Genomic DNA, 72089 nt, shown 5'->3' on the forward strand with positions numbered 1-72089 from the left:
CAGTTACCCTACCCCCCTACACACCTCTCCAGCAACTCTCAGTTTGTTTCCTATAGTTAAGAGTCTTTTATCGTTTCTCTCCCTCTCTGGTTTCTTCCCATTCAGTTTTCCCTCCCTTCCCCTATGATCCTCTGCACTGTTCCTTTCTTTCTTTTTTTAAAAGATTTTATTTATTTTCTATTTTTTATTGGAGTTTGATTTGCCAACATATACGATAACACCCAGTGCTCATCCCGTCAAGTGCCCCTCAGTGCCTGTCACCCAGTCACCCCAACCCCCTGCCCACCTCCCTTCCACTACCCCTTTTTCGTTCCCCAGAGTTAGGAGTCTCTCATGTTCTGTCACCCTCACTGATATTTCCCACTCATTTTCTCTCCTTTCCCCTAAATTCCTTTCACTATTTTTTATATTCCCCACATGAATGAGACCATATAATGTTTGTCCTCCGATTGACTTACTTCACTCAGCATAATACTCTCCAGTTCCATCCACATCGAAGCAAATGGTGGGTATTCGTCCTTTCTAATGGCTGAGTAATATTCCACTGTATACATAGACCACAGCTTCTTTATCCATTCATCTTTCGATGGACACCGAGGCTCCTTCCACAGTTTGGCTATTGTGGACATTGCTGCTAGAAACATTGGAGTGCAGGTGTCTCAGTTTTTCACTGCAGCTGTATCTTTGGGGTAAATCCCCAGCAGTGCAATTGCTGAGTGAGGGTAGTTCTATTTTTAACTCTTTTTTTAAAAGATTTTATTTGCTTATTCATGAGAGACACACACACAGAGAGGCAGAGACACAGGCAGAGGGAGAAACAGGCTCCATCCAGGGAGCCCGATGTGGGGCTCGATCCTGGGACTCCAGGATCACACCCTGAGCCAAAGGCAGACACTCAACCTCTGAACTGCCCAGATGTCCCTGCACTGTTTCTTATATTCTACATATGAGTGAAATCATATGATAATCGTCTTTCTCTGATTGACTTGTTTTGCTCAAGTCAATCCATCCATATTGATGTAAATGGTAAGATTTCATCCTTTCTGATGGCTGAGAAGCATTTAAAGAGAAGGATTCACTGGGTGAAAACTGGCTGTTAAGGGTGGGAGTTTCACAGAAAAGCCAATGACTTAGGGACTATCCAAACAAAATATTAGACTAGTTCAACATCCCTCTCCTATTCTTCAGGTCATCTGCCAAGAACACAGCTCTTATCTCATCATCAATTGGCAAAGAAGAATGTTCATAGGGACCCTCCCATAGGATATACACAATAGTAATGATAATAATCGGCAACTTTTACATTGCCTCAGGATGCCATCAAGTGGGATACTTTATTCCTTACAATATGCTTGTAACTCTTGTCTTTCTTTAATGTTTACTGTGACCAGGTGGTGGCTTAGCAGTGCCTCTAGTTCATCTCAAAGCAAACCCTCTATAGCCAAGAGGGCTGGAATCAGGATTTGAGACCCTTTCTGTGAGGCAGGAGTCTGCACTGTTATCTACTAGCGTATGCTGCCTCCACTGGAAATAACCACTCCTCTTAGAATTTGGGGGATTCTGTGCCTCACCTACTGACACAGAGCTCATGAGCATCAGAGCTGAAGTTAGTCTGTCTTTCATAACTATTTCTTCACACTAAGATTTACTGAGTCTTCTTTCCCTGAAAACATGTTAGTTAGTGTGGGAATTAGGGCTAGCAATGTATCACTGTCTTCTCAGTAGAGATTTCTCCTCATGGATTTCTTCCCAGGGGACAAAGTTGCCCAGTTAGTATTTGGACAACACTAACAAGAACAGCTTATCTGACTGTAACAGTTTATAAAGTTTACAAATAAATACTATGTCAGAGTGGGGTAAGAAAAGACTGTATAATGACCATAATTTGCTGTTTAGAAAAAAAAGCCACAAGGGTGCCTGGGGGCTCAGTCAGTTAAGAATCCGACTTTTGATTTTGGCTCAGGTCATGATTTCAGGGTTGTTAGATCAAGCACCACATCAGGCTTCATGCTCAGTGGTGAGTCTGTTTGAAGATTCTCTTCCTCAACCCTCCCCCTATATATATTCTCTCCCTAAAATAAATAAATAAATAAACCTTAAAAATACCCCACAACTTTTAGTTTGTAAATTGGTTTCCATAAAAATGTCCTAAGTTGGAAAGATCTTTATTGCTTATTGGGTTGACATAATTATTAAGTTTTTAAAAAGGTACCTAATTGATGGTTTTCCTTTGCCCTCTTGTGTCCCAGGAGATTGACTGGTATCAACTACATTAGTAGGTTTCCTAAATCTCTAGTTCCTTGCTGGGTTTGGCTAAGGAAGACACTTGAAGAAGATCTGACAGTGAGAATACAGGGCTCTTGACTCTCTCTCTGATATGGCATAGTTTGGTAGTGGTTGTATTCCTCCATTAAAGGCCATAGATGGGGATGAGCACCCTTTTTCTGACTCCTCTCCAGGTTTCAGGGATGACTCCTACAGACAAAGAAATGTTAAGTCCTATTAATTCTAGGCCTGAGTGCATCAACATCCCTTGGTGTTTTCCCTACTACTACCTACACCATTATAAATTCACCTTCATCAATCTCTCCCCAGTGACCTGTCTCTGTCTGCCATCTGTTTCCTGCCAGGACCCTGACTGATACTTGACCTAGGTATAAATGTTGATCTGCTTTTCCTTTTCACTGTTCTCCTTCACAGTCTTTGAAAGTCAAGATGTAACATCATAAAGATGGCAAATTATCAAGTCCAGGGCTTCATCTGGCTTCCATTCATGTTTAGTGTTGTCTACTAAACACTTGAATTTAGTATGATGGCTTGTATCCTAATTTTAGGAAAATTTGTACTATTTGCTAACGTTGAGAAAATGGAAAGTTCTTACATAAAAATCTGTATTTCCAGATCAGCCTGAAAAACAAGACAAAACAAAACACTGCGAGCTATAGGAAAATTCTGGTCCTGAATTTCTGGCAATGATTGACTAGATTGCCAATGACTGACTAGAGCTAAGAGGGGCTGGAGTTCTCTAACCTCTAACTCTTTGTAGTTTCCATCTCTCTCTGGTGTTTTGAGCATCCATTGCTATATGTGTGTATTTTATTATGGTTGGCCTTTTTTTTCTTATACGTTTAGAGAAAAGAGAAATGTCACATTCCTCTACTCCAATAACCAGTCTCCCACTACCTCAGAATACCTTCTAAATCCAGTGTGACCTGGACTCTGCTTACCTTCTTGACCTGTCTCCTATCTCTCTCCCCTTTGGCGCTCCATCTTATATGAGTTTATTTTCTCTTTCCTGAGCCCACCAAGATTGTTCCTATCAAACTCACCTTTTGCCCTAGTATAGTTTCCATACACATCCCCTCCCTATGCTTCATAGAGGTCCATCAAATGCTCTCTCTTCAAAAAGGTCTTCTCTCTAGAACATAAAAGTCTCCATTTTGAGAGGATCTACCATGTATGCTCACAACTCTAGTATCTTATTCTTTCTTCTGGATCCTCTACCAGTAAATCCATAAATTGTAGTTGCAAGTGAACTAATACCACATGACCTCTCCCTGGTCCAGATTGCAAATGTTGCTTCAGCTCTGGGATTAAGACGTAGAAGACTTATTGTGCAGTATTAAAACCAGATGGTGTTATTTTAATTAGAGTAATGGGGGTTTTTAATCAGGAAAAGTGCACTAACAAAGCCAGGATATATCATCATGACCATTTAAAAAATCGGCAAAGAATTGCAAAGTCATTATTTTAGAATATCCCTGAAGTTTTTCTGTAGAAACATGTTTCCATTAACATGTATTTGCAAGTCTTTTCCAAAATTCCTTCCCTAAGCTTTTATTTTTTTAACTCTTTCTATGAAGAGACAAAACCACAAATATCTTAAGGGGCACATAAGCATGCTTCATTTGGGGGTGTGGGTGTGTATTGTGTGTATTTCTGCATGCCTAAGGTGCGTTCTCCTCAAAAATAAATAAAATAAAAGACAAATCCTCCCTTTGGAACCATTCACCATAAGAGATCCCTATGAGAAAAGTGAAATTTAATTTGGGAGGGATGAATGGAACAATCTGGTCCCATAAGTAGTGCAATATACTTAGCTCCATTCCAATCATTTTAATAACTCACGCCCACTCTTTATCCCTTTCACTTGCCTGTGTTTTAGCACTTCTATGTATACCTCCAGAGACCCCAGCATTCTTTCCATGTTTCTGACACTTGTGCTTATACGTATTGGGGCTGATCCTCTCTCCTCCATTAGATTTTAAATTTATGGTGCACCAAGAACTTTATAACTCCCCACTTTACTTAGTAGCCCCACAGCTGAAGCCTCACCTCTTTCATGAACTCTCCCTTAGACCCTTCTGACCCATGCTGATCCTGTCCTTCTCCAAAATCATATTGCAGTTTTCACTGCATCACATCCCACAGCACTTTCTGTAATAACATGTGCTGAGCACTTGTTAGATGACACACACTTTTCTCTGTGCTTTATATGCATTACTAAATTTAATTCTGATAATAACCTTGTGCATCAGGTACTATTCTTTACACCAATCCAATGGACCAGATTAAGACATTTGAACAAGCCATACAGCTAGTAAATGCTATCCTCATCAAGTTTTCTGAATCTAGAACATTCTTTTTAACCATTCTGCTTCATCATGTTACACAATATCCCTCATATATAATGCTTATTCATTTATGAATTATGTCCTATAAATTAGTTGAGTCTCAGCCAAATATCATACAACTCCTGCAGTGCCCAGATCTCACTTGGGAGGTACTCAATAAATACATCTGAGTGAATTCAGAAGCAGTATTGGTAACTAAGCTGTCTCCTGAAAGTCTCTATGTCAACTCACCTATCTGCATGTAGCCAACTCTTTAAAATCTATAATATTTTAACATTTCTGTTTTGAGATCATCAGGATATTTGAAGGAAATGGATTCATGCTATGTAATTAAAGTTAACATTTTTAGGATCTAAGGAAAAAGAAGTAAACCTGCAAAACTACCCATGCACCAACCTGACCAGAAAAAAAATATTCTTTTCTGCTGTAGACTGAGTCTGAGTACTAGAAATACTTCATCTTAATTTATGCTGTGGAAGGAAACAGAGATGACAAGAGACAGAAGAGAAAAAGGAACCATTATTTATTAAGCTTCTTTTTATCTTATTACCTAAATTTAAAACTGTATTTTAAAACAATTTAAAGGAGTCAATCATGGGAAACCAATGTAATTGGTTTCCTTTCTCTGTCCTTGTGCAGGACTCCTTAGAATCCCATAGTATTGACAGACTGACTTCAGGGTGTTAAAAAATGTTAAGAAATTCTTTGTAAAATGCTGTGTGTGTCTGTTATTCTGTGGTTGAAAGGGCTCATTATGTTTATCAGTTCCTCAAAGGAACTTTGACCAGTAAGATCTACTGCTCTCCTGATGACTATAATATATTCTACATAACCTGAAAGTTGTTCATTTGTCCATAATCAAGAAGAAAAAATAATATCGAACTTCTATGAAAGCAAATTTTCAGTTTTAATATAAGGAACGTGAAAACGAAGAATACTGTTCATATTTGACAGCAGCAGTTCTCAGGACACTATGAAAAACGATTGAAGACCATCCAAGTGCTTTTGTTGACGTGGGCTGTATCTATTAATACTTACCACATTAGGAAGAAAAACGAAATTGTTTTAAGCATACACAAGCACACATTCCATTAACTTTCAGAGAGATGGCGCCAACAGAGTCACAGTCACACAGCCTCTGGAAAACTCCACTGTGATCATGAGAGAATGAAATTAAAAAAGCAAATGATATTTTTGCCTTATTATGAAATAATTTCATTTAGCAGCTCCCCAAAGAGTCTAAAGGATCCTCATGTATACTCAGGCAACATTTTGAGAAGGACTAATTTAGAGAAACTAAAATCTTATAACTGATACCATTTTCCCATTTCATTTTGGCTTTTTGGAAAGATAAGATCCAAATATGAAACTCATCTCTGGGAAATGGGGGAACTTTTATGAAACCGTTAATGCTAATCCTCACTCTAACTTCATCCCTTATTTCCTCTTTGCTTTATTTACTTTTATCATACATTTATTTCACCTTACTACACCGTGTACACAATCGTTTTTTAAAACAATTTATTTTGAAATCACTAAGTTCAGTGTGATGACACTATTAGAAAACTTGTAACTTTACCAAGTTAAAAAAATTGTGTAATGGAATGATTTTAAAGCTAGAAGGGGTTTTGATGTTTTAGCCAAATCTCATCTTTATATAGGGGAGGAAAATAAAGTAATGTTTTTGCTTCAGTTTCCCTAACTTAAGTAGGGATTTTTTTTTTAAGTTCTTTATTCCTTGAATATAGAAATTACCTTGATAGAAATACAAGGTCGCATATTTTTATTGTTAACAGTGATGAATATTTGATAATTCTCTTACACAAATGGACTATGATGCCATTTATCTCATGAGTGTTTGACATATAAGGGCAAATGTTAAATATGGCAGAAAAATTGGAGTCCTGAGTGGGAGCCATTACAACAGAAGCAACTAGTGTCTGTGTCTGTGTAGTTCGTCATTGACAACAAAATACCGTGTCTTTCGCATGCAACTGGTGGCTCTCTCTTCCTGCCAGTAGGCCATTGTTAAAGATAAATGTTTGAAAACAGGAGATTTCTCCCATGAAACCATAAATCTGTGTTTGTGGTATTGTCTAATCTCTGTTGTGGGAATGGATCTGACATCGCCATCTGAAAATTATGACTTCTTTCAACTCAAAACCAGGATGCAGATGACGATGAAGAAAAATTTCCTCTATATTCAGGCAAATGTCACAATTGTGTATAATTCTGTTACCCATGTTGAGAGGCAAATGGGCTTAGGGTTTACTATTCTTTAATTAGATTTATCTTCCAGAAGATGTCATGGTTTATGTGCTCACTAAAGCAACCAAACTGAGCCCTTACTTCCTCTCTAGCTAATCCTGGGCTGGAGAATGCAAATGTCATCACTGTAATATTACCAGTCATGGAAACAACCCAGAAAAGAAGATTTTCATCCGGGGGTTCAAATCAAGTCCATATTTCCAGGTCCCCAATCACTTCCCCATGTTCTTTCATCAAACATTTCCAGTGTGCATCACACCTTGCTGGAAATATCCTTTAAATTCCACTTGTCAGAGTGATATGATGCAAAAGTTGTGCTTTATCGTAGGAAAACAACCTGCCACCTACTTATCTGTGCACGCTTCCTTCCTTCTTTGACAACATCCTCCAGGAAAATAGTATTACTTTAGTTATCCTCTCTTCTCCCTCCTCCTCGTCCTCCTCATCCTCCTCCTCCTCCTCCTCTTCTTTTCTCCTTCTCCTTCTCCTTCTCCTTCTCCTTCTCCTTCTTCTTCCTTCTAATATCTGAGCATATGTTGGAAGCAATGACATCATGTATTAACCTTCCTCTCTCAAAGAGCACACATCTTTCAGGCCAGATGCTTGGAGCAAACATTAAACATGCATCCTACCACTTCCCCAAACATGGGTAACCATCTACATATCATCACAGAGAAGCTCACATGGAGATTACTCCATATAATGTCTGATGGTGTAGGTAGGAATAGAAGCCAGAGCCTCAGCTCTCTGTGGTGTTCCACCTAGAAAGCATCAGGCCTATTTCTTCAGAAAAGCAATAAAGCACACCCTGGGAACAGGCCAAAGATTTGGCTAAGAGGAGGATGGGTCAGGACTTCCCCAGCCTCGAGTGAGCACACTTCCTGATACCGTCACAATGGTTCTTAGGCGAGTGAGTGTGACCTTTGCTGAACAACTATTTCTATTGACACAGAGACGATTCTGCTCTGTGTTTGATAGTAATGTGGAGGCAATTTTCTTATTTCAAAAAAGAGAGGTCAAAGCTGGAGGAGAAGTGCTACTCTCTCTGGAAAATCTCAAACATGTTCTTGATCTGTAAAACAAACCTAAATGAACAAACAAAAAACCCATTGTGAACCTCTATAAACATCAGGAAAAATATATATATATTCACTTTTCTTTCCATGAATTACATTTTTGTTGCTGTGGATTGAATTAGATATTTCGGGCAGCCACTTTAGGTGGTACTGCTAAAAACAAAGTATTCTGAATTTATTCAGACCTTAAAATCTGAAAGCATCAGTACACCCCTCTTCCATTATGTCTTCTCTATGCCTTTCAATTCACCAGCAGGTTTTAGCTCAGCATCGTTAGGGAGAAAAGATTCAGTTAAAAGGAAAACATAATTTGTTTTCTATCTGTATTTCCAACACAAAGTAAGTTCTCAGTAAGTATTTATTGACTATAATAATGAAAATTGTTGTCAAAACACTTGACTATGAAGGATGGCCATTTCCTATGCTGGATTTATGGTGGGGGGGATACATTTTTAGGAAGAAGAGAGTAGTTTATGGGATACTACAGAATAATTTGATAATATTTTACAGCAAAAATATTTTGAGATATATTATTACTCATGCAGTCATAGGTAACTTAATACTGAATTTAATGTTGAACTTGATTTTACTTTCTCATCCTGCACAATTATTCTCCATTGGCCTTACTCTAATTATCCAAGGCAATGAAGCCACAGTGTCTATTTAAGTTTTACTTTTTCAGAAAGGCAAGACCCAAAGGAGGAATCAGAAATTTTTTCTTATATCCATGCAGTATGAGAGTCAGATTTTAAAGTTACTTTTTGTTTTTTTCAGTAAAATTTTTCTATAAATTAACTCCTCTTAAATAAGTTTAAAAATTTTCAACTTAAATAATTATGATCATATAGAGATAAACACACATTTGTCAAGTCAGTGGTCTAGAATCCTGTAGTATACAGTGATATACAAATGTGCATTAAGAAGTGATAAATACAAGTTAATTACTAGAACAATGGGAAGGGGTCAGAAGGAAAGGAAAAAAAAATCAAAATAATTTTTAAGTTAGTAACCTTTCACCTGACTCACACTGGTTGGAATCCAATATTGACCAGAGGGACAGGAATTCATTCTGATGATGTGATGGTAAAAAGTTGTTAGTTCAATGAGTCTGGTGGTCTTGGCACTATTCCCAGAGAACTAGAGTTCCCAGTATGTAACCGAAGGACAACTTTGGTCCAACTGGCAGGCAGTCTTTGTTGTGTCAAAAAAGACTCAGGGTAGAAATGGCCTATTGGGACACATCTTTTCCTTCCTACTGACAAGCTTCATCTCTGAATGAGTGGAAGGAACTCTGGTGGTCACCTCTAGAGAAGTAGTGGCCAGGACCCTATTCTCAGTCTGACCTGGGATTTCAGTGGACTTGGGTTTTGAAGGAGTACTTCCCAAAACCTAATGCTGTCTCTTTGGGAAACATAAAGAAACATAAAATTTATCACTTGGAAAGATAGAATGATTTCATGTGCAGCCTTCATATCAGAGTCCTCAAGGAGAAGTGATGAATAAGCTGAGAAATTTTATTCAGCAGAACTATTCCCTTGGGTATGGGAAAGAGTGAGCCACGGTCATCTTTATTAGAAATTGTGCACCTGAAGGTTCCCAGACAGAGTGAGAGAACATGCACAACCCCACTGTAAAACACTTTTTAAAAATCTTTAGGATGCATTAGTGCGTTAATACACAGGGGTTTAACTCTGATTGCCTGATATGGAAATCCCAGCTGCTCATCTTTAAAAGTGAACACTTTCCATTATAAAGTGTTTTGGGGTTTTTTGTGCTGGTTTTCCTCTTTCTTTTAATTTGTGGTATTCATTTATAGAGTCCTTATGTGGTCCCCATGGTTTCTAAAATTACTAAAGAAAAAAAAAAGTAACTCTTCCCAAAGTCATTGTAAGTAGCTGGGGTGATTGATTCTTGTCCATGGACTAAGCTCCAAAAATATATGCAAAGAAATGCAAGATCAGTTATGGTGAAGTGATTCTAGTCTCTATAATTGTACCATTCCATTGGTGTTCCAATCCAAATGGATTATCTACAAGCAAATGATGCAAAGTTCAGAAGTTCCTTGGAGGGGTTCAGTCTCAGTGTGAGAAGAATGCAGGCAATCAGGAAAAAAAATTTACAAAAGCAATTCTATAATAGAGAGGAAAAGGAGCCCATAGACAATATTCAGACACAAAAACATTATGCAAGAAGGTATGACAATCCAGTCAGCTTCTCCAACTTGTATTTTATTTGGCCTGTTGGTAAAATCTGATACTGTTTTTTATGCCCTCTGTCTTGAAATTTTCTCTTTTCTTGATTTCCACATTAATCTCCTATACAAGCTTCTACTCTGTTATCTTTCCAATTGGAAAATTTGATTTCCTGGGGGAAACTTAGATCCTCTTTCCTTCACATTTTATAGACTCTCCCAGGAAATCCTGTCCTATCCTTAGGCTTTAGATTTCACCCACTTGACAGTAACTCCTAATTGATCAGAGCTCATTCAGAGGCTAGTGACAGAAATTCAAAATAAGCCAAATGATTTTTTTCAAAGGTTATTTATTGGCTGAAACAACCAAAAAGCCTAGGCATAGTTATTATAAAGATGTTCAATGTATATATTTATTTAACAAGCTTTTATTGAAGATCTATAAGCCAAGTATTATTTAAGGATCAGGGATAGAAAAGTGAATTAAATAGACAACAATCTCTGACATCATGTAGTTAACAACATAATAATTTGAAAAGCAGTCAAAATATGTTAGATGCTGGTAAGTAATAGGGAAAGAAATAAGACATAGAAGGAGATAGGGAGGGCTGGGATAGAGTAGGGTTACTATTTTCAGTAGTTAGGACAAAATTTCACTGAGAAAGTAATATTTGACTCAAGATCTTCTGAAGGATCTGAAGTGTCAGCCATGTGGCTAGCTGGACAAAGAGTTTCTAGGTAGAGGGAATGGCAAGTGCAAATACCTTAAGGTAGAGGGTCCGAGAACTGAAAAGAATCCAGATAGCAGCAGAAAAAGGGAGTACAAAGATAGTCATAGATGAAAGTATAGAGCTAGCCAGTGGGCAGACTGTGCAGAGCCTTTTGGGCCTTTGTAAGGACCTTATCTCTTTACTCCAAATGAAATCTGACTTGTTGCTGTGTTTTGAGGAGAAGAGCATTGTGATCTGACCTACATTTTGACAAAATTATTCTGTTGTCTGGTATAAAGGAAGCTACGTTGGAATCAGGAAGACCAGTTGATAAATGTATCACCCCAAAACTCAGTGTTAAAAACCATAAGTATTAATTATCACCCATGCATCTTTATGCAGTCTGGATGTCTTTTTGGGGGGGAGCTCTAGTGTGCCTACCCACATATCTGTAGTTGGCTGCTGAGTGGTTGGTTGATCTTGGCCATCCCACATTTTGGAAGATTGGCTGACTGTAGGTTGGCCTCTGGATGTCTGACTTCCCATCTTTGTGTTGTTTTAACCTCCACCAGGCTGACCTGGGCTTGTTCATGTGGTGGTGGCAGGGTTCCAAGAGATGGAGCAGGAATATGCCAAGCCTTTGTAAGCTGGTCACAGAACTGTCAGTCACCTCTGCTACATTCTGTTGGCCAAACCAAGTGAAAGGCCAGTCAAAATTCAAGGAGTGAGAACAGAATTCTATCAGCTTATGGCAAAAGCAGTAAAATCATATTGCAGAGGGCATACTGGGAGGCCAATGATCCATAACAGAGTATTATAAAAAAAAATAGGCAGTTGAATTCTCTATATTTTGAAGGTAGAGCCAAGAGAATTTGGCTGAAAAATTAAAGGTAGCATATGAGAGAAAGAGGAGTTGAGATTAACACAACTGTTCCTGTCTCAAACAATCAGAATGATGGAATTGCTGTTAACATGGAAAGAGAAGGTAGCAGGAGGAGAAATAACTTGTCCTTTCTATCAAGATTCTATTTTTAAGCTCTGATTTCCTTAGGCGCTCCTCATATCTAGGAAAAAAGTCATCAACAGCAGTTTCAGATATATATCTCTTTTCTGGATTAGCAGTTAAGTCAAAAATGAAAGATTCTTTGGACAATTGCTTTATTAGGAGCTCTGTACTGACTTCGTGGATCATTATGTCCTTTGGCCTTTCCAGAACCAATCACTATGACTATAATTACTCAGATATGGGTCATGTGTTCCCTCTCAGAGCCTGTGAAAGCTATTAGTCTTTTTTAATAACATTAGATTGAGAGTAGAGTAGTGGTTATTTCTCAGAGAAATGAGGATTCCATTGCTGGGGAGAATGGATGCCAAAACAACATGTGTCCATCACAAATCCAAAGCCTGTATCTATTACCGAGATCTCTTCTTATGCCCTTTATATTTAAGATAACATCATTTGGATATTCCACAGGCACCTCCAGCCTGACTTATAGAAAACTGTACTCATTATCTTTCTACTTCCCTTGCAAACTCCAGATGATCCCTAATGTTTCTTACCACGGTGAATGGCACCATCATCCCTCTATTTGCCCAAGCAAGAAAGCTGGGAGTCATTATTCATCACTACTTTCCCCCTACATTCAGTGAATCATGAAATCCCATAAATTCTCTATTAGCTATCTGTTAGAATATCTGTCAGTTTGGGGCCGTCATCCACAGGATTATTCCCTGGCTGATTATGTTGTCTTTATTCTCATTCCTAGCTAATCAATCCTTTATTCTAATTCATTTTTTTTGTGTCTGCAGACAGCAGTATTTCCACAACAAAAATAGTTATATGACTTCCTTGACTAATGTCCTATAATCAGTCCCTATTACTCTTAGAATAATACAGTTTGAAAGTTCCTTGTTTACATCTTATTTCCTGTTACTTTTTGCCACCCAGACTGTGTTCTCAGCATACTAAACATTTTCACTTCCTTAAGGAAACTGCCAATTCCTTCTTATCTTGGGCTATTGAACATTCTGTTTCTTTTCCCTGGAATACATATATTTCAAGATAGATCTCATTTCTTGTAGGAAATAATTTTGACCTTTCCTTCCACTGGTCCAGGATGATACTTGACCTCTATACCCTCCTTATCATAACTATTTTTACACTGCATTTTATTGACTATTTATTTGCTAGTCATCATTCATTAGGTTTTAAATTTCACGAGTAATGATCATGTCTGTCTTGGCCACTATTTTCTCCCTTAGTAACTGGTTCATACTAGTCAGTTAAGGTTTCATTTGGATCCATGAATAGGAAACTCTGATTAAACCTTGTTGTAAAGAAAATCTTAATCATCACAGAATAAGAATAAACTTCATGAAACTTTGTTATGGTTGTGGTAGTGGCTGTTTTAGTATTATGGAATTACCTATCAGAAAAGATTGTATAGGAACCACCACAAAGACTAATCTGAAACACTGGAGAAACAGAAGAGAGAAGGGGAAAAATGTTATGACAGTGAACCCACTTTTCAGAAAAGTTAAGATGGGAAAGTTCCCATTTCATTGGTTAGTATTTAGTGGAGGTAGCAGAAAATCAATGAGTGTTATAGAAAATTCATTATAACAATCATATCTTAGCCAGTTATGGGAGGAGTTAGGGAATGAAGGTCTGGAACATAGGCCAGGTACTCTAGAAGCCAAGAATATCCAGCTGCTAATGCTATTCCAGGCAGAGGGGAATTTATGGTGAAGCCGTGGGAAGCTCTTCTTTCTTATAGCAACCACTTCTGTGGAATCCCAACCAAATGTCTGCTGGTGGTCCTGAGGTTACTGTTGGCCAGCAGGACCTCATGTGGGGAAGATCTGAACATAGAGCAGAGGACATAGAGGATAAACCAGACCTGATGGGCATCTCTAAATCTGCCCCTAAAGACATCTGAGTGCAAAGATATCTGCTTCATCTCTGATTTATTTCTAGATTTTATTCAAATGTTTAACCTGGATCTATGAGAGAAGGACATTCTAGGAAATATATTTCCCACCTTAACAAATGTGACCAGCATCAACTACTGAATGCTGGATGCTTTATTTAGATGCTAGAGTCACTTGTGAATTTACTTTCCACCCAATCTGAATCTGGCAAAAAGCAGAGATTTAGACATTTAGTTGCCCTGTAGAGCAGGGTGACCCTGACTTAGACTTCACACTGAGCAGCTGGAGTGAAAAAGAATGGGTGGAAATGCCAAAAAGCCTAAGTATGAATGGCAAATAATCTTGAAAATCAAATAAATTCATGGCATATGGGAAAAAGAATGAGATCTAGTCTTAATTATAATGGTTTTAAAAATAGAAAACTTGCTGCCAAGAAATCAAGTACAAATATGTTTAGACTGGGTTTCAATTATAGTTAGAAAATGTAATGAGTTAGAAACCTTGTATTTGTCTTATGGACTTGAGAAGCAAATTCAACATCTAATAGAAGGTGTCATATGAGCTAGTTAATTTAATTTTATTTTTTTTTGAGCTAGTTAATTTTAATATTGGGTGTCTGTTGCTCATGTTGAGGATGTGCGCTATAACATTGAATTATGTGTTGACACCTTCCTTCTTGAGCCTTATGTCTCACTTCTAGTGAGATCTCCTTTTCTTCCTCAACAAACTCCCTCCCCTAGCCAGAGTTTCTTGCCAGAGGATACTGGGAAAATATTTGACCTCAAAATACTCTCCCTGTAAAGATCGTGCCTTCCCCAGTGTTGCAGGCCGTCAAATTATTAAACAGAATATCTAACATGCCAGCCTTAAGTATTTGCACTCAGATGCTGTCACCAGTGTCCTGGCCTTTCAAAACACAAGCTATATCAAACAAGATGGCAAAGAGGCTCACCAAACCAACAACGAAAAGATCTCATAGAATATAACTTCTACTGCCCCTCTTTAAAGCTATACAAAGCCAATTTCTGGTAATTTTAGCACAGCTATTACATCCTGGCAGCCAGTCAATAAAACTTTACATATATATTGAGATACAGTCTCAGAACCCTCTAACAGGTAAATGATAAACTTTAATGTTATCTGCATATTGAGATTAAATATAAATTCTCCAAAATCACTAAGATAGTACTTCATATAAACTACCTTAAAGAGATATCTCTCAAGTAGCTTCAAAGTCCATCTTTGTCATGTGTTTTCAAAGCCATTGCAGGAAGTTTTTAATGTTTCATCCAGGTCATTCCCACAACTGTTTCTGGGCATCTTACCCCAGGAGAATCTCCTTCTTTGTCCTTACTCTATTCTCTCAAATCAACATGCTTTAATACTGTCATTTAATTCCCTATCAGGGCCTGTCTGGCCATTTCTGGCTTTGTCTTTGTTAAGATTTTCTTCATGGGCATATACAAGCATAGGAGTGAGACCAGAAGATTTTGTGGAGAAAGAACCTTCCTTAATACAGATCCTTACTCATCTTCTGACTCATCCACAAGGCTAAAGGCTTAGAACTGTCTATTCTAATTACAATTAGTTTTTAATAGAACTGAAACAACTGTGTTGAGAAATGTCATTGGCACGTGACATTTCAGTTCAGTGGGGGGGAGGGGTGCTTGGCTTTAATACGATACAGACACTAAAAAAGCTCACTATGTACAGTTCCTAAAAGTCATTTACAGAACAAACGATATATTATTTGCTATCAATATGATTATTTTAAGAGAGAATTTGGCAACTTTAGCTGAGTAGCTGACACTAACTGAAAGAAAATTTAAGATGGAAGTAGCTGCAGAATAATGAAGACATCATTCCCTGGAATTCTTCTTTTCCCAGGAAGCCAATTGCCATCTTTGGATAAGTCTCAATGTCAGAAACTGATTGAACAAGAGGATAAAGAGCATAGGATATTAATGTATATGAGGTGGGAAGCATAAATTCAGATTTCAAAGCTGGAATTAATGCAGATATTATTATTTTTGGAAAGAGGGGTCTGAAACCTTTCTACTAAATTAAAGAAACAAAGTGGCACCCCAATTAATCATCAAACAAAGTGAGACCCACGATAGATGATAGATAGATAGATAGATAGATACATAGATAGATAGATAGATAGATAGATAGATAGATAGATAGATAGATGATAGATAGATAGATGATAGATAGATGGATGATAGATAGATATATGGACAACTGAAACAGAAACTGGATTAACTCCTTGAACATATTCCATTGAAATACTTTAACACTTTCTCAACTGAAATAAAGGGAAAAAATATCACTATGTAAGCCAGTGCCCAATTCTATTTAGAGGCTACATTAAGTAACGCTGATACTATTTTATGAGTTAATCGTAGCACATGAGTTTAACTTTGGAGCTCCAGAAAATTAGATCCTCCTTTTAATAGGACGCTAAATGATCGTCCAGCAGAGGGCAATGGTGCTTGTGCACCGTTCAGCTCTGAACAGAGAAAGGGGAAGAGTGGGGAAGGAAGGAAAAGTGTGGCTCTGTAAACACGCACAGCACGATACAGTCAGACTTCATTATAAAATCTTCATGTTTGTTACTAATGAGATATAAGGCATTTCAACTCTTCAAGGTTTATTGAGATGTTGGTAGAACGAGTCCAGAAGCGGGGGAAATCAGCTTTTGAAATGCTTTATCTCAAATTACAGAATCGACCGCTGACTTAACAGTGGTGGGAATTATGCAGCTCTCTCTCGTAACCTTTTGAACTCTGTTTTTACTTTTTTCACTTAACACTTCAAAAAACCATCTTGCCATATTGTTGTATGCAATATTAAAAATAGTGCTAACTGATACTTATTGGATGTTTCTAATTTTGTTAGATACTGTCTTAAGGTCTTTACGTATCCTGTATGCTCTGGACTGAACTTTGACGTTCCTGCAAAATTCATATGATGAAGTGTGATGGTATTAGGAGGGGAGGCTTTTAGGATGTTATCAGAATCAAATGAAGTTGTGAGGGTGGAGCCCCCTTAATGAGATCCGAGCCCTTAATAGAGTCAGGACAGAGCTTGTCTCCTCCCTCTGCTCTCTGCCATGAGAGGCTACAAGGAGAACTAGCAGTCCAAAACCCCAGGGGAGGCCCTCACCAGAACCTGCCCATGCTAGCAACCGGATCTCAGACATCCAGCTTCCAGATAGTGAGAAATAAATTTCTATTATTTATAACCACCACCCAGTCTACGGTATTTTGTTAGAGCAGCCCAGACGGACTAAAATACTATATTAACGCATTATCTTCTCAGTAACTCTATTGTATATGTATTCTTATTTCTTTTTTAAAGGTGGAAAAACTGAGGTTAAGTAGCTTTTGTACTTCTAGCTTATCGCTTCTCACTCATGGATTGTATTTTAGAGCATTTCCTCCACCACATTCTACTTCTATATTTTTGTGTTGCAGAGGTCTAGATTGCCTCCAACTCCCCACTGTGGCAAGCTCTACTGCAGTGAACCCACTAAATTTTCCTCCTGTTCGGAACTATAAAACATATAGTCTTGCATGATTTCTTGGTCTATGATACAGCAATACTTAATTTCACAAAAGAACTGCCAACTATGTTCTAGAATGGCTATACCTGCTTACCGAGGGAATTCTTGGCTTCCGGTATTGGCATCAATATTTTAATATGTACCTTTTAAGTATTTATTGATTTGCATTTTGATCATTATTAATAAGTTGTGTCATTTCTCTAAAGAAACTTGTTGGCCTTTTGAATTTCCCATGTGTCATTCCAAAATAATAAATTCTATGTGGTAAAGTCCAGTTTTCACCTTAGGATTTCTCTTTTGAGATCTTATTCAAGAAGACTTCCCTAACCTTGGATCACAGATACAACTTAATATTTTCTTCTCTTAACCTATAGTTTCACCTTTCCCATTTAGGTTATAGACCACACAGCATTCACTTTTGTATACGGTGTATAGTTGGGAATTGAGCTGTGTTTTGTTTCCTCATGGTCAGCGGTTTTCCCAAAACCACCTATTCCATTTTTCTGTGGTAACAACTCATCATCTAAGTTCTCACATCCATATACATCTCCTTCTAAACTCTTGCTAGTGTTCTATTGCCAGTAGCTGGGGCAGTTTTCTGTTTTTATGCTAGTTTCATAATATTTTTATTCCTATGGCCTTATTATATTGTAATTTTGTAAAGTGCATTAGGGTATAAGTTACCAGCAGTGAAATTCAGCCTCTTAGGTAGAGTTCTATGGCTTTTGACAAACCTGTAAGTCAACGTAACTGCCACCATAGCTGCGATAGAGAAAATAATTCCATCACTCCTCCTCCCCAAATACCCTGGTACTCCTTTGTAGTCAACAAATACTCCCAATGCAGACTCTGGTAACTGCTGATCTGTGTTTTGTCCCTCTAGAATGCCTTTTCCAAAATGTCACCTAAATGGATCATACACCATGTAGCCTTGTGAGAATAGCTTCTTGCACTTGGCATAATTCATTTCAGATGATCCAAGTCATGTGTATCAGTAACTTGTTTATTTTCACTGCTGAGTAGCAAGCCATCCTTTGGATAACCCACAATTTGTTTATGCATTCACCAGTTAAAGAAGGTTTGGGCCATTTTCCATTTTTTGTGATTGTGAGTAAAGCTACAATAAATACTTACATACATGTTTTTTCAAGAACAATATTGCTGGGTTATATGTTTAAGTGTATAATAAACTGCAGAACTATTTTCCGGAGTGGTGTAACGTATATTCTCAACAGCAAGCGGTGTATGAAACTTTCAGGTGTTCTGTGCTGTCTCCAGCAACCGACATTGTCATTTCTCTCTTCTTTCATCCCCTTTCTTTTTGTTCTTGTCTTTGGTTCTTCTCTTTGATCTTGTGTTTCTATAGGTGAATACTAGTAATGATTATATTTTATTTTTCCATTATGACTAATGTTAGGCATTTTCTCATGTGTTTTCTTGCTATCCTTTTATCTTCTTTTGTGAAGTCTGTTGAAACTCTTTGCCTCCCCTCTTTTATTGGATTGTCTGTTTACTTACTATTATGTTTGAGAGCTATTTATACAGTCTGGACACATATGGGTTTTCAGGTACATGTTTTACAAGTATTTTTGGTCAGTTTATGGCTTGACATTTATTTTCCTAATGTTCTTAGAAAAGCAGAAATTTTTTATTTTGAATAAGTCTAAAATATCAAATTTGACTTTTATAGATAGTACTCTTGCAGAGGTTTGTAAGAAACATTTGTCTATCTCAAAGTCACAAAGATTTTTTTATGTTTTATTCTAAAAGTTTTATAGTTTTGAGTTTTACGATGAGACGCTCAGTCTATTTTAAATTAATTCTGTATATGTTGGGAGGTATGGGCCAAGGCTTATCTTTCTGCATACTTTATCTGAATGTTCCAGTGCCCTTCATTGAAAGGACTGTCCTTGTTCATTAAATTTTCTCTGTACCTTTCTTGAGAATAATTGACCATATGTGTGAGTCTGTTTCTGGATTCTCTATTGTGTTCCTCTGTTCTAGATTACTCTACTTCTGCTGATACCACACAGCCTTGATTAATGTAGCCTTAGAGTAAATCTTGAAATCAAATATTGTGTATCCATTTCCCTCCTATTTTCAAAATAGTTTTGAATTTTCTAGTTGCTTATGCCTTTCTACTTTAAGATAAGTTTCTATTTCTGGATAAATTTCCATCTCTAAAATTTCTGGAATTTTTATTGGGATTACAATGAGTGTACAGATCAAACTGGGGAGAATTACTGTTTGGCAACATTGTGTCTTTTGCTCTGTGAATGGAATGGGTCTGGGCAGATTTAGTTCCTTTCCCATAGCACAGCCATGATTGTTCCTCAAGCTTGCACTACTGGTAGGACCTTTCTTACTTTCCTAACTGGCTTTTAATTTTTCTTGGGAATGCCCACTTGAAGTCTGTGCAGAAGAGTCTACAAGTTCATGGAAATTCTGTGGTACCTGCAGTTTCCAACTTGCCCTTCATACTAACTCAAGGATTTTATATCTTCACAGTTGCCCACATTTGGCAAGTATCAGTACTTATCAGTATATATTTAGCATATATCAGTACTTAATTCTTTTTTATGGAAGAACAATATTCCATTGGGTGGATATACCACATTTTGTTTATCTACTCATCTGTTGATGAACATTTCCCCTCAACTTTTGGTTATTATGCATAGCGCTGCTATGAATATTCATGTACAAGTGTTTGTTTGAGTACCTGTTTTCAATTCTTGACTTTCTATCTTGGAGAAGTAGAATTACTGGGTCATTGCTAATTCTATATTTAACTCTTTGAAGAAATGCCAGGTTGTTTTCTACAACAGCTGTACCATTTTATACTTCAACTAGCAAGGTATGATGGTTCCAACTTTTCCATATCCTCTCCAAAACCTGTTATTTTTTATTTTCCTTCTTATAACCATCCTAGTGAATGTGAATTGGTATCTCTTTGTGGCTTCGATTTACATTTCCTTAATGAACTGTATCTTTTCATTTTCTTTCTTTAAGATTTTTAGTGTTTTTCTCTAAGAAATTTTGTCTCTTATTTACTTTAAAATTTTCTTATTTTTAATAAAATGATATACTTTTAAATTTCTAAGTGGAATCTCATTTTAAAATTTATTTTCTAGCTGTTTATTGCTAATAATGTCATTGATTTCCTAAGGTTAGCTTTAATCCAGGTGAACTTTCTAATTATTATTAACAAATTGTTTATTGAGTTATCATATAAATTTTTTTCTCTTCCCTGATGATCCTTATATCCCTTCTGTCTGTTTCTTAAATGCTTGGTGTTTTGGTCCATTTGGGCTGCTGTAACAAAATACCACAAGCAGAATAGCTTATCAATAGCAGAAATTTACTGCTTGTGGTTCTGAATGGAGGAAGTCCAAAATCAGGGCAGTAGCATAGTCAGATAAGGGTTCTTTTCTGGGTTGCAGAATTCTCATTGTGTCTTCACGTGACATAAGGTGGCAAGGGGGCTCTTTGAGATCTCTTTCCTAAGGGCATTAAATGTCATTCGTGGAGGGTTCTGCCCTTGTGACTTAATTACCTTCCAAAAGTCTTACCTACTAATACCATCACATTGTACATTCAGATTTCAAAATTTTAATTTGTTTTGGGGGGAGAGAATGTGAACATTCAGACCATAGCAATTGGTGAGAATCTTTAATATTATGCTAAAAAGTAATGGTGGTGATGAACATCAATATCATATTCCTGGTCTTATGCATCTCAATTCATCTATATTTCCTCCTTTAAGAAGGATGCTTTCTGTAGGTTTAAGTATACAGATTTTTATTGTTACAAAGGTTCAATCTATTCCTTGTCTTCTAAGATTTTTAAATCATATATAATTTATGAAATGCTTTATATGAATTTTTTAAAAAGATTTTTTATTTATTCATGAGGCACACACACACACAGAGAGAGAGAGAGAGAGAGAGAGGCAGAGACACAGGCAGAGGAAGAAAAGGCTCCATGCAGGGAGCCCAACATGGGACTTGATCCCAGGTCTCCAGGATCACACCCTGGGCTGAAGGTGTCGCTAAACTGCTGAGCCACCCGGGCTGCCTTATATGCATTTGTAATACTCAATTATGTGGTAAAAATGAAGGCAGTTTTAAACAATAATGATAGAGCATGATGTTGAACCACCCTTAGTTTCCTAGTATACTTTGGATTCAATTACATAAAGCTTACCTAAGGTATATATTCTAGATTAAAATAGAAGTGGTCTATTATACACTTTTCTTTAACTATTCTTAGCTGGTTTTAGAGTATTCTTCAGGTTTTACAAGGCTATCTGGTTTTGTGCTAGCCTTATAAAACTTATTAATGAACTTTCTCTCTTTAAATTTAAATATTTTATTTATTTATTTGACAGAGAGAGCACAAGCAGGGGGACTGGCCGGGAAAGCTGAGCAGGAGCTCACTCACTTTGGGGCTCAATCCCAGGATCCAGATATCATGACCTGAGCCAAAAGCAGACACTTAACCAACTAAGCCATGCAGGAGCCCCTGAACTTCCCCTCTGGAAACAAAACACATGAGGTATATATCTCTGTTTATTGAAAGTTCAACAAAACCCAGCTATAAAGCAATACAGTTCTGGGGTTTTGGTGGGATTTCAGAGGTAGGAAAGGAGGAAAATGGTGTGTCTTTCGCTTATCATTTCCAGTTCTTTCATTAATTCAAGTTTTCTATCCAGGGCATGGCTTTATCATTTCTAGCATTAAAAAATAACAACCTTATACACACCATTGGTAATGTGGCTGTCAGTTTGTAGATGAAGAGATTGAGGCCATGGCTACTGGGTGCATCCATGACAGTTCTCTGGTATATTTCTGGAAAAAAAAAATTAAACAAGCATCACTTCTAGATTGTGGTGATAGCATTTAAATCCCTGGGATCTGAGCCCAGTAAACAGACAGAAGCCTCTGTAAACATGGTTTTCAGGGTCAGTTCATTTGATTTTCACAACCGGTCGTGAGGCATATAAGGTGGAGTTTAATGTTCCTTATTTTTAGAGGAGAGAGAGAAACAACAAAAACAACAATGACCAGAGAGAGAAAGTGACTTGCCCAAGCCCACAGAACTGCTTGTTGATAGAACAAAAAAATCTGTCCTGAGTCTTCCTACATGTTATTCATTTCAGCAAATATTTACTTGGCCTGTTTGGAGCACTTGCTCAGATGAGAGGGAGTATTAGCATATATTCCTTTTTTATCTTAATAAATCTTACCACAGTTTTGACTTTTTCATCAATCTTTCACTTTGGTATTATTCTTCTCTTCTACTTATTTAAATGAGTTTTGCTTTTAATTTTATCATATTCTTATTTCATTGGCCTTGTTCTGTTGTTCTTTTTCAAAATTAAATTAGCATTAGCTTTATTTTAATATTTCTTACTTTATGATTAATTATAGTATAGTCTTTATGTAGTATAGTCTTTCAAAATTCTACTTTAGCTGTGTATAATAAATTTCAACTGCAATCTTTTCATTTTTGTTCAGTTCTTACCATTTTATAACTTCCCTAAAGATTTCTTCTTCAAATCAAAGACTTTTTTCATAGTATATTACCTAGTCTTTTCTAGACATTAGGGATTTTTAAAAGTTCCTTTGAATTATTAATTTCTAATATTATTGTTTTATGATCAAAGAACACATGCAGTATAATACTCATTCTTTTTAATGTATCTGGGTTTCTACATGATGTTGCCAAAATTCAATTTTTGATGGCTTCATGTTTAGTCCTGCAACAAATATTTAATAAACACTCTGTGTCTGGCACTCTTTTAAGCAGTTGAGAAAAATTAGTAAATAAAACAGACAAAATCTCTTTTTTCATGGAGTTTACATTCTAATCAAAAAGAAAAAAGTAATTAACAACAGCTAAGGGAACCTGGGTGGCTCAGTGGTTGAGTGCCTGCCTTTGGCTCAGGTTGTGATCCTGGGGTCCTGAGATAGAGCCCCACATCAGGCTCCCTGCAGGGACCCTGGTTCTCCCTCTGCCTATGTCTCTGCCTCTCTCGATATCTCTCATAAGTAAATTTTAAAAATCTTTTTAAAAACCCCGATAGCTAATAAATGAAAGTTAGAAAGAAATGGTATGGGAAAGAAAAAAACACAGAGTTGGATAAAGTAGATTAGGAATGCCAAAGTGGGTAGGATTTCAATTTTATTTTATTCAGATTTTACTTTTAAGTGATCTCTGGACGCAATGCAGGGCTCAAACTCATAACCCAGAAACCAAGAGTCATGTGCTCCATCAACTGAGCCAGGCAGGCACACTGGGTTTCAATTTTTAAATAGAATAATCAAGGTTGGCTTCAAAGAAAAGATGACACTGAATGGAAGACAAAAGAAGATAAGAGATTTAATCATTGGGATAGCTAGAAGAATATCATTCCAGGGAGAAGAAGCTCATGCAATGTCCTGTGATAAAAATATACCCGACTCTTCCAGGAATGTGTAGTAGTGGAGACCGAATGATGGAGTCTTCTAGACCATTGTAAAGACTTTAGCTTTTATTCTGACAGAATTAGAAGTCAAACAGAAGTTTTGGAACACAGGAGTGACATGATTCTCATTACATAATAATGGGGCAAGAATGCAAGGAAGGAGAAGAGTTATGAGACTATAACAATAACCAAGATAATCCGTAAAGATGAATTGCATCATGGATATTGCAGTAAAGGTGGTGAAATGTGGTTGGACTGTGAATGTATTTTTAAGTCAATGCAAACAGGATTTTCTGATAAATCAGATGTGAAGAGTGAGAGAAGGAAGAAGTATAGGATGGGGAAGGTAGGTTTGGGAGTAATACTAAGTTTCAAAAAGATAAGTTTGAGATGTTGACTCATAAACTAAATACACAGGTCAAAAGAAATGAGAAGAGCTGGAGAAAAAAATGAAGGACATATTTTTTTAAGATTGTATGAAAGCTAAAAAACATACATTTATTGGTGAGAGTATATACTTTTTACTTAAATCTTCTGTGTCTATGCTTGCATATGTGTTCATGATTACTACATTTAATAGATAATAGTATGTAATCTGAAACTGTGGTGCCAGGGTTTTATTCTTTTTTTTTTTTAATTTTTTTTTTTAATTTATTTATGATAGTCACAGAGAGAGGGAGAGAAAGAGAGACAGGCAGAGGGAGAAGCAGGCTCCATGCACCGGGAGCCCGACGTGGGATTCGATCCTGGGTCTCCAGGATCGCGCCCTGGGCCAAAGGCAGGCGCCAAACCGCTGCGCCACCCAGGGATCCCTTATTCTGGTTTTAATATTTTCTGGCTGTGAGTAAGTTACCGAACCACTCTGGGCCTCATTTTCCTCCTCTATTAAATGTGCCTAATAAGAGTACCTGTAACTTCGGGTTGTTATGAGAATTAAGTGTGTATGTGAAGTGCTTAGAACAGCACCTGACAATATGATAATCATTTTATATGTATTCTTTAGTATTAGTATCACTAACATTATTATCATTTTACCATTATAAACATCTTTTCCCCTAGTAATAGTTTTCACTTCAAATTCCATTTTGTTTGACAATATAATTGCTACCACATATTTCTTTGTGCTCAGTACATATTTCTCCTTTTCTTTAGCTTATATTTTCTTTTGATTTAAATATATCCTTCAATTGACAAGATTTTGCTAAACTTGTTTTCCTAGATTGGATTAGACAATATTGGATCTTTCTTTTGATGTTTCATTTAGATTTCTTGTGATATATTTTGTAATAATATATATAATAAACTGTAATCTTGTAATAAGATTTATTATAGCATCATACTTTCATTTACCATGCTCCTTTTGTTTTCTTTCTTTCTTTCTTTCTTTCTTTCTTTCTTTCTTTCTTTCTTCCTTTCTTTCTTCCTTTCTTTTTCTTTCTTTCTTTCCCTTCTTTATTCCTTCTTTCTTGAGGGAAAGTTACTATTTCCATCATACAGATTTCATTTTCTTATTTCTGCTGGTTTAAAAATAATGTATTAGTTTATTTTGCTATTTTTTTTCTTACCAATTATTTAAACTTCTCATGACCTATATCTTCCACCTAAACAAATAATCTCCTGTCTTTTTTTGTCAATCCCCCCACCCCATTAATCAGGAATGTAAGTATTGTTAATTTTTTAATAGTCTGTGTTACATAAATTATTTTTATTCTTTCTCTTTTTTCTCTTACTCTTTTGGATCTGTGTGTGTGTGTGTAATTAATGCTATTACTTCTCACACATGTCATAGTGACCTCCTGGGTTTATTTCTCTTCCTAATAGAGAATGCCCACATCAAAGGTTTTCAAAGTGTGTCTTTGCATGATAATATTTCTGGGAATATTTTTATGTCGACCTTCCAGTTGAAGGATAACAACTAGGCAACCTGCTGAATAGGAGAAGATATTTGCAAATGATAAGTCCAATAAGGGGTTGATATCCAAACTATATAAATAACTTATACAACTCAAAACCAAAAAAACCCCAAAAATTCTGATTTAAAAATGGGCAGAGGATCTGAATAGACATTTTTCCAAGGAATACATACAGATGGCCAACAGATATACACACACACAAAAACCAAACAACAAAAAACCAAGCTCAACATTACTAATCATCAGGGAAATGTAAATTAAAACCACAATGCTATTTTACTTTATACCTGTGAGAATGACTATTATAAAACAAACCAAAAACAACAAAAAACAAAACAAAACAAGAACTAATAAATGTTGGCAAGGATGTGGGGGGGAAAAGGAACCCTCATGCACTGTTGGTGGAAATATGAACTGGTGGAGTCATTGTGGAAAACAGTGTGAAGTTTCCTCAAAAACAGAATTATCATATGATTCAGTAGTTCCATTACTGGTTATTTACTCAAAGAAAATGAAAACACTAATTTGAAAAGATATATGCACCTGAAAACACTAATTTTAATAGATATATGTACCTCTATGTTAATTGCAACATTATTTACCACAGTCAAGATATGAAAGCAAGTGTCCATCAGTAGATGAATGGATAAAGAAGATGTCACACACACACACACACACACACACACACACACAATGGAATATGACTCAACTATTAAAAAATAGTGAAACCTTATCATTTACAACAACATGGATGGACCTAGAGGGCAAGTGAAGTAAGTCAGAGAAAGACAAATACCATATGATTTCACTCATGTATGTAATTTAAAAAAAAAAAATTAACAAAGGAAAAAAACAGACTCTTAAGCACAGAGAACAAACTGGTGGTTGCTAGAGGAGAGGTGGTGGGTGGATGAGTGAAAAAGATAAAGGGGATTAAAAGTACAGTACACATATTTTGATGAACACTGAGAAATGTACAGAATCGTTGAATCATTATATTGTACCTCTAAAAAAAGTGTTAATTGTACTTGAATAAAACAATTAAAAAATTTAAAAGGATAGCAACCAATTATATAATTCTAGATCTGGTCTTCTTTTCCTTTAATATTTTGAACATTTTATTTATGGTTTTACTTCTTCTTTTTTCTTTTTTTTTGGGGGGGGGTATGCCCCAAGTCACTGTTGATAAGGCAACTTAGTTCTTATTTTCTTTTGAGCACTCTGCTTTTTTAAAAAGCGTTTATTTATTTATTTTAGATAGAGTAGGGCACAGGGGCAGGGTTGCATACAGAGTGAGAGAGAGTCTCAAGCAGACTCTATGCTGAGTGCAGTGGAGCCTAACATGGGGCCCATCCCAGGATCCTAGGATCGTGACCTGAGTGGAAACCAAGAGTTCAACATCCAACCAACTGCGCCATCCAGGGATCTGCTTTTATTCTTTGAAAGCTCTTAGACTGTTCTCCTTTTCTTAAATTTTACTGTTAGGTACCTATTTGTGTCCCTACACTGAGGATATAGCCTTTGGTTCTATAGCGTGATTCTAACTCCTGGGTTTTAGCATTTCCTTCTGGGGCAGGGAGCATTTTGGATGTCTCTATTGAAATACAGTTATGTGTATGAAAATCCATAATACTCATAAACAAGTTTGGAGTTTGTACTACAATCTCTGGTTGCTAACATCGCATAGGTGAACTCTCCCATCAGCTCTTTATCCTCCTCATTGTTATATTTCTTTGAAGTTCAGTCTTGCATATGTGAATCTTGGAAGACAGCAAAAGACTTATGAATGTCCACAGAGAATTTTGGTCTTCTTCTCTGCTATTTCCTCTTCTCCTCAGAGTTGATTACTCAATAGATAGATCATCCAAGTAGAAAACCAACAAGGAAACAGTGGCTCGAAATGACACACTGTACCAGATGGATCTAACAGTTATATTCAGAACATTCCATCCTAAAACAGCAGAATACACATTCTTTTCAAGTGAATATGGAACATTCTCCATAATAGATCACATATTAGGCCACAAAACAGGCCTCAATAAATTCAAAAAGATTGAAGTCATACCATGCATCTTTTCTGACCACAGTGCTATGAAACTAGAAATCAAATACAAGAAAAAACCTGGAAAGACCACAAATACATGAAGGTTAAATGATATGCTACTAAACAACGAATGGGTCAACCAAGAAGTCAAAGAGGAAATAAAAAAACACATGGAGACAATGAAAGTGAAAATACAATAATCCAAAATCTTTGAGATGCAGCAAACGCCATTCCAAGACAGAAACTTATAGCAATGCAGGCTACCTCACGAAGTGAGGAAAATCTCCAATAAACAACCTAAACTTACATTTAAAGGAGCTAGAGAAAGAAGAACAAACAAAACCCAGAACCACAAAAAAGCAAGAAAAAAAAAAGATTAGAGCAGAAATATACAAAATAGAAACTAAACAACAACAACGCAACAGATCCATGAAATCAGGAGCTGATTCTTTGAAAAGATCAACAAATTTGATAAACTTTTAGCCAGACTCAGCAATAAAAAGAAAAAAAGCAACTCAAAGAAACAATCAGAAGTGATAGAGAATAACAAATATCATTATAGATATACAAGGGATTATAAGATAATATGAAAAATTATAAGCCAACAAATTGGACAACTGAGAAGAAATGCATAAATTCCTAGAAACAAGTAACTCTCAAAACTGAATCAGGAAGAAATAGAAAATTTGAACAGATTGATTACTAGCAATGAAATTGATTCAGTAATCAAAAAACTTACAATGATAAAAAGCTTAGGACCAGATGGCTTCACAAGTGAATTCTACCAAACATTTTTAAAAAATTAACATTTATTCTTCTCAAACTATTCCAAAAAATATAAGAAAGAAGGTTTCCAAATTCATTACCAAAACCAGCTAAAGACACTACAAAAAAAAAAGGAAAAAAAAAAAAAAACAAACTACAAGCCACTATCTCTCATGAACATAGATACAAAAATCCTCAATAAAATATATTTTACATTAAATCCAGCAATATATTAAAAAACCAAACCCACAAATACATTTAAAAAAAACCATTCCTGCAATCAAGTGGGATTGATTCCTGGGATACAAGTTTGGTTCAATATTCTCAAATCAATCAACATAATATATCAACAAGAAAATGGATAAAAACCATAAGATCATTTCAATAGATGCAGAAAAAGCATTTGACAAAGTATAACATCCATTCATGATAAAAATCTTCAACACAGTAGGTTTGTGCTTTTTTAAGATTTTTATTTATTCATGAGAGACAGAGAGAGAGAGAGAGAGAGGCAGAGAGAGAAGCAGACTCCCTGCAGGGAGCCTGACATGGGACTCAATCCCAGGTCTCCAGGATCAGGCCCTGGGCTGAAGGTGGCACTAAACCGCTGAGCCACCCGGGCTGCCCAACACAGTAGTAGGTTTAGAGGAAACATACCTCAATGTAATAAGGGCCATCTATGAACAGCCCCAACTAACATCATACTTACTGGAGGAAAACTGCTTTTCCCTAAGATTAGGAAGAAGACAATGATGTCCACTCTTAACATTTGTATTCAACATAGTATTGGAAGTCCTAGCTACATCAATCAGGCAAGAAAAAGAAATAAAAGGCATCTGAATTGGTAAGGAAGTAAAATTTTCCCTATTTGCAGATGACATGATGCTCTACAGAAAACCCTAAAAACTCCATCAAAAAACAACTAAAACTGATAAATTCAGTAAGGTTGGAGGACACAAATCAATATACAGAAATCCATTGCATTTCTATATACTAATAATAAAGTAGCAGAAAGAGAAATTTTAAAAATCCCATTTACAATTGCACCAAAAATGATAAGATACCTAGGAATAAGCTGAAGCAAGGAGGTGAAATACTTGTACTCTGAAAACTATAAAACAGTGATGTAAGAAATTGAAAATGACACAAACAAATGGAAAAATATTCCATACTTATGGAAACGCACATATTGTTAAAATTCCCATATTACCAAAAGTGATCTATAGATTTAATGCAATCCCTATCAAAATACCAATGACATTTTTCACAGAACTAGAACAAATAATATTAAATTTCGTATGGTAACACAAAAAACCTTGGATAGACAAAATAATCTTGAAAAAGAAAAACTGGAAGCATCACAATCCCAGATTTCAAGACATACTACAAAGTTGTAGCAATAAAAACAGTATAGCAATGTCAAAAAATAGATATATAGATCAACAGAACACGAATAGTCAACTAATCTTTGACAAAGGAGGTAAGAACATGCGATGAGAAAAAGTTGTTTCAACAGATAGTGTCAGAAAAACTGGTAACTACATGCAAAAAATTAAACTGAACCAATTTCTTACATCATGCACAAAAATGAACTCAAATGAATTAAAGATTTAGGGCAGCCCAGTGGCTCAGCGGCTTAGTGCCGCTTTCAGCTCAGGGTATTGATCCTGGAGATCCTGGATCGAGTCCCACATCGGGTTCCCTGCATGGAGCCTGCTTCTCCCTTCGCCTGTGTCTTTGCCTCTCTCTCTCTCTCTCTCTCTCTCTCTCTCGTGTGTCTCTCATAAAAAAAAAAAAATCTTAAAAAAAAAGATTTAAATGTGAGACCTAAAACCATACAAATCTTAGAAGAAAGCACTGTTATTTTTCTGATATTGGCCATAGCAACATTTTTGTTGATATGTCTCCTGAGGCAAGAGAAAGAAAAACAAAAATGAACTCTTTGTGCTGCATCAAAATAAAAAGTTTTTGCACAGCAGACAACCAACAAAACTAAAAGATAACTTATTGAATGGGAGAAAATACTTACAAATGATATATCTGTTAAAAGGCTAGTATCCAAAATGTATAAAGAACTTAACCCAACACCAAGACTCTGCCTTAAACAATCCAATTGAAAATGGGAAGAAGACATAAATAGACATTTCTGCAAAGAGGGCATGCAGATGGTCAACACATGAAAAGATGCTCAACATCAGTAATTATCAAAGCAATGCAAATCAAAACTGCAATGAGATATCACCTCACACCTGTCAGAATGGCTAAAAGTTTTAACAATTTTATGTGTATTTAAATTGAGAAAGCTTATAAGTCCTAGAAATATGTAACATCACCTCATATATTAACATATGACATTTATTCTACGGTTTTATTTAAATAGAATCAAAGATATATAGTCCTTTATCTTTTTCTCATTCCCCCTTTTTTTATTTTTTATTTTGATTTTTTTATTTATTTACTCATGAGAGACACAGGCAGAGGGAGAAGCAGGTTCCATGCTGGGAGCCTGACGTGAGACTCGATCCCGGGACTCCAGGATCATGCCCTGGGCTGAAGGCAGGCGCTAAACCACTGAGCAACCCAGGGATCCCCTTCTCATTTCCTTTTGCATTGTATTTCTCTTCCCTTAATTTGCCTTTCCTTATTTCCTTCCTCTCTTTGATAATTAAGTTCAAAGCTACTAGGTGAGGCTGAGCCAGGTAAGTATCTGAACTGGGGAGATGGAAAGAGTCCTAGTGGTCTGGATTGAGATGTAGGTGCCCAAACAGGGTGAGGAAAGTTTCTACATAGAAAAGCTGCCAGACCTGGGTGCGGAAACCCAAAAAAGGTAAAGGGGGCTATTTATGTATTAGAACATACTGTTGTAGGGTACCAGAGTCCAAGCATCCCCACAGAGTCAGCGTATCAGAACCTGAGTGTGGATAGGAAGACTGTCCCAAACCATCTTAGAAATAATCCATCCAATGGAATGTCCTGCTATTGGGCATCAGAACCTGAAGACACAGAAGAAGGGATTTCTTCAGGAGGGCCTGGAGTGCATTGTCAGAACGTGAGTGAGATGAGAAGGCATTCATGCATACCAGCTGCCAAACATAGCATTCCAGAAATCAAGTAGGGGGAGGACAGCATCCATATGGAAGGATGATCTGACTTGGAGTGACACAATCCAACTGGGGTGAGTAGGGCATCCATATGCCCGACTTGATTCAAATTTCAAGCTGGGTAAAGAGAATGTCCATGTTGGCAGGAAGAAGTTGGGGAGGCTGGGCAGAGAGGCAGTAGTAGAGATTTGGGACAGCATAAGAGAATCCTAGGGAGATTAGAACAGTGTCTGTAAAGAGGAAGGGACGGTGGCTAATGATATTAGTTACATACAGAGAGATTGATCAAATATGTAAATGTTATGGATAATGAGAGCTGGTATTCTCATTTTTGGAACGGGGCTACAAATAGACAAAGATACAGCTAGAACGAACCTCACAGTATTACATCAGAACTGAAGGCATTGAGGCATCAGTGTGAGCTTAGTTTCCAGTAGATATAGATGGATACATATATAGTAACATTATGACATCCCAACAGTGATGTGCAAACACTGAGCCCAAGTTTTGGTTTCTAAAAACTATTCTCCACTCAAGAAGAACCAAAGGTCCTTAGAGAAAACAGCTTATTCCAAAAGCAGGTAAGAGAAAGTATAAGATGATCCTGGAACCTCTCATTGTGCCAGAAAGCAAAGAGGTAATAAAAAAAAAAATAATGACATATGTCAAAAGGAAGCAGAAGCCCAGTTGAAGGGATTCACGCTGGCCAAATCTGGACAATATGAGAATCAGAATCAATAATGACAGTAAAGGATAAGAAACCAGGAGTCAATATTGATATAAATAAGTAAATGAATAAATTGACAGTTTGATCAATGTATGAGATTTCTGCTGCTATTATCAAAAATTACCACAGTCTTAGTGGCTTTAAACAACACACATTTGTCCTTACATAGTTTCTGTAGGTTAGAAGTCTGGGAACTGCTCAGCTACGTTCTCATTTGGGGCCTTGTCAGGCCGCAATCCAGCTGTCAGCCAGGGTTATGGTCTCATCAGAGTCTCAACTAAGAAAATAAAGGCTTCCAAAGTCCCTCAGGTTGTTGGCAGAATGAAGTTCCTTGTAGCTGAAGGACTGAGGGTCATGGTTTCTGCTGAGAGTCATCCTTAGCTACTAAAGGTCACTTTAAGTTCCTTACTATATAAGCCTCCCAGCACTGACACCTTGATGCTGCTTTGGAAGAATCAAGCTGCCATGAAATAGAGAGGCTCTAGTCTGCTAAAAAAAAAAAAAAATAGAGTCTTATAGAACAACTGTAACAATTATGGGAGTGATATCCTATTGTCTTAGCCACATTCTCCCAATGAGAAAGAAGCAAGCCACAGAGCCCACTCATCTTCTAGGTTAGGAGATTCTATAGGGTGTGAATTCAAAAACAAGGGGATACTGGAATCTCATGAGGGTTTATCACCACTGTTTACCCTATGATTTCCAATGATTCACTCCCTTCTACATGCAAATGTGTGTTTTCATATATTATTAGAGGGACTATAAATCATTAAAATTTTTCTGGAGGGAAATTTGGCTGTAGGCCCATTTTGCATTGATTGCTCCTCGGGGAAACTTACATTAAGGCAACAATTAGGGATGTGTGCAAAAATGTAGATATAATGGATGTTCTCTGTTTCATATAATAGCAAAAATTGGAAAAATTAAACTTTTACATAGGTTGGCAGAAATATCTAGCCAATGGAATGCCACAAAGCCTTTGAAAATAGTATTATAGATGCATTTATATTTGAATAGCCAAACGTGCAAAACATATTAAGTGAAAAAAGCATGTTGCTATACAGTATTTATAGTATAATTTGATTTTTATAAAATCTGTATCATATCCATATGCATAGAAGGAAGACTGAGAAATATATATTTTAGGGTATTAAAAATCATTTATTTTTGTTCTATTTTTATTTTTTTCATATATATTTTCCTTTTGTTTCAAAACGTATTAGTTTACTTATGGGTTTTTAAAATTTTAAGAATACTGTAGTTAAAATTTGATTTATTAATTCAAGCTTTAAGAATACTGTAGTTAAAATTTGATTTATTAATTCAAGCTTTATAGTAATATAAAAAATGATAAATTCATTGAAGGTTAACAAATTATAACTCATGAAAGTTATTACATTTAAACATCAAACAACACCAACTTATTAATGTGAGTAAAATTTCTAATCAATTTTAAGCTTCATCTTACTGTAATGTTCAGGAATAAGGGATATTCCCCAAACATTTACCTGTTTGAGACAGTGCAGGTAAGAAACAATCATGAAATATATCCACACCAACTTTTCATGTGGATTTTGGCACAAAATTCCCATTTTCTGTATTACATGCATTCAATTGTTCTTTTTCCTTTTCCTCTCACAAAACCATCTCTTTCCACTTCTTTTTTCAATTCACCTAAATTATATTAATAGGGCAAGAAATCCAGAGCCTGGAATTTCTTTATGAAGTAATGCAACCTCTATCCCTTTGGATCTTTTATATTTAAAAACTTCTTCTAAATTAGCCTCAATTTTCTTCTTTTTTTCCCTTTTTCCATATACTTATGACTCTTTTCCTATTTTCATTTCTGTTTATTTTTAGCCTGTATTCTCTTCCTGCCAAGCCATTTTTGCTTAGTCTTCTTTTGCCACCTTCACTTGCCCTGTTATTGGAGAGCTGCTATCAGGATTCCCGTTATGCTCAGCTAACCCTGATGAATGATTAAATTTGGCTCCAGATGTAACGTTTTTGGAGATCAGGGGCCTACAGCAATGTAAAGCTGAGGATGACAATGATCATGAAGGTAATGAGCAAAATGTTGCCCAAATTATTACTTCTTTTGGTGGTTAATTTGTAATATGTCATAGCTTGGTTCTGAGACAAAAACTCTTAAACCAGCTTCACCAAAGTTATGTCTTAAGATTCTATTTGCCTCAGCTAGTATGAAATTTATTGGTTCCATATAAGCGCAGAACTAAATGGATCAATGTATGGCATAACTAAAGATAAAAACTAAAGATAAAAGTGTTGTTCCTTCAATTCTTCCTTGAATGAATTAGAAATTCAAGGAGAAGGGGATCCCTGGGTGGCTCAGTGGTTTGGTGCCTGCCTTCAGCCCAGGGCGTGATCCTGGAGTCCCAGGATCAAGTCTCATGTTAGGCTCCCTGCATGGAGCCTGCTTCTCCCTCTGCCTGTGTCTCTGCCTCCTCTCTCTCTCTCTCTCTCTCTCATGAATAAATAAAAATAAAATGTTTAAAAAAAAATCAAGGAGGTGTTTTCAATGTATGTTATTTAGGACAAAAAGTAAGAAGGAAAAAGAAGAGTTGGAGCATCATTCATTCCTAAGGCCATAAAAAGATTCCCATTTAGATTGACAGACCTAGTTGGTGAATGCTAGCCAGTTAACTTAATTGGTTTCTACTTGATCCTGTGGGTCAAATTCTGACGAGTACGCATTTAATGAGTTTCAGAGATCTGTTGATATTAAAGCTTTTTTTCTTAAGGGGATATCATTCCACATAGGCCTCCAGCACCGTTTTATTTCATTGATTCCATCATGAATTAATACATGGAAAGCAGTTAATACATGTTGGTAAGCCATAAACATTCCAATGAATGTTAGTAATTATTTTTGTTATCTAATATTTCTAATAGAGTATATACATATTACTACTTAATATGCAATGAGTTTTACTTACTATTAAGTTTAAATATTAGAGCTAGCTCTATTTTTCATGGCCCAATCTTCCTCAAATACTTACTTGTAACAGAAAAAAATGTGGAGAAATAAGAGAAAGCAACACATTCTGGTATTTTGATGACTTTCCAGATATTTAAGTTAAAAAACAAAAAACTATTTGTGAAAATAAACTACAAATAATATTCAAAGAGATCATTCAGGAAACGTTTAGAAAACCCAAGAGGGTGACTTTAGTTTACATTGTAAATTAATGCTAATTAAATGATAACATATCAATGATCTTTTTTGAATGCCTGAGCACCTTAAAAGTTAACTCCAGATAAATTGTAATTCCTGACCCATTGCTGTCATACCCTTTTACTTATCAACATCATTCTCTAATCAGCATTTAGGCAGGAGAGTCAGAAACATGCATAAGGCTCTAGTTATACCCCTTGTTGTTTATTGTTCCTGAGCCATTAACAAGAAGGACCTTCCTTCAGTTTACACAACTCACCTTGAATAACTCCCTTGCTCCTCAATCAATCCTTGTTTCTTAGACTTTGCCTTTTACTCTTACCTGGACTCTGTCCCTCCATTAGTACCTACAATAGCCCCAGATCCACTATGTTTTATTTCCTTGGCCTGGTTTCAAGATCCAGAGCTTTTCTCACTGCTGGCCCACTGCAAGCTGATCAAGGGCTCCCTAGTGGACATGGATCTATATGCCTGTTTAACTTCTGTCCTCAGCATTTCAAAATTATTAGTCAGGATCTGGACTGGGGCCAAAAAATATGAATATTTTCAGATGCACAGTTGTTCCCATACTTTCCTCACCCCCCTGCATCTGGAAGACAGATAATGACTCCCCCAGAGTCTTGTTTATCCATACTCCATATTAATTTTAGTTATGATCCTAAGTTAATAGTTACCCCTGCCTATGAAGTTGAGTCAAACTTGATTGATGTGGAGACTTCTGGCATACTGATTTACCACAAAGTGGCTTTTGGACACATGGAGAGACTAAAGGAACTGAAGACTTGTGCCATGGAGTACTTAAAACTGAAACTACACTCTGAGTCTTTCCTTTCTTCAGTTGATTCTGCCATTTTCATTCTAATAGGATAGATCCCTGATAGTCTGGATTAACTGTAAGATAAGGGCAGTTCCAAGCCAAGTTGTCAGTGCAAGCTTCCATTTCTGAAACTCGCTCAGTCCCCAGGCATTTGTGTATCCAGTTGCATTACTATAAATACAAGGTCCTCATTTCTGCAAGTATATGGCACCTCATGGAAGCCCAGGCCCTATGCAGTCTTTTTCTTTTCAATTTCCTTGGTCTCATGTTCTTTTTCTCTGGGGAAAGAAAATCTTGATCTCATTCAAAGCCCAATTTCTAGAAGTATCAAAACACACTGAATCTATAAATGGCTATTTCCCTTATAAATCTATGGCATAGCTAAAGATAAAAACTAAAGATAAAAGTGTTGTTCCTTCAAGTCCCTTATAAATCGAAGGGTAGTAGCCAAGAATAACTTATGCCAAGATTGGATGGTGAACCTCTCGATTTCTTATATTGCCCCTACATTCTCCACCACTCCATAGTATTTGTCTTTTTTCTTACTCATACTTCTTGGTTATTCCATCGATCACTTGATTACTCTTTTCCTTACCATGCCTTAACTTTTCTGTGATTACGTAATTCTACTCTTGTTGTTTGCCTTTGACATCCATTTTTTCCTCCTTTCCTTTCTTTGGAAGACTTTTCCAAAGATGCTCCCATTTTGTATAAACATGTAACTCTCATATATCAAAGTTTCTCTTCTCTTTCTTTTTGCTTTACACTTCAAGAATATTAAATAAACATAAAGAAAAAATCAAAGGCAATTTATTTTTTCTTTAAACCTTAACTAGCAATATATTGCTCATATAATAGAAAAATTTGTCACCTGATTAGAATGTACTTTAGGTATACGTCTCAAGCCCATGAGGTAGGTCTCTATTTACTTCTTGTATTTCCAAAAGAGTAAAAAATTAAAACAAAGGAGTCATTGCCTATAAATACAGTTATTTTTAAATATTTAGACTAGGAAAATATTTGCATGAGATGCACAAAATAGTCTGAGTATCATCTTGGATGAAGTGAAAAAAATCTTTCCACAATATGTCATGAAAGAATAGAACCTTTTATGAACTACATAGAAATAACTAAAATTCAAGTAAAAATTGAAAATTGGATATGAAATTACTGACTTAATATAAATAAGAAAAGCCCATTCTGTTACTTACAGTTAGTGGAAAAAATGTGGGCTGACAAAGAAAATGCAATTTTCTCTTAAGTCCATATTGCTAATTATGTACCATATGTATGATACATTTGGTCATAGAAATTTAATCACAAAATATGCTGGTATAAAATTTTTGGATCAACAGATGACAAATGTTATATTCTACAAATTTTGACAAAAAAGGAAAATATTTAAGAGTTCATGTACCATTGAATGAACAAATAAACACTGGAAATTAGGAAGGAATTAAAACAGAATAAATTAAATTTTCCTTATGTACCCATAGGTTATAAAGCACTGTTCTAATTATATTTTTTAAAAAACTAACAACCTCCTACTGGCATAGAACTCATTGTACACAAAAAAGAACACATCAAACATATAATTGTGTGCATATGCATATTAGAAAAAGTATTAACTTTTTGATTTCATATTTGAATTACTTTCTGCTGGCCAAGAGAATTTGTTGAATTTATTATCTTAGAGTAGAAATAGTTTTAAAGATGAAAAAAAAAACCTCAAAAGATCTAGTTATTCTCTCTTTAAATGTCTATTGATATATCTTACAGGTCCTGTAAGAATCTTCCTGGAAAATATTGTGTTAATGTAAATGAAAGTACATGAACAATTTGCAAGATGCAAGTAAAGATCAAATAATATGAAGATTTTGTAAACAAAAATGGGTATCTGAAGTCTTACAAAATAAAGCAAAGACACAAGATAAAATATCATGTTAAAAGTGTAAGAAGTTGAAAAAATTGATTTGGGCCACCAGTTGATTGTTGAATGAATGAAAAAGGAATGCATAGAGTGTGAAAAACATTAAATTGGAGAAAAACATTAAAATGTTGCAAATTTTTCCAGCAATACATAAGTATTAATTTCATGATGAAAAGACTTGGGCTATGTGGGATTCCTAAATGAAATTGAAAAGTAGAAAACAAAATTATTACTGAATTTTTAAAATATAGTTTACATAAACTGTGAGACCATAACTAATTAAAGACCCAAGATTTTCTTAGCCGTGATTTTTTGTTTGTTTGTTTGTTTGTTGTTTAGCTGTGATTTTTAATAAAGGAACAGAACCTCTGGTAATTGTCTCTTTAAAACAAAAACTTTTTGTGACCAGCAGACAATATCTTTAGGTAGCTTGCACTATGATGTAGCTTTGAGAACAAAGACTGTCACTAACGGAAAAGATTTCTAGCCCTGCGAGACTTGGTATAAGATGTTTACTTGGTATTTGGAATCAGTCCAATGCCGTATTCTTCTGAGGAAACCAGATAGTCATTGTAGTACATTTAATTATATAATAAACCATGAGAGAAAATGTCTTGCTGTCCCCAACTGACTAACACCATCACTCAAATCAGGAGCATTGACAGCCATCATATGCTCTCTTTTGTAGACTGATGACTGGAATTTAATGAAAATGTCTCACCACTTTCCAAAGCATCCTTTCATATATGAAATTACAGCAAATCAATTGAAATATGGCCAAAGAATAGTGATATGTTTTGTGTACTAGTTTTGGTTGAAGAATTTTTTATGATAATTAGCATTTATATAGGATTTTAACTTCTTTTAGCTATGCTCAAATACTTTATTTTGTTCACTATCTTTTCATTTCACTCATTCAGCAAATATTTATTGAGCATCTACTCTGTGACAAACGCTGGATGAGGTGCTAGAGAAAGAGAGCTGCAAGCAAGGGCACAAGACCTTGTCCTCAAAAAATGTAGACTCACATAGTCATCATAAAAACCTATGTGGTAAAACATTAAAGCCCATTTTACTGATCAGGAAATTGGACCTTAGAGAGTTTATGTGACTTGCCAAGAATGACATATTTAGTAAACATATAAACCAAAACTTAAAGGCAAATTTATACATTTTTATTTTTTTAAACTCAACTAACCACTTGTCAATAGGTATAAGAGGATATGCAGTGGTTTTGAGTACTATTGGTAGAGAACTTCCACTCGCATATGACTTTAGGATTATTTGACTACCCTACTATGGTGAAAAAGCTGAGCAAGCCCATTCTGCTGCTACCTGAGAAGCTCTTCTTGCTCCCCAACATATCAAGGTAGGTCTCTGTTGCTTTTAGGGCACTAAAATCCTCTGACAGTCCATGTTTGTGGGACCAACATTGCTCTGTTCCCTAGCTGTTTCCTGAGCCTTATTTCCCTAGGTATCTTTTTCCATTATGATCCATTCAAAGGAAGACATGTTATAACTTTAGTGTCACTTTCTGATAACATCAATTTAGTCATCTTATTTTTTTAAAGACTTTAATTCTCCTCTAATTCATTGATCAAATTTCCTTAGAGATGTAAATTACTTTTTGGCATACACTCTCTAAATTATTTTTCTCCTTAGCAATGAGTAGTTAGGAGGGATTCCTTTCACATATGTCTTGTGGCTGGATTTTAAGGACTAAGAATTGAATGAATACCAAGGTAGCTTGAGACTCATTTGGCGAGTCAGCATTCTCTGTAAATTAAGCTTTATACCATGACTTAGAAGCATTGAGACAATTACCTTAAACTCTATGGTATTTTTAGGTTTTAAAATATCAAGTTCCAGAGTTAGAATGAAATCCTTTTAAGTTTTCAAAGTTGGCCTCTGGTTCTTGGTAATTGATCAAATGCCATAATGAAGTAGAAGTTCAGATTTGGGCAGATAAGGCTGAAAAACTCTCTCTATATATAGTTCTGAAAATTAAAGAATGTTATGCCATATTTCTCCCAGAAAGGGCCATATCCCTTTGGCATTTCACTCAACAGCTGCATTCTTGGACAAAAGCAATAAAGGAAAAGAGAGAAAGAAGCCTTAAGAAACTGTCAAAGAACTAATAATCTCTTCAAAATTATACTCGAAAGTGAGCTCTTCTGAAACACAAGGCATAAAAGTATAAAGTCAGTAAATGACAATTGTTCCATTTATTAAAAAACAGAACATCTTAGGTTACCATTTTCTAATCAATGACAATAGAAAAGTCCTAAAAAAAACCTTTTGGAAAATAAAGTGAAATAAGCAACTGTAATATTTCTAAAATAGCTAAATCTCTTTAATTTTGTAATCCCCGTTCTTGTCAATACCACCCATTTGCCTCTGCCAAAGAATTGCTGATCATCTCAAAAGGAATGATAAAAGTCTCCAAACAAAATGGATTTTTTTTTTTAACAAAATGGATTTTAACTTAATTTCCAAACATTGGAAGTATGGAAGGGCAATATCCTTTATATGTGTTACTACAGTGCAGAGAATGTTGAATGCCGTAGTGGAGGCAACCAATATATCCTTTAAATGAGTCAATTGTTAAATAAAGTAGGAGAAGGTGAAAAATTTAGTTCCTTTTTCTTACAGGATATTGATCCAATTTTATTTTATATTTGAAATTTCCCAATGATCAGTTTGATCTCATAACAATGGCAATGGAACAAATATAAGCAAGATGCCAAATGACAGGGCTGAATTAGAGACTTTCCTTAGCCTGGCACATTTTTACATAATGGAGTTTTTCCAATTTATGCACATATTACTTCCTTGAAAATATACTTCTTATACAAAATTTATACTCATATGTGAAATATGAGAAAGATTAGGGGCTTTGGATCAGAGTTGGCTTCAATTTCCAGCACCATCAGAGCAAAATTGTGTGATTTTTGGTAAATCATTAACTTTTCTGTGCCTCATGCTTCTCATCTGGAAAGTGATGATATCATACTTACTCAAATATATTCTCGTATAAATTATAGATAATGGATGCAAAACCAGTGTAACTAAAAATTAACTTCCATAGAGATTATTTGAAAGTATATTTTTAAATCTATTCAACCAAATTTAGTAGCACAGAAGACAGTTGTATTAGCAATAAAAAAAATACACATCTGTATAATACATAGATAAGTCACTTTTCACAAAGGTTATGTCATTGTTTCGGTAGTAAAAAAAATGCAGTCAGACAGTATTTATCTACTATTTTTAAAAGATAAATCTTAAAACTATCAAAAGGTCAAGTATGCTTGTTTTACATTAGAACTGTGATACCTTTGGGGATGCCTGAGTGGTTACACATCTGCCTTCCACTCAGGTCGTGATCTCCGGGTCCTGGGATCACGTCCTGCTTGGGATTCCCCGCAGGGAGCCTGTTTCTCCCTCTGCCTCTGTCTCTGCCTCTCTGTGTGTCTCTCATGAATAGATAAATGGAATCTTAAAAAGAAAAAGAAAAAAAAAAAACTATGATGTCTTTCTTACATTGCAGCTACTTGACAGATTGAAATGCATATTCACCTCCCTTAGTAAAAGCCACAAACTTAAGGTCATAATGAAGGAAATAAATGAACTCATAATTATCAGCTACTGTTTTAAGTTATTTGCCCTGTGGTAGGAACTATTTTAAATGTATTTCCTATGTGTTAGACCAGTTTGTGTTTATTTTTTTAAAGATTTTATTATTTATTTATTTATTTATTTATTTATTTATTTATTTATTTATGAGAGAGAGGCAGAGACACAGGCAGAGGGAGAAGCAGGCTCCTTGCAGGGAGCCCAATGTGGGACTCGATAGCGGGACTCCAAGATCATGCACTGGGCGGAAGCTGGCGCCAAACCGCTGGGCCACCGGGGCTGCCTCTCAGTTTGTGTTTATAACCACAATATTATATATATGTTTTATCCTAATTTCAGTGACCAGGAAACAGGCTAGGAACATTAAGCGACTGGTCTAAGACAATATGAATTCTAAGTGGAAAAATAAGCACTTATAACCCAAGGCTTGTCTGTGTTCAGAGTGCATGCTTTTCATCACTGCACCAGGAGCTGCTTGTGGAAAGAAGAATGTATAGTAAACAAACATGGGTTATTTTTCTTAATTATAATAACTTTATCCATAGACTTTATCCATAGACACATAATACTTTCTTTGACACAATCAATTTTGGAATTTAAGCCTTCTTTAAATTTGGAAGCTAAAACTGTTCTGAATAGTTTTGGCCCCTGACAGTCATGCACATCATTGAAACTAACTGTGGTTGGGGTTATGGATTCTTTTTCCACTTTTGATACTGATCATATAATTTGAGTAATCTGAATTATCTATTTTTTAATTCAATTAATTAACAAAGGAAGTTAAATAGCTTCTCTTTGTAATCAGATGCTTTTTGAGTTATTCAGTTTCTGATAGTCATTTAGAACTGGCTTTAGATAATATTTTAGACCTTTTAGAGTTAGGAATTTCGAATTCACTTAATTCTGTCATTTTATCTTTAAACAAGTATATTCAATTTATTCAGAGCTTTTTACTTCAAAGCTAAATGAGAATTTAAACTTTGTAGAAACAAAAAAAAATAAAAAAAAAACTTTGTAGAAACATTTTAAAGGACAATTAGAAACCATATTTACTATGATTTAAATACCCACCTGTCAGGAAGTCAATACCTTGATTTTTCAAAGTTCAGACAAAGGGAGAAAGTTTTACCTACTTTATCTAGAGTCTTTTCATTGGCTGCAATTTGGGTATGAAGTATGCAGCTCTTTCCAAGATACTACTATGAAGCCCAAAATCATTTTGTTATGGAAAAGTTATAGGATTTTTCTATGTTTCTATTTTCTATGAAAATAGTAGTAACTACTATAGAAAGTTGTTTCGAGGAGTAAATGAGGTGATGTATGTGAAGCACTTATCCTAGTGCCTGGCACAACACAAAAACCCGACTGGACTGCTTTTATTGTTGTTACTATTATTATGCTATTATTAATATTCATAGAATACCACAACCATTAGCATTCCATATTAAAACAGAGTGTCTTGATTTTTCAACTTAGTAATGTCAGCTAACTTGAGATGATAAATCAACAAATGTCTCTTGGTAGATGAGTGACTGCTGGCTTCAACAATATTATTTTTTAATATAAAAACATGAAAAGGTAAGTTACAGATTCGAAGAAAATATTTGCAAAACACATGCACAATAAAGAACTTGTATCCAAAATATACAAAGAACTCTTAACTCAATAAGAAGAAAATTAACAAGCCATTTAAAAATAGGCAGAAAAAAAAATAGGCAGAAAACCTGAGCACATATCCGCCAAAGAAAATATGCTACACAGATGGAAAATAAGCATATGCAAAGATGCTTGATATCATATGTCATCAGGGAATTGAAAACTAAAACCCAAAGTAGTTGGAAATTTATGTTCATACAAAAACCTGCACACAGACATTTATAGAAATTTTATTCATAACTGTCAAAATTTGGAAGAGGTGGATCGATAAACTGTCAATAAATGAATGGGTAAACATAAATTTTGGTACATCCATGCAACGGAATATTATTCAGTGCTAAAAACAATTAGCTGTCAAGCTACAAAAAGACACATAGGAATCTAAAATGAATATTGTTAAGTGAAAGAAGCCAGCCTGGAAAAGCTACCTACTGTATGATTCCAACTATCAAACATTCTGGAAAAGACAAAACTATTGAGACAGTAAAAAGATCAGTAATGTCCAGTGACTGGGGGTGGGGGGGGGAGTTAGGGAATGAACAGGTGGAGAAGAGAGAATTTTTAGCACAGTGAAATGATTCTGTATGAGACAGTAATGGTGGATACATGACTAGGCATTTATCAAAACCCATAACTGTACAAAAGCAGTGAACCCTAATGTAAATTATGGGCCTCAGTTAATAATCATGTATCAATATCCATTAACAATTAAAGCATATATACCACACACATGCAAGATATTAATAGGAGAAACTATGTGTAAGTGGATTTTGATTGGTTACTTGATCAGCCGCAAGCAGTTTGAGAAAGATACTAGAAATCAGAAAACAGAAAATTGGAAGCTAATTTTGCTCAACTGTGAAAAGGGATATCCATTACATAGAATGCATGGGAAATTAATGGCATAATAAATAAAACTGATACAATGCTTCATATGTTATGTTTTGACTACGACAAAGAACACACCTTCTTTGACTCCTACAGACACGTGAAAATTGATTGTATATTAGATCAGAAACAATATCTTTCAACAGACTGTGCAACTTACATTCTCCATCCACAGTGAAATAAAATATAGGAGGAGTTAAAAGGTAAAGAAGCATGCAGAGTATTCATCCATTTGGAAATTTAGCAGCTCTCTCTTATATAAGTCCTGTGTCATCGACAAAAGAAAATTTGCAATTGCACACTAGCTAAATACTGTAACTGTACTACAAGTTATGGGATTCCGCCCAAGAGGAAAAAAAAATAAAGAGCCTTAAATGCTCTTTGTATTAATCAAGAAAGAATGAAAACAAATTCAATATTCAACTCAAGAAATTAGTAAACGCACTCCACCCCACAAAAGCCACGCTTAAGAAACCCATGAGGAAGTAATAAAAATAAGAGCAGAAGCTAAAAGACAAGAAAACAGAAATACAGTGGAATTGCTAATTGTATTTAAAAGCTAGTTCTTTGAAAAGACCTATGACATAAACAAGTCTCTGGAATAGCTAGCAGATGAAAAGACGGAATCACAGTATAAGTTTAGGAAGGAGAAAGGGTACATGACCACAAATATGAAGAATATATTATAAAATATATTAAAATGTATAGTAACTCAGCCATAAACTGAAAATTTAGTTTGCCTTTATGTTTCTCTAGAATATATAAAGGACCAATGTTGAACAAGGAAAAATAGGCTTCCCAAGAATAAAATAAATGGAAAATATTGTCAAAGAACTATCATCATCTTGGTCCTGGACCCAGGGCCCAGATGATTTTAGGAATGGATTTTTAACTGATGAAAAATTGATAATTCTTTTTAGCACTTAACTATTTGAGCTCACAAAAAAAGGCAGATGTATTTTATGTTTATTTTAAAACTCAAGACAATATATTTTATTTTGTATAAAGCATGGAGAATCCTTTCAGTATTCATCAAATATTTTTTCCACCCCATAAAACAATCTCTCATACATATCTTTGATTATTACTTCTTTCCCATTTGGCCTAATATTTCTCCAGAAGTATCAATTTTCAACCCATGTCTTTTGCAAACACACTCAAATTAATCTTATTATTTACTGATTCAATTGTATACAGTATCAGTATGCCATACAGTGTGGATTTTAAATCTGATATAAAATTATATTTTCTTGAAATACTTTCTAATCTTCCACCACCCTTTTCACCCCATCTTATTGGTTTTTTTTTCTCTTTTTTGTCCTCACTTCATGATTTTAGGCATTCTTCTGTCTTCAGATTCAATATTAAAGATTCCATATAATTTCTTAACATTTTCATCTGGGTTTCAGAGGACATAATTTTCTGAGGTGGCTACTCATCTGGCTCACCAAGATGATATTTCTTTTCTCGTGTTCTGTTACATATTTTTTATTGATTAAAATGATGTTTTATTTCTTTACAAATTTTGAAGTGGTAGATCTCTGAGATAGGTCTGGTGTAGGACTCTTTTTCTGTATCATTATGATTAGGAGTCCAGACACTAGATCCAGATTGACTGAGTTCAGTTCCAAATTTCATCATTTTCTTTCATGAACTACTTTTCTATGCTTCAAACTCTCATCTGTAAAGTTTGAGTAATATAACAATGTCTCCCTCATAAGGTTTTTGGGAAAATTAAATAAGTTGATATACATAAAGGATTTAGAACACATCTTGCATAGAGTAGGCCCTGTAGAAATAGTAGCAATTTTGACTTAGTTGAAAGGTGATCTCAGCTCAACAAAAGAGCAGGTCAATGTCATAGTTTCTTTTCCACCAGAGAGTCTGCCATATAGACATACTATTTCCTTCTCTCCCCAGACATGGTTCTCTGATACTCTGAATTTTTTAGTAAATAAGAAAATAATATTATTTGGCAACCAATATTCTACTTCTGTTCTCACTATAGGACCATGAAGTTTATACAATGACATTGATATTTCCTCTCCTTTCTATTTAATTATTTGCTGGGAGTTGCCATTCCTATAAGAATGGGAAAACAAAAAGAAGAATCTGGAGAGACAGGCTATAGAAAGATTTCAGTCTCCTCAACAACTAGCCCCTACCTGATAATAACAAGGGTCCCCTACATCTTTCATTCAGCTGGGGGAAGTCTGTGTTAGAAATATGCAGTGTTTCTGTCTTCCATGGATCTCTATTGCATGAAGAAGTATCCAGGTGTGCCATGACATCAGGATGCATTGTTCCTATCCTAATTCTATCTGCCTGATAGTGGATATGTTAGCCAGTTCCTGGCATTCATCACTTGATTATTAGTTTGTTTTTGTTTTGTGGTGAAACACCAGGGATCTACTTATTATCAAATTTCTATAAACTATATATTATTTACTATAGTAACCATGTTATACATCAAATTTCTTGAATTTATTCATCCTACATAACTGTAACTTTATACACTTTGACTAACATCTCCCTCTTTACCCCACATCCCTACTCCTGGCAACCCCATTCAACCCTCTTCTCCTTTATGAATTCAAATTTTTTGGATTGCACATGTAAGTGAGATCATGCAATATCTTTCTATGTGTGTCTGGCTTATTTCACTTAGCAAACCTGTATCTTTTTCTTTCTGATTTTATAGGTGTTTTACAGGGAAGTGAGGGATGATACATCTGGAGATACACAGCAGATACAACTTTTAACTTTATATATTGTTAATGTAATGAGATAATATATGCAAAGCCTACTTTCATGCCTTTCATATGAAATGAATACTTTTCTTTCTTCAGTGTCCTGTCCACCACCATTTCACTTTATTACAAACCATGTAGTGATTAGATGTTTATCTATGATGTATTTGTTATACTGAGAAAAAGAAAAGGTCTCCTTTTTATGCTTATTCCTCAAAACTTAATAGTAATAAAATAAATAATACTGGCCACAAATACAGATATGCTATATCCAACTTCATACAACATTAAATATATTAGGAAAAAAGCCACAAACTTGCAAAATCATGTCTCCTATGACTAAGACTAATACTTTCTCCAGGAAAATGTCCTTTATAAACATGCATTTTTTTGCAATAATTTATCAATTTTTCCGTCATCTCCTAGGCTTCTGAATGAGAATCCACCCCACCCCCCCACTATGTTCCAGTGTATTTTAGTGTAATTTACCTCTTTATCACATGTAGTTTTCACTTGATTTCAGGATATTTAGCAGATTTTCTCTTAGGAAAGTTAAATTAATTAGTTGAAGTCAATTTAAAAAAAATTATACAGCTTTAGAAAATGTATGACATCTGCTACCCTTTTTGGTCAAAAGTTCTTTTTAACCATCCTCTTTTTTAGCATCTAACTATTTTTTCACTAAATAGAGAGAGGCTAAGGAAACAAAAGAATGTAATTTCTTGGCTACTTTGGTTAATTCATTTAAACTAAAACCATGTGTAAGAAGGATCTCAACATTAAGGCAGGTGTAAGACAATACAAAATCAAGCAGGAAAGTGATCACTTCTGAAATGATTGAATTCCTTTCTCTTTCTTATTGAACTTTGAGCAATCTTATACTTGGATCTATCAAATATTTTTCCAACTCCAGTAGTTGGATCACTTACTAATTAAAAAATAATGTTTGTGGTTGGCTGGTATTCCAATCATGTAGCAGATGACTATCATGCACAAACAAGTCAGAGTTCTACGGTATAGCAAATTTCATGGCTTTTGCCTCTCTTGTACTTAATGCCGTAATTTGATTTTTTTTTTCAGAAAAACACTAAAGATAACTGGTGTTGATAGCCCCTCACACTGACAAAAAAAAAGGTCTTGGTTGCATATGTTGTACATATTTTTAAGTAGTTGTGAAGAAAAAGTATTTTGTTTATAAAAATCACTGCACATATGGTCAACAACTGGAATTCATACAGAGGCTTCAGCAGTGTAAACAATCATTGAAATAATGAAATTGGCTATTTCGGTCCTCTCGGCTTCTTTGTGAATCAGAACAAGCAATTAATCATTTCTACCATTCTCATTAAGAAAAATGTACTAAAAATTTGAGCTTCTAAGATATGTACATCGTTCCGTCTTCAGCATAGCTAACTTAAAATATGAAAAATAGCATTTTGCATATCCTATACACAGTCTCTTACTCTATGATTGCCTAGCATAATGAACAGATCACTCAGGATAGTAGTTTTTCATGATACTTCATGTATACTTATAATTTAATTACCATTCAATTCAATTCAATGGGGCAGTCACATTTTCATATCAGAGTGCAGAAATAATAAAAGAGAAATCAAAATTTGAGACAACATTCAGCAAAACATGGCAGCATAGGGCAGTTTCTTCTTCTACTCCTGGAATGAATAAAAAATCAACAAGAAAATGAAAGAAAATCTGCAAACTACATATTCAACAAAACTAATCCCAGAGGTATGTATGTATATATGTATCTGTATACACACACACACACGATTTTCTACAGAGGGCTCCCAAAACAGATATAGTCAGGCAAAAATATGCAAGAGGATGTATAGAGAAGAATCTCAAGAGGTTCAGTACTGGACCACAGTCTGCTTGAGGAATATATATAAATATCACAGTGATATATATATATCACAGTCTGCTTGAGGATTCTCTCTCCCTCTGCACACCCCCCCCGCCGAGTTCACACTCCTCTCTCTCTTTCAAACAAATATATAAATCTTTAAAAAATAAAGAAAAAAGAAAATACTGTAAAGGACACAGAAGATGGAAATGAGAGAAATTAATTTCTTTTTTTTTTTTTTAAGTAGGCTCCACACCCAGCATGGAGTACAACACAGGGCTTGAACTCATGATCCTGAGATCAAGACTGAGCTAAGATCAGCCAGATGCTTAACCAACTGGGCCACCCAGGTACCCCTAGAAATGAATTTTTTAAAAGTGAAAACAAAGATCCATGAATGACTAAATGGGAAATAGCAGACATGGAAAATAAATTCCCTGAACAAGATACATATTTGAAGGTTCAAACCTGAAAACGTCACTGACATAAAAGAATTTGAATTGCCAACTGAAAAGGCACGTTGTGCACCAGAGGAAATAGACCACAAGTGTAACGATAAAAAATGTTGGGCAGCCAGACAAAAAGATCAGGTTGTGGGAAAAATGGAGGTTATATTAGAGGAACATACCTTCACCACAAGGAAATAAATTATGACCCAAGGATTTTATATATAGCCAAGCTCATTTTCAAGTAAGAATATTATAAACGGTTTTGAAAATGCAAGAAAGCAGTAAATATTTTTCCTGGTATTTTATTGAGGAAATTTCTAGAGAATGATTTCAGCTAACCAAGAAATAATTCCAAAAATAATTCAAAGTACTAGGATGAGAATTTAATATATTTATATAACTGTAGAACTAAGATCCAAGAGATTAGTGTAACCAAACAGATCGTGAATGTTTATGCAATACATTGCCCAAAAGTTAACAAAAAGTAAAAACTGTGAAGGGAAGAAAAGGGTTGTAGGTAGAGTAAATTTATGCAATTTCTAAGAATCAAAAGATATCATTTAAAGTTGGTCAATCATGTAGAAATATAAGCACATATGATACTACAAAGGTTAAAAAAAGAAAACATTATTGACTATATACAAGAGGTAGAGAAGGAAGGGATATAAAAGTTCTCCAAGAAATATCTTAAGTAAAAATTAGGTAGGTGCAAAACTATGTCCAGTATTCATCTTTTGTGTAGAAGGAAAAGAAAATAGAAATAGCTTTTTGTGCTTGTTTTATCTACATGAAAAAAGTCTGGAGGAATAGACCAGAAACTAAGATATGATTACTAATAAAGGAGGAAGTACTAGGCAGATTGGGGACACATGTTGAAAGAAAAATTTTATACATTTAAAATATTTGAATATATTACTCTGCAGAGGATTAAAATAAGAACAAGAACAAAACCAATTTTTGGTATTTGTGTTTATTTCTATGATTGGGTCATTGTCAAAGTTGCTTTCCTTCTTCTTTATTCAAGATAAGTCTCTTTACTCTGCCTCAAATATATTCTGCCAAGGGATGCCTGGATGGCTCAGCAGTTGTGCACCTGCCTTCAGCTCAGGTCCTGATCCCGTGATCCCGGATGGAGTCCTGCATTGGGCTCTTTGCAGGGAGTCTGCTTCTCCCTCTGCCTGGGTCTCCACCCCTCTCTCTCTGTGTCTCTCATGAATAAATAAAATAAATAAATAAAATCTTGGAGATTATATATATATATATATATATATATATATATAGAGAGAGAGAGAGAGAGAGAGAGAGAGAGAGAGATCTCCAAACCATGGCAGCAGAACTGACAAGTCAAGTGCTTCTGTTCCTGATGTAGATGACCCTGAGGCATTCCCAGCTCTGGCTTAACTGGATGCCATAAGACAACCCTGGTTCCTTTGTGGACCCATTCCATCTGAGGTTTTGCATGCTTAAGGATACCAAACAATTTAAGAATTAAAAAATATATATATTGTCATTCATACCATTCACACCTAAAGACTTATTTTATCTGTTTGAAAATGAACTTCTCTAGCTACACAGAAGTAACAATATGGTAGTCAGTTTTGTATTTAGAAATGTGTAGGTAGCAGGGGTGCTTTCATAATTTTCAGAGATTATGCATTCTTCATGAATACTTTTGTATTGCTGCTTGCAAATATGCATTTCCAAACTTGAAATATAGGTGTGAACAGTGAAAAAAAAATATATATCCTGCCAATTTCAGATCTTTTATTCTTTTTAAAGCTCAACATATGCCCTAGAAATCTACTTTTTTCCCTCTAAACCTACTTAATGGGCCCATTCTAAGTATCACCTCCTCCATAAAGCCTTCTTCAAGTACTCTTACTTTGATTTATTTCTAAATCAACCAAATATTACCCTTACTCTAATTTGGATAGAATGCATGTAGATATTTGTGTCTTATGTCTGTGCCCACCAGAGAATATCCACCACAGAGAGAGCACTAAAAAACCAGGTGAGTGGGATGACTCATCTGGGGGATTTCAGTCACTTGTCATCTGTCTTCAGTGCTGGTGGTACATAGAGGTTATGCCAGCTACCACCTTGCAAACTCAGTGGCAGGGTAGATTTAATGCAGTTACACATGGATCTGAGCAGAACAAGGTGGAATGTTCCAGATGCTTACAACATCCCATATTGCAGCTCCTTGGCCAACCTCTGATTCAGCCACACATGTGGTTGACAGTACCATACAAATGACCCTTTCCTCCTCAACACTGCACAATGTATCATTCTGTTTCTATCCTAAGGTCTTCTTTGAAACTATAAGAGCCCACTTAACCCGTTTGTACATCCAGAAAGGATAGAAGAGTTACTACCTCTGGGGCTATCCTCAATAATGGGAGGCCGGAGCCATTATATAAATGCTTCGTCATCCCATCCTTGAGATGGAAATTTTCTGAAGGTATTCTTTTAAAAAAATTATTTAAATTCAATTTAAATAATATATAGTTTATTATTAGTGTCAGATGTAGAATTCAGTAATTCATCAATCACATAAGTCGCATACAACACCAGTGTTCATTACTTCAACTGCCCTCTTAATGTCCATCACCCAGCTACCCCATCTGCTTACCCACCTGCCCCCTAGCAACCTTCTGTTTGTTCCATAAAATTAAGCATCTCTTATGATTTGCCTCTCTCTCTGTTTTCCTCTTATTTTGTTTTCCCTTCACTTCCCCTATATTCATCAGTTTTGTTAATTCCACATATGAGTGAAATCATATGGTATTTGTCTTTCTCTGATTGACTTATTTTACTTAGCATAATACCTCTAGTTCTAACTATGTCATTGTAAATGGCAAGATTTCATTCTTTTTTGATGGCTGAGTAATATTCCATCACACACACACCCCGCACATCTTCTTTATCCAATCATCTGTTGATGGATATTTGGGCTATTTCCCTATTTTGGCTACTGTGGACACTGCTGCCATAAACATTGAGGTGCAGATGCCCATTCTAATCACTATGTTTGTATCCTTTGGATAAATGCAATTGCAAATAGTGCAATTGTTGGTTTACAGGGTAGCCTTTTTGAGAGGCCTCCATACTGATTTCCAGAGAGGCTACACAAATTTACATTCCCACCAACAGTGAAAGAGGGCTCCTCTTTCTCCAAAACCTTGCCAACATCTGTTGTTTCCTGAGTTCTTAATTTTAGCCATTCAAACCTGTGTGAGTGGTATCTCATTGTGGTTTTGATTTGTATTTCCCTGATGCTGAGTGATGTTGAACATTTTTCATGCATGTGTTTGTTGGAATTTGTATGTCTTCAATGCAATCCCTATCAAAATACCATTAACATTTTTCAGAGCTGGAACAAAGAATCTTAACATTTGTATGGAACCAGAAAAGACCCTGAATAGCCAAAGGTATGTTGAAAAAGAAAACCAAAGCTGGAGACATCACAATTCTGGACTTACATCTGTATTACAATACTGTAATCACCAAGGCAGTATTGGTACTGACACAAAAACAGACACACAGAACAATGAAACAGAATAGAGAACACAGAAATGGACCTGCAACTCTATGGTCACCCAATTTTTTATAAAGTAGGAAAAAATATCCAATGGAATAAAGATAGTCTCTTCAACAAATGGGTGTTGGGAAAATTGGACTGCCACATGCAGAAGTATGAAACTGGGCTATTTTCTTACACCATCACAAAAATAAACTCAAAATAGATGACAGACCTAAATGTGAGACAGGAGTCCATCAAAATCCTAGAGGAGAAAACAGGCAGAAACTTCTGTGACCTCGGCAGTAGCAACTTCCTACTAGACACATCTCCAAAGGTAAGGAAAACAAAAGTAAAAATGAACTATTGAGACCTCATCAGGATAAAAAGCTTTTGCACAGCAAAGGAAACACTTAACAAAACTAAAAGTCAATATATGGAATGGGAGAAGATATTTACAAATATCTTATCAGCTAAAGGGCTAGTATACAAAATCTATAAAGAACTTAACAAACTCAACACCCAAAACCCAAAAAGTCTAGTCAAGAAATGGGCAGAAGACACGAACAGATATTTCTTCAAAGGAGACACACAAATGAAGGCATTCTGATTGCTTCTCAGAACATCCTGATAGAATTGAGTCCCATTGTCCACAGCAATGATCTCAATAACACATTCTTATATTGACTCTTCTTCCTGTCCTTACTCTATCTTCTCATTCCCTTTCCCCTTCTTCTATGATTACCTTTCAGATATATTTCCTTTGCCTTAATCTTTGTGTCAGATTTTGCTTTTGGGGAAATACAAATTAAGTTCTATGTCATTATTTAAGTTAAAGAAGAGCAGTTTTAGATAATTTTGTGATATATATGGGCAACCCAAATATAGATGTGAAAAAATAATTACATACATAAGACAAGAATTTTAGGAGGATGGTTTGAACTGAAAATATAAATTCCTAAATGGTTTCCAGATAGTTTTAAAGGCACCCAACTGAATGAAGTCACTAAGCTAGTGATATATTCTATAAGATATAAAAGAACAACAAAAAAGATATAAAAGAACGTTTGTTAGATAAAATAAAATCTCAATACCTCTACAATTCTACTACTCATTTGAAATGTACCTAAATATTCTGTAAATTGATTATTTTATCTCTATAATAGTGTGTGTTTAATTCAGGGAGATAAAAGTAGGAAGGGACAATGATCAAGGAGCTGATAGGGTTCTCTGTTTCTGCTGACACTTTGATCATAGCACATTTGTGCTCATATCTGTTTTGTATGTAGGAGTTCACATAAGATTCCATTTGCTGTTTCAAAAAGCAGTTTTGTTTTTCTTTGTTTTTGTTTGTTTGTTTGTTTTGTTTTTTAAATTGCTGAATTAGACAAGTATGTTTGGGAAATAAAAGTAACATTTATTGTAAACCTAATATGTTCTGGACATAATGTTATGCATATTCAATATATTTTTTCTTAATTATTCTTCCTTCCATGTTATGTAGAAGTCAATAGAAGTTAAGTGTCTTGTCCAAAATTATATGCCTCTTAGGTGGATTTGTATCTTGAATATATGACTCTTAAACACTTGTTTCCAATATTTATAAGTGTTAAGGGAAAATTATGAAGTACTTTGAAGTATAATCTATTCTTCATACTTCCTGCCTTTCAAACTTCTATCTTTGATGCTTTCTATATTTCATTAAAGGAAATAAGATTGAATTTAAAAACATAAACAGATAAAATGCAAGCAAAACGTCCAAATTAAGATAAAATGTAGCAGCAGTCAAAGTAGTAAAGCAATTTTTCTATGGAGATATTTTAAAAAAGAAAGAGGATATGCATATATATAACTATGGAAAGTGCAAGAATATTTTTCTATAAAATAAAATGTCTAAAATCATTTGCAAAGTTTCTATGTATAAATCATGAGAAAGCTAGCATTTTTGTGATGAGAAACTTCTTAAGGCAATATAGAATATTTTTCTCATTACTATATAAAATATAGCCATCTTGACATGAATTTTAGTGTAATTCTGGAATAAATATATCCATCTCAAAAATTTCTAGGATAATGTGTTTTTCAAAGATAAAGTCAAAATGGTTGCAAGTCTAAATGTGAGACAAGAATCCATCAAAATCCTAGAGGAGAACACAGGCAACAACCTTTTGGAACTTGGCCACAGCAATTTCTTGCAAGACACATCCATGAAGGCAAGGGAAACAAAAGCAAAAATGAACTACTGGGACTTTATCAAGATAAAAGCCTTCTGCACAGCAAAGGAAACAGTCAACCAAACTAAAAGGGAACATATGGAATGGGAGAAGATATTTGCCAATGACATCAGATAAAGAACTAGTATCCAGGTTCCCTGGGTGGCGCAGCGGTTTAGCGCCTGCCTTTGGCCCAGGGCGCGATCCTGGAGACCCGGGATCGAATCCCACGTCGGGCTCCTGGTGCATGGAGCCTGCTTCTCCATCTGCCTGTGTCTCTGCCTCTCTCTCTCTCTCTCTCTGTGTGACTATCATAAATAAATAAAAATTAAAAAAAAAAGAACTAGTATCCAAGATCTATGAAGAACTTAACAAACTCAACACCCAAGAAACAAACAATTCAGTCATGAAATGGGCAGAAGACATGAACAGACATTTCTCCAAAGAAGACCTACGCATGGCCAACAAACACATGAAAAAATGTTCCGAATCACTTGCCATCAGGGAAATACAGATCAAAACCACAATGAGATACCACTTCACACTGGTGAGAATGGCTAAAATCAACAAGACAGGAAACAAAAAACGTTGATGAGGATGTGGATAAAGGGGAACCCTCTTGCACTGTTGGTAGGAATGCCACCTGTTGCAGCCACTCTGGAATACAGTGTGAAGATTACTCAAGAAGTCAAAGATATATGTTCCCTATGACCCAACAATTGCACTACTGGGTATTAACACCAAAGATGCAGATGTAGTGAAACAACAGGATACCTACACTCTGACATTAATAGCAGCAATGTCCACAATAGCCAAATTGTGGAAGGAGCCATGATGTCCTTCAAGAGATGAATGGATAATTCATGCAGGGAGCCTGATGTGGGACTGGACCCCGGATCTCCAGGATCAGGCCCTGGGCTGAAGGTGGCCCTGAACCACTGAGCCACCTGGGCTGTCTTTTTTTTGCCTTTATAAAAGGAAGTTTTATTGTTAACTATTTACCTTAATAGTTTCAGAAACAGGAACAGATTAGCTCAGTGCAACATGATACCAATCATGTTGGCAAAACCTAGTGGTATGTATGATGTGGTATATACATGGTATATATGTACAATGAAATATTACCCAGCCATCAGAAAAGATGAATGAATACTTACCATTTGTTTTGACATGGATGGAACTGGAGGGTATTATGCTGAGTGAAATAAGTCAATTGGAGAAAGACAATTACCATATGGTTTCACACATATGTGGAATATAAGAAATAGTGAAAGGGGAAAAAAGGAAAACTTAGTGGGGGAAAATGAGAGAGGAAGACAAACCATGAGAGACTCCTAACCCTGGGAAACAAAGGGTTGCAGAAGGGGAGGCGGATGGGGGGGTGGTAACTGGATGACAGGCACTAAGGAAGACATTTGATGGGATGACTGGGTATTATACTATAGTTTGGCAAATTGAATTTAAATAAAATATATTTTTAAAAAGGATAATGTGTTTTCTTGGTGGCCATAGTTTATTTTCAGATCAATCAGTGCCTTTTGAAACAGCCACTTTAAAAAATGTGCATATAATGCAACGCCTGGGTGGCTCAGTGGTTAAGCATCTGCCTTCAGCTTAGCGTGATCCTGGAGACATGGGATTGAGTCCCACATTGGGGTCCCTGCAAGGAGTCTGCTTCTCCCTCTGCCTATGTCTCTTCCTCTCTCTTTCTGTGTCTCTCATGAATGAATAAATAAAATCTTTTTTTAAAAAAACCATGTGCATACTTTACATATATTCTGAGGTTAGTATATGTATGAATTTTAGAGTATGTGAATATATTCATAAAAATATTAATTATCTCCAAATAAACTTTTCAGTTTATTCTGTTCCTGTGATTCCATTAAACCAATTGTAACTCATGAATGAGATACTAGTATAGTGTTTAACTGGAAGCTATTCAATCCATGTCTGTTTTGAATAAGAAGACTTGCATTTTTCCGTATAAATAAAGTGTTTCTTCTACAAACACACACACACACACACACACACACACACACAATTCAATGTAAATGTATTCAGCTGTCTGGAAACATATGTAAGAATGTACATATCGGTAAGGGTTTGATTAGTTGTATTTCTTAGAGGGAATCAGTTGTCAAAAACTTAGACTTAATGAAGCCACTTAGTAAAAAATGTAAACAGAATTTTCCTAACCTATTCGAAGACGATGTTAAAATAAACTATATCTGCATTCCCTACTATAAATTCTTCTAAATATCTCACAAATGCTGCTATTTAGAAGCATCTGAATCATTCTTCTTTCACATCATGCAGAGAATCTGATGTTTAAATAACATAAGATCATAGTATAATGTCTCCTGAGAAACTGTACATTAGAAGTTGGGCATGAACACATTGTTCTTGGATTTAATATATATTTGAAACTTCTTTTCCGTCTCATTCACATCAAGTTCCTCATCTATGATGACAAAAAATATAAAACAAAACTGAATTCAGGTTTACAACATAATCCTGGAATTCTCTACTATCAGATGAGTGGGTCATATTTATTTGTGAATGATAGGATAATCTGATAAACTTTTTACTAAATAATTTCTATGGTCAGATAAGCCACTTTTGACCTACAAGTGAAAATATGAGGAATCATAAGTAAAAATACACTTGATGAAGAATTTGGACAATTATATATTTATTATAAAATTATATTAAAATAGATCTATAAATGTGCATGTACAACTTATATAAACAGCTTAATGAAGGTCAATATCCTATAATGGTTGAGCCCAGACTCTAATACTAGAGTATCTAATACTAGTATCTAATAGTATCTAATTAGTATCTAATTAGTATCTAATACTAGAGTATCTAATACTAATACTAGTATTAGATTGGTAGGTTCTCATATTGGAACTAGGTATCCTAGTCCCAATATGAGTATGGCAAGTCATATGACTTTTCATATAAATAACCACCTGTTTCCACTGTAGAGGATGCAAGTAATAAAAGGAAAGGTGGAAGTAAAAGTCAAAAGCTTATATTACCTTTCAACTCTGTGCCTCGATTCCTTCATCTGTTAATGGGGATAGCACTATTTCCTATGAAATGGTACCATTATAAAAATTGATTGACAATGCAGATAACACACTCAGAACAATGTTTGGCACACAATAAAAGCTAAGCAAATATTAGATATTATCATTATTCTTATTTTTAAATTTTGTATTTATTTTATTTTAGAGAGAAAGAGAGTATGCGTATGAGGGGGATGGAGGAGCAGAGGGAGGAGAGAGAGAATCCTAAGTAGGCTCCATACCCAGCATGGAGCCTGACCTGAAACTCAATATCATGCCCCTGAGATCATGATCTGAGCAGAAACCAAGAGTCAGACACTTAACTGATTGAGCCATCTAGGTGCTATCAGATCTATTATTAGATAGCATGATATTGCTATCTTTTGAAACTTTTGCTTTTGCTCCCAAAGAGTCCATCCCATAAAACATCCTTCAATGGGAGGATAATATATTCTTGTCCCAATAGCTAAAGGTTTGGCCATATGACTTGCTTTGGTCCGTGGAGTATGAATGGAAGTGACTTGTGATACTTCTAACTGAAGCTGTAAGATCTGTAGTCTTGTCCATTACCTTCTCTTTCATTTTTCTGCTGTGAGATCAGCATGCTCCAGAAATGAGTCAGTTCTATCAGCTTGAGTCCTGAAGTGAAGAATATGTGCAGTTGACCCAAAATAAATATGTAACATGACAAGAAACAAGATTTTTTGTAGATCACTAAGATATTTGTATCCTTTGTTATCAGCATAACAGCTATACCAACTGATAAAGAAATTGGTGCCAGAAATAGGATTCTAATGAAAAATGTTAAATTAATAATAATATGTCATTAATTTTGGTGCCCCAAGGACATTTCCATAAGAGTCTGGAAAGATGACAATCCATATTATCCTATGCAAAACATTAGGTAAAAGTGTTACCTCTAATAACCTGGAAGGCAGGTAAAATATTGATTTCGTGTGTGTGTGTGTGTGTGTGTGTGTGTATTTTTTTTTAAGTAAGCTCTATAGGCCCAATGTGGGACTTGAACTCATGACCCCTGAGATCAAGAGTTACATATCCTACTGATTAAGCCAGCCAGATGCCCCTAGTTTATGGTTTTAGATAAAGAGATTAGTAAGCAATATTATTAGTGTGCTTTGGTTGCACACAAAAAGGTGATACAAGAAAGATATGAGATAAGAAATGAATTGGTCAGTTTTCAGGAATAAAAGGAAACCAGATAACCAGATACTTGAAATATTTCAACATTTTCCAGAATAAAGGATGTAAGCTTCTTATCTTTGACAAATGAAATAAAACCAAGAAGGCCTTGAGCAGTAAAGACCAATTAAAACTCATACTAGAGGGGAAAAAACACATCAAGATTATAGAATTCACACATGTAATGGATTGAATATTTGTGTTCCCCCAAAATTCATGCATTGAAGTCTAATCCCCAATATGATGGTAGTTGGAGGGAGGGCCTGTGGGAGATATTTAGATCATGGGGATAGAGCCCTCATAAGTGTGATTATTGCCCTTATGAAAAAAGAGGAGAAAGAGAACTCACTCTTTTTCCACTCTGGGAACATACAGTGAGAATTTGACCATCTGCAACCCAGAAGAGGGCTTTCACCAGAACACAATCATGCTGATACCATGATCTCAGACTTCCAGTTTCCAGAACTGTGAGAAATACAAGCATTCCTCATTTTATTGCACTTTGCTTTATTGCACTTCAGAGATACTGCGGTTTTGTTTTTGTTTTTACAAATTGAAGATTTGTGGCAATCCAGCATCAAGCAAATCTTTTGGCATCACTTTTCCAATAGCATTTGCTCATTTCATGTCTCTGGATCACATTCTGGTAATTTTGACAATATTTAGAACTTCATTATTATTATATTTGTTATATATAACAGATCACAGTTATAGTGATCTGTGATGTGACTATGGTAATTATTTGGGGGCACCGTGAACCACACCCATGTAAGAAGGAAAACTTAATTGATAAATGCGTGTATTCTGACTGTTACTCTAATGGCTGTTTCCCCATCTCTCTCCCTCTACACAGGCCTTCCTATTCTCTAAAAAACAACCAAAAAAGAATTGAATTCAAGTCACCTATTAAGCCTATGATGGCCTCTAAATGTTTAAGTGAAAGAATCACATTTATTTAAAGTCTCTCACTTTAAATAAAAAGCTAGAAATGAGTAAGCTTAGTGATGAAGGCATGTAGAAAGTCAAGATAGCCTAAAAGTCAGGCTTCTTGTGCCAAGCAGTCAAGATGTGAATGGGAAGCTAAAATTCTTGAAGGAAATTAAAAGTGCTACTCCGGTGAATGATAAGAAAGCAAAACAGATTTAAGGAGGATGTGGAATATGTTTCAGTGGTCTAGATAGAAGATCAAACCAGCCACACATTTCCTTAAGCCAAAGCCTGATCCAGAGCAAGGCCCTAACTGAAGGCTGAGAGAGGTGAGGAGTTTGCAAAAGAGAAGTTGGAAGCTAGCAAAGGTTGGTTCATGACATTTAAGGAAAGAAGCCATCTCCATAACATAAAAGTGCAAGGTGAAGCAGCAAGTGCTGATGTCGAAGCTGCAGCAAATTATCCAGAAGATCTAGCTGAGATAACCAATAAAGGTGGCTACACTAAGCAATAGATTTTTAATGTATATAAAATAGCATCCTTAAAAAAAAGATACTATCTATGACTTTCATAGCTAGAGAGGAGAAGTCAGTGTCTGTCTTCAAAGCAACAAAGGACAGGCTGACTCTCTTATTTGTTTTTTTTTTTGTTTTTTTGTTTTTTTTTTTTCAGGCTGACTCTCTTATTAGGGGCTAATGCAGCTGGTAACTAAGTTGAAGTCAATGCTCATTTACATGCTGAAAATCCTAGGGCTCTTTAGAATTATGTTAAATCTACTCAGCTTGCCTGTGCTCTATAAATAGAAGAACAAAGCCTGGATGACAGCACATCTGTTTAAAACATGGTTTTCTGAATATTTTAATCTGACTGTTAAGACCTAATGCTCAGGAAAAAAAATCCTTTCACAATGTTACTGCTCATTTGCAGTGTACCTGGTCACCCAAAAACACTGATGGAGATGAACAATGAGATTAATATTGATTTCATGCCTGCTAATATGACATCTACTCTGCAGCCCATGGATCAAGGAGTAATTTCAACTTCTAAGTTTTATTATTTAAGAAATGCGTTTTGTAAGGCTATAGTGATTCTATGGATTCTGATGGATCTGAGCAAAGTAAATTGAAAACCTTCTGGAAAGAATTTACCATTCTAGATGCCATTAAGAACATTCGTGATTCATGGGAAGAGACAAAATATCAACACAAACAGGAGTTTAGAAGAAGTTGATTTCAACATTTATGGATGACTTTGAGGCATTCAAGACTTCAGTGGAAGAAGGTAGCTGCAGATGTGGTGGAAATAGCAAGAGAATTAAAAGTGGGGCTTGAAAGTGTAACTAGATTATTAAAATCTCATAATAAAATTTTATTAGATCAATTGCTTTTTATGGATGAGCAAAGAAAGTAGATTCTTCAGATGGAATCTACTCCTAGTGAAGATGCTGCGAAGATTGTTAAAATGACAACAAAGGATTTTGAATATTACATAAACTCAGCTGATAAGGTAGCAGCAAGTTTGAGAAGATTGACTCCGATTTTGAAAGAAGTTCTATTGTGCGTAAAATGCTATCAAACAGCATTGCATACTACAGAGAAATAGTTCATGAAAGAGTCAATCAATGTGCCGAACCTCATTGTTGTCTTTTTTTTTTTTTTAAGAAACTGTCACAGTCACTGCAGCCTTCAGCAACCACCACCCTGATCATCATCAAGTATCAACATCAAGGTCAGACTCTCCACCCACAAAAAAGATCACAACTCACTGAAAACTCAGGTGATGGTTAGCATATTTTAGCAATAAAGGGTTTTTTTGGCAGTAAGTATTTTTCAATTAAGGTATGTATACTGTATTTTTAGACATAATGCTATTGCACACTTAATAGACTACTATGTAATGCAAACATTACTTTTATATGCACTGGGAAACCAAAAAATTCATTTGGTTCACTTTATTGCAATATTTCCTTTATTGCAGTGGTCTGAAATTGAACTTACAATATGTCCAGTGTATGCCTATAAATCTCTGTTGTTGATAAGTACCACATTTATAATATTTCATTATAGCAGCCCAAGATAACAACACTTTTTATGAAAATCTTTGAATCTTTAAGTGGCACTGAATAAATCCTTTCAGTTGGACAAAATGGCACAAGTTAAAGAAAATAAGAGTATGATTCTCCCAGGTAAGACTGATAATCTTAAATTGATAATAATTAACTAAAGAGATAGAAGATTGTCTCCCACAGAAAAAGAGTATGGGCATGACTACTGGCATACAAACATAGTAGGCATGAAAGAGGTTAAAATAAGTAAGACTAAAAATAACCCAAGTCCTGGACAACAGATACCATGATTATAGACAATGAAATAGCTTAATTAATCATAACTCATAGGCTGGGTAAGAAAATATCACATATTAATATTTTATACCTAACCAGACAGATGAAATAAAACATCTGTCTTGATTCTTAAATTCATCCTTGTCAGAGGGACCTCTTGGTGAATGTGAATTATATTTTCCAAAAATATATATCAGGTTGCATATTAGAGTTGATTTCTGAGATGCTAATATTATCACAATTTTTTTTCTGATTATAACAGTAATGAATGATTATGTGAAATATGTTACCTTACAAGAAAGTAAACTTAATATTAAATGTCTAGCATTATATAGCACTTTTTCTTAAAGATTTTAAAACATTTATGCATGAACAAAATTATTTATAAAAGAAACCAACTAAGTTCATAATTTCAGCAAAGCTGCAGAGTACATAATTAACATACCAAAGTCAGTTGTGTTTCTATACACCAGCAATAAATAACCCAAAAAGGAAATTAGGAAAACAATTCTATTTTCATTAGAATCCAAAAAACAAAATATCTAAAAATAAGTTTAACCAACGGAGTGAAAAAGTTCTACTTTGAAACTATAAAATATCACTAAAACTATGAAGAAATTAAGAAAGATGTCAATAAATTGAAAAACATCCCATGCTCTTAGTTTAGAAGATTGAATATTATTAAGATGGCAATACTACCTAAAGTGATCAACAGTATCTTTCAAAATTCCAAAGGCCTTACTTGTCAAAATGGAAAAGCTTTTTCTCAGATTCATATGGAATGTGGAGGACCATGAATTGGCAATACAGTTTTGAAAAAGAACAAACTCAAAGCGTTCATACTTCCTAATTTCAAAACCTACTACAAAGCTATAGTGTGATACTGATATAAGGCTACATATATGTATACAAAGAGAATATAATTGAGACCCCCAAATAAACCCATACATCTATAATCTATAATCTATATCTATTATATATTCTTGTAATACATTCTTTTTTTTTTACATTCTTGATATTACAAGCATGTCAAGGCCATTCAATGGGACAGAATAGTCTGTTCAACAATTGATGCTGAGAAAACTATATTACCACATGTAAAAGAATGAAATTTGACCTCTACCTTATACCACATACAAAATTTAACTCAAAATGAATCAAAGATCTAAATATAAGAGCTAAAGCAATAAAACTCTCAGAAGAAAAGAGGGGTAAATTTGTATGACCTTTAATTTGACAATAGATTCTTAGATATGAAACCAAAAGCACGACTGACAAAAGAAAAAAATAGTTATATTGGGCTTTATTAAGATTAAAAACTTTTCACAACAAAATACATTATCAAGAAAATAAAGACAACTTATAGAATAGAAGAAAATATTTACAAATCATATTATCTGACAAGAGTCTGGTACCCAGCACATGTAAAGATTCTTACAACTCAACAAAGAAAGATAACCAAAGCACTTGAATACACATTTCTTCAAAGAAGATATACAAATGGCAAGTAAGCATAAAAAGATGCTCAGTATCATTAGCTATCAAGAAAATGTAAATCAAAACCACAATGAGATATTACTTAACACCCAGTAGGATGCCTATGATCAAAAAGGCAGATAATAACAAGTATTAGAATGTGGACAAATCAGAACCCTCATCCATTGCTGGTAGAAATGTGAAAATGGTGCCACTTCTGTGGAAAAGTTTGGTGGTTCCTTAGGAAGTTAAACATGGAATTACCTTATGACCCAACAATTCTTACCCTATATATGTGCCTCAGAAAATTGAAACCAGGTACTCAAATATTTGTACATGAATGTTCATAGCAGCACTATTCACAATAGCCAAAAGATAGAAAAAAGCCTAATGTCCATCAACAGATGAATGGATAAAAAATTGATATATACATAAAATGGAATATTTTTTCAGTCATAAAAAGGAATGAAGTGATGATATATGCTACAATGTGAATGAATCTCAAAACCATTATTCTAAGTGAAAGAAGCCAGACAGAAAAGGCCACATGTTGTATGATTCCATTTATACAAAATATTCAGAATATGTAAGTCTGTAGAAACCAAAAACAGATTGGTGTTTGCCAGGCACTGGGGAAAGGAAGGATGGAGGGGTAACTTCTTATTGGTATGGAGTTTTATTTAAAAGTAATAAAAATATTTTGGAAGAAGACAGAAGTGGTGGTACACAGCATTTTGAATGGTAAATGCCACTGAATTTTTTTACTTTCAAATGCTTAATTTTAAGTATTTGACAACTTCACCGCAAATAGGAAAAAATGAAAAAAAGTAATGAATTTGTCCTTGCATAACTCATACTTAAAAATTGTTAACTTCATCATTTTTCTGATTTTTAATTTGATGAATCTATTTCATTTAAACTCAATGTGAGAGGATGAAGAGATGAGTTTATTTTAATTTTTTATTCTCGCTTGTTTTGTGAGCTTTCCTATGGATTTCTTATGGATTTAAATGTTTTTATTTTAGTAGAAGAGTTACTCAGAATCACACATTTTCTGTGGAAAATTAATTTACTTAAACTATACTTAAGGAATTTAAAAAACTTTTTAAAGTTCACCTTACTATTTCTTACTGATCTGTTTAGACATATAATGTTTGCTTAATCTTTGAAAATTGTACCAGGAAAATACTACATATGATATTGGAACTTAAAGTATTGCCCACCAGAGGGCTCTCATTTTTCTTCTATTTTGCTTTTCAGAAAAATAAAAATTAAATTTTAGTAGACTATACTTTATACATCTTTGAGTAAATCACAGATATTTTCTGGGCATATATAGAGAGACTCCCTATATAGTACATTTAAAGTAAATTTATTATGATTGACATGCAAATAAAGCATATTTTATATCACATACAATGTTTTCTACATCTCTTTATAAAGCTCTCTATGAAAGGAGATTTGTGAATTATTATGATTTGAACAAGAGGGAAGTGAAAAACGCACTTTTAAAATTCAGAGAACACAATCTCCAGAATAACTTAAAGGTACAGTTACTTTAAGTTATTAATCTCTATCATGATGGAAGAGCTTTTCCCAACTATGTTTGGAAACAGAGCCTTGATCTGAAAATTGACAAACTGAGTTGATACTTAAAAAACTTTTAATCACAGTTATATTATGTATGGGAGGTATGGGTGACTAAGACACAATTTCTTTTCTTGAGAAGCTCAGTCTATAATGGGAAACAGGCCAATGAATAAACGATAATATACTTTAGCTCCTATAAAGAAATGTGCTATTCAAAAAAGACTTTATCACTAATTATCTGGGAGAAGTGAAGGCTGGGAATGTTGTACACTTTGAAGAAATCCCTCAAGAAATTTTCAACTCCTTCCATATTCTCCTGCTGTGCCAAGAGAGGTTGTGGAGAAAAAACTACCTAGGAGAATCAGGGAAGTTTCCTAAACCATAAAATAAAGAGTTCAATTGCAGTAGAGGGAAAAGAGGTGGGATAAAGAGTGGGAGGAGCAACCTGAGTAGAGGAAGAAGCTAATCAAAGTCACAGAGCTAAGAAATTAAAAACAAAAGACACAAAAGACCTTGTGAGGTCTTCAGGGATCAGGGCATGATCTGAGGTTCTGGGGAACTGATTAGGTCACAGGGAATGGAGAAAGATACCTCTGGAGAGTGAGTTTGAGATCACTTTTTGAAAAGCTCTGAATGCATGTAAAAAAATGTGACTTTATTTCATAAGAAATTTGGACTCAGAGACTTTTTTAAGCAGGAGAGTATCTTGAACAGATCATTAATTTAGTTGGCTAATTTTGAGGGATCTGGGGAGCAAGTTAATGGTGTGGAAGAGCAGAAACAGTAAAATGTGAGATAGAGAATCTAATTAAGAGGCACATAGAAATATTGAATAGATGAGGGCATTAATTAAGCTTGGACCAGTGCAAATGATGAAATGACAACTGGATAAAAGATATTAATATCATGAAAGAAACATTTCAACAAGCCTCAAGTCAATGCATACAACTTTGTCTCTCTGTGACCTTGCACTTGCTAGAGTTTTGTGCAACTCATCCCAGAGTTCTGGGATGAACCCAGAATTGGTTCAGAGTCCAATTCTGAGAATTGTGCCTGGTTTTATGAGATAAACCAGAGAAATGACCAATCCCTAAGGACATACTACTATTATCTCTTCAATTAGTCAAGTGATATACTGCTTTATTTCAACAATATTTCCTCTCCTTATCCTGTTAAGAGAAACATGGTAAGTGGGACCTGTAAAAGGTCAGGAAGGTGCCCTTTTAAGATGAACAGCTTAAAGTATATTTATAAGCAGAAGAGAAAGTAAGTGATGGTAGATACAACAAAACAGGTCTAATTCACAGACCATCTTTCTAGAATCATAGTAACATTTAGATATGTTAGCTAATATTATTGAGAACTCACTGTATGCCGTGTACTACTCTAAGTACTTATTAAGCATTTATTAACTCTTTAAATCCTTACAGCAATTTTTTTGAAGAAGATTCTATTAAGTCCATTTTACAGATTGAAAAATGAGGCAATGATTAATTAAGTAACTTGTTAATGCAATAAAGCAAGGATTTGAATCCAGGATTAGAGTCCATGCCCTTAAATATTACCCTATTCTGCTTCACCTTCCAGCAGAAGACCACATAGGACAGAGAAGACCTGGAGAAAATCTTTATTTCTATCTATCAAATTTCCTTGTAAACATGCTAATGGTAGATTTTACAGAGTTCTTATACAAGAGATGATTTGAGCAGGATGTGCCTGTCTGTTTATACTGGTTACTATAAATAAATCTGGAATTTGTACAGTTATGGGATATAGCTGATTAGAGAATGTAAATTAGTCCTGTAACATCTTTGCTCCTGAATGACTAAACATAAAAACCAAGAAGCTCTAAACCTAAGTGGCTGAGTTCACATGCATACCACACATTGTTAGTGCTTGCTTGTTACTCTCAGTGTGGGAAAAGGGACAATTAGAAAGCTGGTTTGGAAGGCTCAAAGGAATGTGACATGTGTGCCTCCTTCTTGCTTGTATCTTTTGAATCATTAGTAGTTTGGTGTTGGGCAAGACCTATGATTCATGTGAATCTGTTTTGACAATTCTACCTTTTGAGGCAACTCACTGTGGGAAGAAAGGGGCACAGTGGTGGTGAATGTTCTGGCTTTGAACAGCCTCAGTCTTGCCGTAATTTAATCCATTATGATATAGAATTGAATGTAACACTGTTTTATACCTATACACACACCTACCATGTCAATAATCCCCAAATTTCTTTTTATGGATTATAAATTCAGGTGTTTCATTTGGCAGCATGCTGAATAAAAATTGGGGGCTGGTATAAATGATTTGTAAAAGTAAAAATAGCTAACATTATAAAGCAATTACTTGGGCAGCCCGGGTGGCTCAGTGGTTTAGCACCTCCTTCAGCCTGGGTCCTTATCCTGGAGACCTGGAATCGAGTCCCATATCAGGCTCCCTGCATGGAGCCTGCTTCTCCCTCTGCCTGTGTGTGTGTGTATGTGTGTGTGTGTGTGTGTGTGTGTGTGTGTGTGTCATGAATAAATAAATGAAATCTTTAAAAACAAATAAATAAATAAAGCAATTACTTTTTGCTTATTTATCCTCACTGTTACCTTGTTTACTTCTTGTAACAAAATTGTGAGATCAGTACTATTATTATTGCTGCTTTATAGATGAAGAAACTTAATAAATGTGGCCCAGTTGTTGTGGCCCAGCATCTCCTTCCTACAGAGTGAGGAGGCCAGTACAAGGCTTGGACAGAAGCAATCACCTGTCCTCTTAGAACTAATGCACATATCTTCCCTCAGGTTCTATTCTCTGTTTGGTCTACCCATATGGGGTATTAATCTGCTCAGTCTGCCATCACAGCATACCACAGGCTGAATGCCTTAAACAATAGAAACTTATTTTATCATAATTCTAGAGGCCAGAAGCCCAAGATTTAGGGTTGATTTGGTGTAATGTTCTATTCCTGGCTTGTGGTCGTCTTCTCACTGTGTCCACACATACCTTCTTTTCTGTTTGCTCAAAAAGAGAGGAGGATCTCTTGGTATCTCATCCTCTTCTTATAAAGTGCTGTCACATTAGGAACTACTCTGATAGCCTGATTTAACCTTAATTATCTCTTTAAAGGCCCCATCCCCAAATACACTCATGTTGGGGCTTACGGCTTCAATATTTGAATGGGGGTTGGGTGTGTTGCTCACCATTCAGTTCATAACAATGGTTCCTCTACCTTTCCATGTCTAGCCATGTTTTCTTTTCCAATACTCTGTCTCTGCCACCTGGACTCTCACCTTCTAATCCTTTTGAAAATCTTTCCTCTCACCTTGATGTCAGGCCCATGGGACTCACAGAGATGAGACTAGTTTTCTCCTATCCCTGCTGAGAGGGGGGAAATCAGCACTTGCTTTGGGCTAGACACCTTCTGGCCTTCAGTCTCTGTCTCTCCAGTCAATTTTTCACATGGACATTAGAATAGTATCCTAAAAAAAAAAAAAAAAAAAAAAAAAAAGAATAGTATCCTAAAAATTAATTGAATGTCTCTCAGTTAGCTATACAATGAAATAAAAATTCCTCAGCATGGTTTTACAATTTTGCCAATCTACATTCCTTACTTTATCACTGTTTCAATTAAGCTCTGAACCCCACTATTATGAATCTGTCACCTTTCTTCCACCGTTCAGTGCATTGTATATATCTCTACTATGAGACTTAATTCCTTCCATCTTGTATAAATGCTAGTTGTTTATATCACTCTTACAAGATTAGAAATCTCATTGAGCTAGAGACAGTATTTATCTACCTCTGTACACTTACTGACCACCTGGTGGTCACCCTGACACCTGGTTATATGTAAGCAAGCCCTCAATAATTATTTTCAGGAATTAATTTTTAAATTATATGAATATTCAATAAGTATTTATTCAATGCCTACTCTATGCTAGGCCTTCTGATTCAAGACAAAAGCTAAAAATGTTCTTTTTGGATTTTTTTTCAGCAGAAAATGATTTCTTAGTTTAGGTGACAATTCATAGGGTATAAACAAATTTTTTTCAGACTCTGAACCTTTAGTCACGATTTCAAAGCATACTATGGGTTCTCTTTGGTATCATTTGGATTTAGGCTTAGCTGGGTATAATCATTCAGAATAGAGTGGTTTAAATAAAGTACCTTCCTCACACAAAGTAAGCCCAGAAGTAGGCATACTGAGAGCTAGGACTAGGGGCTCTGAGAGGGTCATGGATCCATCCATTCACACCCCATATCCCCTGGATAATGTCCTGTGTCCATGGGTACTCCAGCCACCACATATACTTTCCTAGCTAACAAGTGGAATATGAAACATAAAACAATTCAATTTAACTCTAACTGGCCAATGCACAATCATATGGCCTTACCTATGTGTAGAAGGAAGATTAGAAATACAATCTTTTAGCCAGGCACATGAACATCTTGAATAAAATCAGAAATTTCTTATTAAATAGGGGAAAATAAATGGATATTTGGGTCTTGCAAGAAGTACTTGCAAACTTCTTCAACCAAAATAAACAAATCTATAGATCTGAAATTAAATGGGATTGCAGAATTAGCTTTTACTGAACTGAAATTGAACTGTTTACACTCAATTAAATTACAACTTAACTAATCACATTATAAAAATGGTGGGGAAAAGCATTGTCGATTAAAATTCAAAGTTTGCTTGGCCCAAGGCCCATATACCTCTCTCTCTCCCCCACCTATTATCCTCCTGACAATCAACTCATCCACTCTCATCCATTTACTTTATGTCCCAAGGATGAGTTTCCTAAGTACTCTCCTCCACAGTCCTTTTCCTTAACCTGCACTGCCTTTACCCACCCTTGAAGTGCTTACATGTATGTCTAAAGTAGCTTGCACACAGATTTGGGATGATTAAGATGCATTTGCTGAACAGCAATGGAACTAATTACTCATGTCTTTTTTGGAAGGACCAAAAATAGCCCTCCTAGAATACAGCAAAGTAAGAGTCGTATGGATGGCGAAAGGAACAGAATAGGAGCAGAGCCTAAGCACATGGCTAAAAATTCCTACACTGGCAAGTGTTGTCTTGAAAGACAAAGACAAGAGAAGAGTTCTAAGTGAGGAAAAAACTAGTTACTACGTTTGTAACTATAATCTATTTCATTTGTATCCTTTTTTCTCCAGAAACATCAATGTCGTTCTTCCTACAAATGTAGCTGGAAAAATCTGGAGGATGTACATGTACAGTTTTAAAACATAAATCCAATTGGATGTTTTCCAAGAAAAAATGGATGACAAGTAGAAAAACTTTTGAAAAAGTTAAATTCTCTGTAATTATTCCAAGTATATTGGGGTGGATGATTACCCAAGATCCTCTATTCTCTTTTTCTTTAATGGTAATATATCCACTAAACATGTTTAAAATTGAAAATTAAAATGTCTTTTTCCTCTTATTGGTCATTCTTAAGTATGAAACCAGTTACATTTTCTTTTTAATAGCATCTCTAGTACAAAAAAGAGAGAATGTTGAAATATCTGAGACTTCCTACTAAGCATGGCAGATTAAGCTTGTATGTTTACCTCCAATACCTCTGAAAACTGCCTTAAAATTATAGTAAAATATATTTTAAGTATAAATCTGCAAGATCATGGAGAAGAAACACCAGACAAAAATCACTAAATTTTTGGAAACTTAAAGATGGATTGAGGGCTAGTAACTGATGGGGAAGCATAGAAAGGCAAAATCTAAATGTCCAGAGAGAAAGTATCAAAAAGCAAATTTCAAAATTGAGAGAATATGGTGCAGATAGGTAACAATAAGGACACAGAAGCAACAGATGAGTGAGTTCAAAGACTGTAGAAGAGAAGTTGGATCTCAGATACCCTTTACCATCATGCCCCTATAGCCATCTATGACTCCACCAAGAAACAGATTTGCTTCTTGGAAAAAGCCCATAAAATGGCCTCTGTGTGCAGAGGTAAGTGACCATACTGAATATACAGGTCTACTGGGCTGAGAAACAGGGAGACCTACCTGGAGAAATCCTATCAACCAGTATGGGAAAGTCAACACACAACTCCCTTCCCTATTTTTGATCCCAAGTTCTGGCAGCAGGCCTCATTCCCAGGCAGAATTATCTATAGAAGAAACTTACTGGCTAACGAGAGAGGACTGACATTTTTGGA

At 35.3% G+C, this 72089-nt stretch overlaps 2 long non-coding RNA genes across 2 annotated transcripts; one reads left to right on the top strand and one right to left on the bottom strand.

Moving 5' to 3' along the window:
- Positions 1 to 2218: 2218 nt before the first annotated feature.
- LOC119867198 lies at positions 2219 to 23930 on the bottom strand. Its single transcript, XR_005382725.1, has 4 exons — positions 23836 to 23930; positions 22140 to 22225; positions 3330 to 3418; positions 2219 to 2475 (listed from the first exon to the last, which is right to left on the bottom strand). It is a non-coding gene; the product is annotated as an uncharacterized LOC119867198 (long non-coding RNA).
- On the top strand, positions 23804 to 38638 carry LOC102157046. The gene is made up of 3 exons (XR_005382724.1): positions 23804 to 24190; positions 34255 to 34456; positions 38187 to 38638. It is a non-coding gene; the product is annotated as an uncharacterized LOC102157046 (long non-coding RNA).
- Positions 38639 to 72089: the final 33451 nt, after the last annotated feature.

Source organism: Canis lupus, chromosome 32 (genome assembly GCF_011100685.1).
Source record: "Canis lupus familiaris isolate Mischka breed German Shepherd chromosome 32, alternate assembly UU_Cfam_GSD_1.0, whole genome shotgun sequence".
Taxonomy (NCBI): Eukaryota; Metazoa; Chordata; class Mammalia; order Carnivora; family Canidae; genus Canis; species Canis lupus.